Raw genomic sequence first — 71,795 nt, 5'->3', positions numbered from 1 at the left:
TAGATTAGCAACTAATATGTGTCAAACATGTGGTATATCATTTAGTAGCATAACAATAGTAACCATAGCCGGTGTAATAATTCCATGTTCATCATAACCATCATATTTCATAATTTAATTACTACAATGCTGGGACTAGTTGAGTTTCTCACTATCCGGGAAAGACAACGATTCAAATTGATTGCAACCAGCTGGGCAGTTATTCCTAACACAAACCCAGACGTACCTGTGCAAGCTAGTCTTAGGTCACCATTGGTACAACTCAGATCCAATTCACGGGTTCGATCAGCGCCGCACAACCAAGGACAACCAGCTGCTAGGACATTCATGCCCGGCCTACCCTTGGGCTCACGTCTGGCTCCCCACACATCCTTACTACCATCCAGAGTGCGCACTCTTATAGAACAGGGCCTGTCCTAAGTTGAGCTACTTGGCTTCACGGTCAGAACGAGTTATCCGACCAGCTAAGTGAGAGGCATGCGTTTAATCTCGCCAGAAGCACCAGCAATGGTATGGTCCTTAATTGACATAGATGGGATAAAACATGCACACAAGACCTCCATGTCCTGCTGCCTCTCAATCCCCAGATCCCGTCCGGTCTCCGTTTATTCATCATCACATGGTTATTTTCCACGATAGCAAATATAGCCAACCGTGCTTTGGTATCCACATATATCTCACAGGTGACAGGAAATCACCTGACTTCTATCGGTCTAAGCATTGCTAAGCATACATTCGATCCTGGACCTACATAGCGTTCAAGGTATATTTCTGGATAAGGTAGTTCTATGCATCAAGTGTTTCCAACCAACTCTTATAACCTAATGCATCAAACATAAAAGGACTCAAGTGATGTTTGTAAAAATATAGGAGGATTAGAATGCTCTAGGGCTTGCCTAAGATCCAACACTAGGTCAGTGTTTGTTAGATGACACTCGCTTGGTGAGCATCTCCCATCTCGGTACTTGCTTAGTCCTTCCGTCTTCTGGATGGATTCACCAAACTCCATCTTTGGGTTCGGCTCCAACATCATGTCCTTCACGTGGTACATCTAGCATACCTAGATGAGGTGCAACAATGCAAGTGCATAAATCCGAAGAATGGCAATATGAGATGCCTCACATAAAAGTATTCAAGATGAGCACAAGGTTATACCGAACATATATAAGCACTCCACGTTACTTAATTAAACATCCCACAACCTATCATGTTAGGATAGCAAGGAAGGTAGCACCAAGCATGACACAAGTTTCACAAGATTTTAGTTATATTAACTTAACACCATCAAAGGCATGAGCTACACTTTGCAACACACAAAGCAAAGCAAGGTGAAGCAAACAATTTTAGGTACAAACACAGATTCTGAACAGCAGCACCACAATCACTTGTTTTAATCATACCTAGAGTTCTAGGCATGTAAAAAGTGTGATTCAAGATTTTCTAGAAAGATAATGAAATTATATAAAACTTTGTTATTAACACCAAAAGCTGATTCAATAAATAACAAGGTCAAAATACATCATGAAGTAGATCTTATACAACTAAGGACAGAAAACTGATATTAACTTCAGAAACGCATATCTCAAGTTATATTCATCCAACAAGCATGATCCTTAACTTTATAGAATTTTTATTAAGTTTTCCATAACTTTCATATTATCATCTTAAGATTATTCTATAGCGAACAAGGTTAAACAACACCAAGAAGGCATCTTTGTCCAGATTTGGACAGAATCTGCCATTCCACTTTGCACAGCAATAACTATAGTTCTAGACCACCAAAAGCAGTGATCTTAGACATTTTAGAAAGCTTAGGAAAATAACTACAATTCTGCTATTATCACCAATATATGATTCCATATTTAAATGAGCCAAACAATATAATCATTCAAATCTATCCAGAGGACATGCAAAACCTGATAGCAAATTTGTAAAATCTATAACTCCTAAACCATCAGGCCTAAAATCATAAAATTTTAGGACAAGAAATATAAGGAAATTATCTAAAACTTTTGTATTCAACATATCTATAGAAAATATCATTTGCATCACGAATATGTCACCACCACAAAAATTGTACATGCAGTCATAACAACAGAGGCATGTTGAATTCATCTATCATTTAGTTGCTACAAACCAACATATTCTTGGCATATATGCTACCCCAAACATCTTGGAATCATATTCAAAGAATCATAGCATGTAGGAATAGCTACTAGAAGCATCACATGACAATAAATACATGTATATGTTCACAACATTCATTCTCTACTTTAATAATGCAACATATATATTATTTTTAGTACTATATGAGAATAACTAGTTTGGGCCTGATACTTTTATGAGTGGTAGATGTTATCAAAACTTGGCTACTGCACAAATTTCATATGCTCAGGTTTTATAATTTAATTGCTATAAAAAAGACAAATCTTAATTATTAATAAACACGTGAGAAGAAGATAAATCTAAAGATCATTATTTTTTATAAACATATAGCCATATTAGGGTTCCTCAGGTCCCAATATCCCCATGTAAGGGCAAAGGAACCATATTTCACATTTTTGTATATATAAATTATTTATAAATCATTTAAAACAATTTATTAAGCACTAAACAAGTTAAATCAATAAATCAATCATATTGCATCCAATGAACCAAAAATGTTTACCATAGCACACATATAGCATCAGTAGCCTACCATAAACATTTCATAGCAATTGGAGCACCACAACTTTAGATACGAATTTATTCCGAGATAACCCTAATTAACATAGATAAATAAAAATAGCAAAAACCTTCTACTAACACATATCATATTATGACTCTGCTGCATAGATCTACTCTCAAGGATTCCAAAAAATCTTTATTTGCTATTTTATGATTTTTTTCTATGATTTATAATGATTTTTCAAAGTTTTAGCCATAAAAGAAAAACAAACTTGCACTAAGGACCCTGAACTTTCATGAAAACAGATTCCAGCGAATAGGTCCTTCTGGGCACTATTCAACTGAGTCACAGACTTTGTAGTTAGCCCCCTACACTTGTTCCAATTGTTGCGTGAGGTCCCTCACTCGAATCAGAACAGAGGAGGCGGAGGAGGATCGCCGGCCAAACGATTTCTGGTCGATGAGGTCGTCGCTGACGTAGGGAATGATGAGGGGGAGCATCCCCATCTCCAGGCGCACCCACTGGTCCCCGTGGTTTGGCCTGAGATGGCTCGAGGTGGCCTAGCCACGTGCACCGATGGCCATGCCCGCAGCACCTCCAGCGGTGGGGTGCTCCGATGACGGTTGCCTTGGGCGAGCATGCGCACGAGATAGAGAACGACGAGGCGAAGGCGGTGACAGTGGTGTAGGGTTGTGAGGCGCTTGAGGGTGGAGGAACAACGATGGCCATGGAGCTCGGCTCGACGGCCATGGCTGTGCGCGCTCGCGAGCAGGAAGCGAAGCGAGACAGCGTAGAGAGGGAGAGGGCGAGCATGAAGGCGCCGTGGAGCTCGGTGTCTCCACTCCACGTGTGAGGGAGGCAGGGGGCGCGACCATGTTGCAGTGAAGGTGGGGCGCCTGCACGCACATGGCTACCACACACAGGGCATGCGTCGCCCTTTGGAGCATTTCCTCGAGCACGTAGCCGGGGTGGGAAGCATTTTTGGGCCAGTTATGGGCCGAATTTGACCTTGGGCCCAAAAGGAAAGTTGAAGCCCACCTAATGATCTATAAAACTCATTAAGGCTACCTAGCCATTAGAGCAACAGATTAGTGGATAATTAGCGCCCAACATGATAATATCAGCGCGTTGAGAGTGATGAGCAAAAATCCAAATTGATGGTCAAAACAAAGTCAAACTGGTGTTATCTTTTTGTTTGCTCTTCTCCAAAACATATAGTCCAACTTTTATATTTGGCTCAACTTGAGTTGCTTAACAAAAACATGAGAACACGAAATGCCAACCATCATCAACATTGTAATCTCAGACTTAGCCAAAATTTCAAGGTCCCAAAACAGCACTGGGTTCAGTTTTGAAGCCTCAGTCTGACTAAGTTAGGGACCCAACTAGCTCATGACCCTTAAACAAAGTTTGTTGTGCACAACATGCTCTACAACTTTGGTTAAAGGATCATGGACTGGTTCAGCTTAGTTTGCAAGATACAAAGCTCCAAAGTAGGTTATACGAAACGAAAAACTGAATTCAGTTAAGGGCTGAATTCAAGAAACTTTTGCTGTTTTTGCAATAACTTTTGAAAGTCCAAACGTTCTCCAAAAGTGATGAGACTTATTTTGTGGTTTCCTTCACAAGGTGTACTTCAACTCATATTAAGGAATCCAAATGAGTTACTATATGAATTTAGAAGATAAAAATGTCACAACAAGTCAACTCGCTGTTGTCAATCAGGGACTTAGAAATATTTCTGAGAGGCCAAAACAGCACTGCATCTAAACTCGGGACCACTATATGAGACACTTAGAAGTTGAATAAGATCTTGGCCCAAAAATAAAGTTTGTAGCACTCCACTTAAACTTTAACTTTTATTTAAGGTCAAACTTCATAACTTGTTTCCATACTATTATTTGACCTTGGTCAAAGCAGAATCACAATAAACCTTAAATTAGAGTTTTAGACCGATTGAAGCATTTTCTTGGCATTGGCTCAACATGAGCCCTTCATGACTTTTGTGGTAGAAGTCAATTAGAGTCATTTGGGCATGGTAGCAAGGTTTGGTTGACATCCCATGTTCCCATTCACCTAATGAAGCAATTCAAGAAAGATTATAACTTATCATTTCATATGACTTTTTGATTCCAAACTTCTTAAAACTTTTCCACTGGTCAAGATGGATGCACGTTGATGTAATGTACATGAAGCAAGCATGTTTAACATTACTCATGTCTAACCTTAACCAGGGTCCACATGTAAGCAAAGGTGTGTTGTCCAAGTTTAGGTTGGGACTCAATTTCATAGATTGGACCTCAACACCTTCATCATCACTTCAAAATTATGAACTAGAGATCATAATCATTGCTTGACATATCCTACTTAAGTCCAATTTTGCTGCTTAACTCATGACTAACACCCGGGGTGTTACAAGTTCTATATAGCATGTACTATATAGCTTCGTTGATCCTTTGTAGTCCACCTCCTGTCTATAGGCGCACGTAGGACGCGATTGTGAAGGAAAGCATCCTCTGATGGTGTCTTTCCATAGTAATGTCCCTAGTTGAATATTAGAAGAGATAAGCTTACCTAAGTCAGAACTAGAGAACTTTAGTTATCCTCTCTATGCTCCTATTTATCCTAACCTTGTTGCTACCCTTAGTTAAGTTTGACCATAGTTAGTCTCACACGTTTCCCTATGGATACAATACTTGGAATACCTCTGGGTGAAAGATATAGCGGTATCCATGCACTTGCGGATTTATCTGTGTGGGTTAAATATACCAACACACCCTATATTCCGGGCCATGTGGTAGATCGCAAATATGATACTCCCGTTGAGTCCTTTGTAGTCCACTCCCTGAATATAGGATTGGTAGGATCTAGTTACGAAGGAAGACAAGCTCTGTCCTTAATCTTCCTTAGTAATATCCCTTATGTGTAGATATGAAATTGATCTTAGCCATGGCTACTAAGTGTAATTGTACTAATCAATGTATGCTTTGACTTGTAATTAAGAATAACTTAGGAATTATTCCTCTAACTTCTACTTAGCAATGCTAATGCCATCGAAAGGAGTACTCTGAGTGATCAATGTTAAGTTATCATTTACCATTCATATGTATTTATCTCTTGACTTACCCCTGTTATGAGTAGAGTAATGGTTATGGTTTATTTCTCCATCAAAAGTATAAGTTATCAATATATTCCATTTGCCCGTCCATCCCTATGGTAAAAATATAAATAACAATATTCGGAATACTCCTAGGTAAAATGCTACAATGGTAAATTATCTATGCACTTGCATATCCCTTCATTTATATATTCTTTCTAGTCATATAAAATATTAAAGCACTTAGCATTATTCTAGTAGTGATACTAGGTAGTACCAATAAGCAATTATGGCATCATAGCTAGGGATGACAACTTAGCAAAAGTGATGTTAAGAAATGTCAACAACATTAAGTGGCTACTTAAACAAGTGACAAGTTAATAATTACCAATAGTAGCCTAGGCACCATCAATCGCCTGCGCAAAGCGTTAGTGGGAGGGATGCGCCTAGAAGTCATCACTCTCGCTGGCAAGGAGGCCCCACGACGGTCTCAGGGGCTATGCCGCTCCCCAGACGGAGCTACTCGGACCCCTGATCAACGGGTGCCCGGGCGACAAACCACCAAAAACAAACCAACTCCTCAGAGTTGGGTCGGGAGTCACTAAGCATTGGGCCCAATGAGGGACCCCCGCTCGAGCTTGGCACACTCCCCATGCCTCGACCTATGGCCATAGAAGGTCGCCCCAAGAAGGCTAGCTCAAGAGGATCAGGGCCTACTACCAAAGCGCCTAGAAGGGCGTGGCACGCTGGGTGATCAGGTGGCCCTAAGCCAGAGCCTAGATGCTCTCGATCACCCGACCCACGGTAGGCTCCGACCAAAAGGAAGGGTGCCCCTGGGATTAAAGTTGGTAACTCCAAGATGAGTTCATCGAACCCTCGCTCGGGCCACAGACCTACGTGACATTGGGCCAAAGGGGTCAGCACTACTACCGCTCATTCTCTATAGCCGAGCACCCCCATCACACTTGGGGAGAGGGCCCCACGTAGGGCATCACACTCTCATCAGTGGAAGGCATCCCCACCAGGGCTAGTTCAATTACTAAAAGATCAAATTCAGCCCTTCGTCGCCATTATGAACTAGGCCAAGTGAGGCCACGAAGGGCTCGGGGGCTCCTAACGAGATCCTAACATATGGGTATGTTAAGCCTCAGGATCAATGGTTCCTGACCGAAGAGACCCCCTGACTGACCCCTCTAGGATCGCCCTGGGGCTCGGGGGCTATACCTATCGGGTACGCTCATGCGCACCCTTAGACCAAGGAACCTAGCCAAGCCTGAGCATGCCAAGGCCTCTACTTAGGGCTCGGGGGCTTGCTCGAGCCTCAGGCTCTTGATCGACGACACGCCCGAGCCCGATCCTTGGCTCCTTCTCGGCCCATGATGCCAGCCAAGGCCTGGGCACTAGAAGACACGCCCCAAGCCATCGAGGCTCGAGGGCTCCCTGACACTACACTTTGGGCACAATGCTGCCAATCGCTCCACCGATAGGGTCATGCGAGGGGCGTGACACAAGAAGACAAGCTCTCCTCGGCCTCTGGGGGCTCAGGGGTTTTTGGGCCCACGCGTTAGCCCCTCAAGCCAACCTCCCTCGCCACTAAGAAGACTCCAGAAGGTGCGCCTGGGGAAGCCGGTCCAAGCTGACACAGCCTGACACTCACCGTGTCAGAACAGACCAGCCGAACAACGCCCAAGGGCTTCTTCGGCTCCACGACACCGCCATGTCCACAGAGCACTGTTACAAGACCCTCCTAGTCTCTAGTGCATGTAGACCATAGGCTCAACCCCCCAAACCACCATGTACCTGACCTATCTCAATATATAAGGGATAAGGTTAGATCCTAGAAGGGGGAGGACGATCGAAGATAGATTATTCCATTCCTCATCGATCTACTCCTGCTCGGCACCGAGTGTAGAGCAACCCAAAGAGGGGCACCGAGAGATCCTCCACCACACCCATCATCTTCCTCCTCTCTAATGAGGGGAAAGCTCCACCAGTGGTGAGGCAACCTCATGATTAGCACCGAGCTAACCCCCTACTAAATCTGTCTCTACCTCTAGTACACTCTATTGTAACCCCCTGATTTTAGGTGCTCTTGAGTATAAGGATCATTAGCTGCTGGACATAGGGCATCGATTGGCCCAAACCAGGACAAACTATTGAGTCCTCTTTGTGATTCTAGTGTTCTTGAGTCCATCCGAGCCACCGGAGACACATACTCTAACACCGACTCAAACAACAATGCTTGTCGTGGTTCCGACCCCACAACAATAGCGATAAATTGATTCCATATATCTTCATTTTATGTTTGTGCTCTGTAACTTATACCACACTCTATGGCTCGCTCCTTGTAGCAGAAGTGCAGCACATAAGTATCTCCCCCATGTGGCCAACAATTGTTTACAAGTATATTTTATATGTGATTATGTTAACTTGATTAATATCTGCCTAAATTATGATTATTAGCATAAATTTAAATGCTAAGGATCCAAACAAAGACTTAAGTTTTTTTATGAATCATAGTATAGACATATACAGGCGTTCACATACATGCACATATATTCACACCTACTCATCCCTATAAACATATGTACACTTTGAGCATCTCAAGGATACCCAGAAGAGTCTCTTAATCCACGAATTTCTTGGAGATGCTCCCAAACCCATCTCCCAATCTTTTGGCACTGGAAAAAAACCACCCCACACGCGTAAAATTACGTGCACGTATCGTAGCCCCAATCTGAGGTGGAAGGACATGTGGAAGAAAAAAGTAGGATGAGGTTCTTGATAGAAATGTAAAGAGAGAAATAAAGTAAAAAAGGTGGTTACTGTGATTTAAAAATAGATTATGATTCATAATGTAAAATTACTTTATATCTTTTAGGCGTGAGGTTTTGGAAATTGTTAGAGCTCCCAGTATATTTTGCAAAGGTTGGAAAACCTATTTTAGGAGTATTTTTTAGATATGGTTGAAGATGCTCCTACTCTTATAAACATACACACGTAAGATATCTTTAAGAGCAAATTCGAAAGATAAAGCTGGTGCTTAAGAACTTAGATATTTGATATGAAAAACTAGTTTATCTTGGTTGGAACTCTTTATACAACCACTTATTCCATTATAAGTGCCTTGGCTTTTGGATTTGGGCCCAAATAGTTAGGTTCTGTGTAGTCATACACCTTGCCCATCTTGATCAATGGGACCGAAGATTGTTTGTTATAAAGGGCCTAAAGAGGTGATTTTAGGGTATGTATATATCTCCTACAACTAAAAAGAACAAAGTATGGATATTTTTTGGTGCGACATTTGTTTTGGTTTGTCTGTCTGCCCACGCCTACGGTCCCACGACATCTCCTGCATGATGCATCCTTTGGTGTGAATACGGAAAGTCTTGACCCTGATTTGCATGCGCTACAAACACGGAAAGTCTTGACCCTAATTGCCTCAAACAAGGAAAGTGATCACCCATGTCTCACGCTCGATCATACCACCCTCGTGCCACAAATATGAAATTCTTGACCCTGATTTGCATGCGCTACAAACACGGAAGACCATCATCGCTCGTCGCAGCACGATCGAACGCGTCTTCTTAGTAGGACTCAAGCGCGTCATTGGTCACAGCACGAAGACGATCGTCGCGCGCCCCATTCCTTAAGCCCCTACACGATCGAGCCACCCCTACTTCTTCCTCATCGTGTAGTGGATAAGCGACAGCAATGGATCATCCACCGTCTGCCTACCAGTGGATGCACCTGTGGCTACATCATTGATCGCCGCAAGGTCACCGCAAGATCACCTCCCCATGTGATCTCCCTTCCCTGTGCGATCTCCCCTCCAAGACCTACTGCATTATCTGGTCTGTGCGCCCACGCCGTTATCCTTCCCGTGCGCCACGTACACTACCATCTCCATGATGTCGCGCCATTGTCCTCGCCGTTCGGGCGCATCGTGCAACTGGAAACACCGCCGCCTCCACGACGTCCACGCCATAGTCCTCGTCGTTCGCCCATGCCATGCACCTGAGCCATCGTCCTCGGCTACCATGCCGCTACCTCGACGCCACCTGAGTCGTGCACCCGAGCCGTCGTCTTCGCATATGTAGACTGATTGACATCGCCCGTCCTCCATCGCTCGTCGTTCATGATGTTACACAACCATAGTTCATGATGCTGCAGACGTTCTTGTTATATAGTTAATCATCTATTTTTTTGATATTGTGTGCCTGCACATTGGATGCCATTGTTTTTTTAGCATAGTTAGCCCTTTGTCTGTACCAATCTCATTTCAAGTAGCTCGAGCCTTATTTATTTACTAATAGTCTCAATTCATGAGCTTGGTGTACCAATGTTAGATACTTTACTGGTAAAATATATTATATACTTTTCTCTTATCAACTTTTTTATAGCCACTGAATTTTTGGCTTGCTAATTTTTTTATTACACTGGATGGTATTCAGATGTTTGGCATCAGGCCTTTGCATCTCTAAACCTCACTCGCTGAATTGGTGTTCCCGTAACAGCAACACCAAGCCAGGTCACAAAGTTATCTCTGCACTGTAAAATGTCTGTGGATTGATTTTGTTTATTTTTGAACAATCTGATGTAGGTAGGCAAGAAAAAGAAGGATGATTTCTCACTGAAGTTAAACCTTGAAAAGAAGGATTTCTTACTAAACTTGCCCTGAATTGTTGCAATTTATTGCCATGGCTTACATTTATAAACTCTAGAGGATGAGTCAATGGTTGGCATTGATACACTGATGCTTGATGCAGAGCACAATCAGCTGCCATGTTATTGAGCTTAATATAATGATATTATAACTAAGGTAACTTTTTATGTCTTGGTATGGCCATATTGAGTCTAGGTTATAAATATGAAGCTCTGATAATTTTACTGGCAAAAATAGAAAGATGACAAGCAGTTCAGTTTTCAGGTTATACATATAAAGCTCAGATAATTTTACTGGCAAAAATAGGAAGATGACAACCTGTTCAGTTTTCTGAGAATGTGACAATTCATAGATATTATTTTCTTAAAAAAATTATGGTCCTCTCTCTTCAATTGGATTAGTGATGATGTAAAAAAAGTTAAAAACCAACAATGTCTCTCCATCACATGTTTTCTTAAAAAACATAGTGAATAGTCAACAAAAATGTGGCGGGGCATTGCTTATTTGTTAATTATCTGAGTCAACCAAAATTTGGAAAGGTCTATATAGTAGAGTCGGTGAGCTTGCTACGCCATGCTCTTCGTGACCGTGTTAATTTTACGAACTTTGCTTTTTGGATTGATGTCATTTTAATGTGGATATTTAATTTTACAGTATTATTATCTTATTGTGTGATCTGTGTATTTTTAATATAAAAATTTAGTTGTCCCGTAACAATACACGGGCATATTGTATATCCCGCATTTTTTGGAACGTTTATCAAGGTTGGTCATCCGGTTTATGTACTGCAATCACTATCTTCTCAAGCTTTAGCCAAATTCATGGCTATACATTTATGCAAAAATTTCTCCACAAGAAACTAACAAACGTATATATATCTAACAGACATCGTACTAATTTAGATGTATGTGGTTGTCTGTCTAGATTTGCTCCTGCTCTCATGAAATGAACTTTGCTTTTTGGCACTGATTATGCCTTTGTCTGATTATTTATTCAGTTAATGAGTGTACATTTATCTATCACTAGGTAGTGTGCCCATGCGTTGCTACGGGATAACTAACAATTTATACTAAAAATACACGGATCACACGATAAGATAACAATACTGTTAAATTAAATACCGACGTTAAAGTGATATTTAATTCAAAAGGCAAAGTTCATGAAATTAACACAGTCACGGAGAGTACGACGTCGTAGGTTCACAAACTCTACTGTATAGACCTTTTTCGTGATGCGGCTAAGATAATGTTTTATATTGGGAGAAAAAAATTTCTGATATCCATTTCTTTTATTGTAATCTATTTATCTGGACAATGTTTAAGGTGAGGGCACGGTTTGTCCCGTAGTAAGTACGGGCACGCTACCTAGTATCTCCTACAACTAAAAAGAATAAAGTGTGGACATTTTTGGGTATGGCATTTGTTTTGGTTCGTCCATCTGCCCACGCCTGTGATCCCACGACATCTCCTTGATTGAATATTGCATGTCATATGATAGAGGAATCACGGCAAAATAGTAAGTAGAAAATTATTGTGCTATCCATATACACATTGCATGTTTGTATGTACCAGCATATATGGCAACGAGTAAAAGAAAAGAGAATTAACACTGAAGAAAAGAGAATTAAGACAAAAGGAACATCTTTGCATTTCTGAGAACCTTGCCAAATCTGCCTGCATTTAATTACTTCCCCTCTTTGCATTTGCCTCGAGGAACCCCTTATACAGCTTTTTCCTCCTTTCATTTATTTTCACGCTCACGTGTTCCATCTGCCTCGGTCTCCTCCCTGCTCGTCGACCCCCTTGCGATCGCGGCATCGCTCCCCTCCCCTCCGTGACTCCTCGCTTGAGCGTGCTGCACGCCTTCGACCACCATGAGACGGCGCGGCGTCCATGGTGCTGGAGGGCCAGATCAAGGGCACCGTGGTGCTGGTGAAGAAGGAAGCACTCAGCTTAGGCCACTTCTAGGCATCGCTCCTCGACAACATCCACCATATCCTCGGCTAGGACACCGGGCTCGCCTTCCAGCTCGTTAGCGCCACCAAAGCCGACCACCGTGAGGTGGCACGGCGTCCCGGTGCTGGAGGCGGCGCACGCGTCCGTGCGCGGCATCCCAGTGACATAGGTGGTCAACCAGGGTATGCCCACCCCTTCCCTACTCTCCCTTCTGTGCGAAAAAGCAGACACCTAAGTGGAGAATGTAACACGGGCAACATGTTCGATAAAATGAGTCTCCATGCTAGCAAACCTTGGTGGTTGTGTCCTCGTAGATAGATTTGCGTCGAGAAGGAGAAGGACCTGCGTCGAGAATTTTTAGCACATGTGATTTTTAGCAAGTAGTACTATAAAGGGTCTCCGGAGATTAATCAGTCTCATGCTGCATGTTCCATTTGATTGCATAATTACCCTCTGAATTTTAGCATGGAATATATACTCAAGGGGGGAATGAGGAAACTAAAAGTCGGTGTGGGATTCAAAATCAAACCTACTATGCTTTTATATAATATATCCATGCTGCTCTTTCTCTGTCATTTTTACACCGTAAAAATACTAATTGTTTCTCCATAATATGGACTATTTTTGTACATCACTCATAGAATGCTCTTTGAGTTATATGTAGATTGGATAATTGCTGAAAGAGTCTGATAAATAATCTAGGCATCAGAATACCATTTCATCATTGTCAAAATTTATTTCGTTACTGGCTCCTTGGTTAAATCTGCTAAGGTTAGCATTTGTTCAAGTTGAGTGTCATGAAGATATTTATAGTTTCTTGACAATCAATTTTCCATGCTTAGCTACGGGTTACAAGAATGCTAAGCCTGCGGGCATCCTTTGTTGTTTTGTCAAACCAATCTTTCTAATTGTCAGTTTTGCTAAAAAAATTTATGGTCACCTAATATTAAAAAACAGAAAATATGTAAATTTGACTATTTGTGGAACGTCCTACTTGAAGTTTATTACTATGTAAACCCACCATCTAACCTTTCTCCATCAGGAATCTGAATAACAAAAACATGAGTTTACTCCTGCTTTTATTACTTGGTGTATGCCATCATGGGTATTCATCGATTCTCTAGTTTGGTTGATACGATGATTTATATCAATTTTAGATAGCTATACTGTCAGGTTTAGTGTATACTATCATGACTATCTATGCATTCTCCAGTTTGGGTGCTGTGAAGATTCATCATACCTGCAACCAGCAATTCAGTGCACTTGGGAATTCTTGTGTTTTTCTTTTCCAACTAGGTAATGTGCCCGTGCGTTGCTATGGGATAACTAACAATTTATATTAAAAACACACGGATCGCATGATAAGATAACAATACTGTAAAAATTAAATATCAACGTTAAAGTGATATTTAATCCAAAAAGCAAAGTTTATGAATTTAACACAGTCACGGAGTGCGTGGCGTCGTAGGCTCACAAACTCTACTTTATAGACCTTTTTATGATGCGGCTAAGATAATATTTTATATTGGCAGGAAGAAATCTCCAATATTCATTTCTTTCATTGTAATCCATTTACCTGGACAATGTTTGAGGTGAGGGTACGGTTATAATTTTTAGTAGCTTTGCGATATTGTCCGAAGCTATAAGATGATTGATGTCTTGCAATGATTCTTTCATTAATTTAGTTTTCTATCTATGCTTAATTGTTTATTTAGTCTATTTTATAGGCACGCCGGTAGATAATGGATGACAAAATTCAAGCATCCATAATTTATCTCTTTGACTTTGAGCATGAGTTTTATTTTTATTTTTTAATTGATATATTGTCCTTTTATTTTTATCATAGCATTAGCACGGGCATACATGAAAAATGAAGATGTCTTTACACTATAGAAATCTTTCTAGAAGATCATGCATAGATTATTCTTATATTGAATATTATATATATACAATCATCTAAATATTCTAATTAAACTACAAAATTTTGAATTAGGATACGAGGTAAGACATGCAAACAGATATTTCAAAACTACCTGTAGAGTCCAAAGAACTTAATAAATAAATCCTTCTAGAGGCAATACAAATTCTCTGTAATTTTTTATTTGGTGTAGTTAATGTTATTATAGTACCCGCATGTATTCATGGAAAATAAACCGTGGATAAAACATGGACACTTTTTGGTGCGACATTCCAATATGGGTCCATCATCCTGCCAATATTCTTAAGGCAGATCACATAAAGGATGAGAGTCCCTCTATGAGATTACTTACAAGAGACTCAAACTTATATCTGATCATGGTAATATTGAAATGCTTTGCATCAAAAGCATCGACAATGATAAACATGGACATAGGTTTTAGTATGCATAGTGGAGGAAAACTCAACCTTGGCCTTCTTAGCAGCTTTTCTGAGCCTTTGCAGTGCTAACTTGTCTTTACTCAAATAGTCAAGAGGTGCACCATAAAATTATGCACCACTAAGAAAAATGTCACCATTGGTTGTCCTGACCTGAAAATGTGTCGAAATTAAGAATTACAACACCTAATTCAACATCTTGAAACAGACACTCAAGTGGATACCTTATTCTACAATATATGTTTGTGTGTAATAGTCCTAAAGCCACACATATTTATACGGTAAGTATAACATACTTTGTTTTAAAATTTTATGAGATTTTTTAAGACACGCAGTATTATCCATGTGACAGGCACTAATATTTACATATATACTCGAACCTGTGTGTACAGGATTATATGGAGATGCAGCGGAACTTATTCATGGATTTATTGGCGTATGAAAGAAATAGATATCGGAAAATTCTTTCTGCCGATATAAAATATTATCTTAGTCATATCACGAAAAAGTCTATACAGTAGAGTTTGTGAGCCTCTGACGTCGCGCTTTCCGTGACTGTGTTAATTTCACGAACTTTGCTTTTTGAATTAAATGTCACTTTAACGTCGGTATTTAATTTAACAGTATTGTTATCTTATCGTGTGATCCGTGTGTTTTTAGTATAAAAGATTTAGTTGTCCCATAGCAACGTACGAGTACGCTATCTAGTATTTATATAATATGGTTTTCCTAAAAAAAATATGGTATACTGTTTGTATACTGGAGAATCTATAAACGACATTGACATTGGGACCTCAGGGAAAAAGGAAAACTATTTTCTTTAAATAGTTTGTAGAGAAGCTCCATAATTGCCGGCGGCCACAGAAAATCAGTGGGCCCCCAAAAGGAAGACAACAGACCTCCACTCCACCTTCTCCTCTTCATCGCTTTTGTCAATTGTCATCCCCAGCCCGTTACGCTGCTGCTGCCGCTGCTCCTGCTCCTGCTCCTGCTCCTGCTCCGCTTCGTCTTCCTTCTTCCGTCTCCGCTTCGCAATCGCCGGCGTTCCTCAGCACTAGCTTCCTCGCCGCTACTGGCCCACGGCAGCTTCCTCCTCCTCCTCCGAGATCCGAACGGCTCACTGTTCCCGCCTCGTTGCCCGCACCCAGATCCGCAGGTGCTCCTCCCCTGCCGCGGCGGCGATCTGCCAACGCCGCGCCGGTGTCGCCACTACTTGCTGGTGGCGATCCGCTGGCCTGAGCGCCTCTCCGCACGTGTCCAGGTAACTCTGTTTGCCTGGGGATCGCGTGCTGTGGTGTCGTAGCGCAGTGGTGAGGCTTTCGGGTACCGCGATCTTAGGCTTAGGTGCCGTGAAATGGGATCGATGCAATCGTTGTTTTAGCAAGTGATTGCTTGCTGCTGCGAGACGTATGGATTGCTTCCTTGCGCAAGTATAAACCGAGTTTAGAGCTTAACTAAGTTGTGTGCGTGGCACCTGCTAGGCATTAGTAGTACACGGACCCAAGCTTCATTTATTGAGCTTTGCACTTCACTAACCTGCACGTTTGGAGATACTAGCTACTAAGCTAGGCTATTGATTAATGTGGTTGCTGAGGTTGGGGGATTTTAACTTAAAATTCTGTTTAGGTTGTAACTAGGCACTATGGTCGAGTATTGGAAGATCAGCAGATATATGCTTTGGATTTTCTTTTTTTTTTAGAACTGTGGCGCGTATTTGATGCCTTGGTAGGAGTCTTGCTTCAAAACAAGATCTACGCTGCATTATCTATTTGTACAGTTGCTTATCTCTTTTAGAGCATTTTAACACAAAAGAGTTGAATCTGGATATATGGCTATGCTGTTTATGATGTGTGTGCCTTTTAATGCAGCTATGACCTTTTTCTATACTAGGTGGCTAGGTGCTCCACAATATTGATGCTTTCCTATTCCCTGTTTTGCAGCTTATAATATTCTGCCACATCACTCTAGGTGAAGCAAGATTGGGTAGCTCTCCGGTGCCTACTTCATTCTTGAGTTTGTCAATATAAGCCACCAAAGCAAAGGATGCATGAGATTAACCCAATGAAATAAATGCTCCTACATGGGTCCAAGCATTTACCTATCGAACTTCACAATGCTGGATGCTATTCTCAGGCACACCTATATGGTGATCTTGCCATTTACTGCCGTGTTTCTATGTTATGGAAATTTGAAGAGTGCTGATGTTACCTGTAGTGCTCTCTAAATTTGGAACATGGAGCATGCACTGATCAGTAGAAGGTTTCCAACTGATCCCAATGAGTATAAGTTATATGAGGAAATTGGAGAAGGCGTTAGTGCCACAGTATACCGAGCTCTTTGTATCCCAGTTGACATTTTGGTTGCCATCAAAGTGCTTGACCTTGAGAAATGTAACAATGACCTGGTATGTTATGTTCTATGGCAAATTTCATTGGATTCAGTTATGCTTATTAACATTTCAATGCAAAATATTTATTTTTGGAGAAATAAGTGTAAATTCTTGTTTCTCTACCATAGATTGGGAAGTAGACTAGCCACAAGGGCAATTATGCCACCGTAAGTGTCTTTTTCTTTCGTGCTGAGCATTGATGGTTTGTTTTATCATGTGGGTAGGCTTAGGCCGTGGTCTTTTGGATGTTAGTTGTTTGTACAGAGATTCTAGAATTCGCAGTAGGTTAGCAGACACATTACAATTTTCCAATAGACTATAAGCTTTGTATAAGAAACTTGGTTTTGATATCAAAGAGACATTCTTTAAGGTTTTTAAGCTGGTGTTTGCTAAAAATCCAAGTTATTGCAAATTGGAGTTTGCATGAATGTGGTGGATTGAGTGTTATTAATTGAAGGTGGGAGCGATAAGAGGAGTAGATATGTCATGGGTGGAAGAATTGATTGTCATCCTCTTGTGTTAGGAAAGCTAAAAGAACATTTTCTTAATAATGGAGTATTAGAGCTTGTCCATGCATTTCACTACATTGCATCTTATACCTTGTATATACCAGCAGGTGTTGACAGCATATTCATATTTCTTGAAGTGCGCTGTTGAGAGTTGACATCTAAGGCTGTACAATTGTTTCTACCTTAATAATTTTAAGGCAACCTTCTTGGTGATACTACATAAACATGGGTTTGATAACAACATTATAAGTGTCTGAAATGTGGGATCCTCACTTTGAAAGCTATTTTCTAATTTTACATGTGTTAAGTGTTAGTAAGAGATAATATGATCAAAGACTTTTTATTGATTTGTGCGGTGGTTGTCAGAATCAGATTTTCTTGCATGCAAAGTACAAATGGCACCTTGCAAACATTTGTTAGTCTTTTGCTGATCAAAACTGCGACACGAAATTTGAACATCATTCCTGGCAATACCATGATTCTCTGTAATATTGATGGACATGCAATACCTACTGTCTCACTTTGTACTGTAGGTTCAGATATGTTCCTTTGTGCATGTGTGTTTTTGATAGGAATCCGATTCCTACCGATGCGAGTTCGTAGGTTGTACGAGTGAGAGAGGGGAGGGCGAGGCTGGAGGTACGCTCGACGGCTTCTGGGCGCCGTGGTCGCGCGCAGAAGAAGAGAAGGAGGCGGCTAGGGCTACTGGGGGTCTCCCGGCTCCCTAAAGGAAGCCGAGCAATTATGTTGGCTCTTTTTTCCTCCCATCACAAAGTGTCTTACATCTGCTTATATAACTCTCCTCCTTGCTAATAATAGGAAATAAATAATAATAAATTGGGCCAAGCCCGTAATTCCCTGTGCCTCTAGCCACTAATGGCCCTCCTCCGGGTGTACTGAACCCCGGTCATAACATCTCTCCCCGCCTGCGCAAACAGCTCGTCCTTGAGCTGGAAGTCGGGGAAGTGCTCACGGAACTCGTCGAGAGGCTCCCAGGTAGCATCCTCGTCCGGAAGGCCGCGCCACTTGGTCAGCACGCGCCAGACACCGCGGCGTTGCTGCGCCTGCAGCGCCCGTTTTGGTCCCGGCAGAACACGACCATCGAGGACCGGCGGAAGGGTGGCCGGAACAGCCGATGGATCTCTGCGGTGCCGCTTCAGCAGCCCCACGTAGAAGACGTCGTGGACGCGGGCGCCCTCCGGCAGCTGCAGGCGGTAGGCGACGCGCCCAATGCGCTCAACACCTGGAACGGTCATGCGTAGCGAGGCCCAAGCTTGCACCCGGCATGGGGGTCCAGGGACTGCGCTGTTCTGTGTAACAGCCGCAGCCTGACCCAGTCGCCGACGGCGAACTCCAAGTCGCGGTGGTTGGCGTCGTAGTACTTCTTGGACAGCTGTTGCGCCTACAGGAGGCGCTGGCGCACCTCAGCGAGGATCTCATCACGGCTGCGGAGGAGGGCGTCAGCAGCTTTTATCCGGGCTGTCCCCGGCTTATACGGCAGGATGGGCGGCGGGGGACGGCCATAGACCACCTCGAACGGAGTGGCGTGCAGGGCGGTGTGGTAGGAGGTGTTGTAGCAGTACACCGCCCAGGCGAGCCAGTCCACCCACGCACGCGGGTGGTCACCTGTAACACACCGCAAGTACATGGCAATCACCTTGTTCACCACCTCGGACTGGCCGTCAGTCTACGGGTGGAAAGCCGTGCTCATACGCAGCTTGACGCCGACCATCCGGAAGAGGTCGCGCCAGACGTGGTCGGTGAACACCGGATCCCAGTCGCTGACGATGGAGGAGGGAAACCCATGGAGAGCGACAGAGGTGGCGGTGTAGGGGTGGCCGAGCGCGATGAAGTACGTGTACTTGGAGAAGCGGTCGACCACCGTGAGTACGACGGACTTGCCGCCCACCTTCGGGAGGCCCTCGACGAAGTCCATGGAGATATCCGCCCATACCTGGGACGGAACCTCCAGCGGCTACAGCAGTCCCGCCGGCTGCAGGGTCTCCGTCTTGTTGCGTTGACAGGTACTGCAGGACCGCACCCAGTCCTGCACCAGCGCTCGATCGCCAGGGATGTAGAAGTCGGAGCGTAGGCGGTGGAGGATCTTCTGAACGCCCTCGTGCCCGGCCGAGTGCGCCAAAAGGAGCGCCTGATGGCGCAGGTCGCTGTGGTCGGGGACGAAGAGGCGACTACCATGCAGGAGCAGCCCGTCGTCAAGGCGCCACGGCCCCTGCAGGTCGCCCACCTCAAGGCGCCGAAGGAGTAGCTGCGCGTCCGCCGCTGTCGCCGTGGCGCGGCGGATGTCGTCGATGAAAGCGAAGGAGGGGCCTGAGCGGGCGCACATGGCAGCGCCCACGCTGCTGTCCTCCTCGGCCTCGTGCTCGGCGTCGCGGCGGGACAGGGCGTCCGCCACGGTGTTGAGGCGCCCGGGGCAGTATTCGACGGTGAAGTCCAAGCCGAACAGCTTGCTGATCCACTGGTGCTGCGGAACGGTAGACAAGTGCTGGTCTAGGAGGAACTTCAAGCTGTAATGGTCAGTGCGAATAAGGAAGTGGCGCCCCCACAGATACAGGCGCCAGTGGCGCACAGCTTGCACCAAACCGATGAGCATCCGCTCGTAAGCCGCGAGCTTGAGATGGCGCGCGGCGAACGGCCTGCTGAAGAACGCGAGAGGTCCAGCACCCTGGTGGAGAACGGCGCCAAACCCCACGCCGGACGCATCGCAGTCCACCATGAATAGCTTGTCGAAGTCGGGCATCTGGAGGACGGGCCCGGTGGTGAGGGCGCGCTTAATCGCCTGGAAGGCCTCCTCTGCCTCCGTGTCCCAGGCGAACGCGTCTCGTCGCAAGAGACGCGTCAGGGGCGCCGCGATGAGGCCGAACTCCCGGATGAATTTCCGGTAGTAGCCTGCTAGGCCCAGGAAGCCCTGGAGGCCCCGAGCGGAGCGCGGCGGGGGCCACGCAGCGACCGCTGCCACCTTGTCGGCGTCCATGGCGACGCCGTCCGCAAAGATGACGTGGCCCAGGTAGGCCACGGACGTCGCCCCGAACGAGCACTTCGAGCGCTTAAGGTGAAGACGGTGCGCCCGAAGCTCGTTGAGGACGATGGCAATGTGCTGCAGATGTTCCGCCCACGAAGAGCTGTAGATGAGAATATTGTCGAAAAAGACCAGCATAAACCTCCGCAAGTAGGGGCGAAGGACGTCGTTCATCAACGCCTGGAATGTCGCCGGGGCGTTGGAGAGGCCGAAAGGCATCACCAGGAACTCGTAGTGGCCGTGGTGTGTGCGGAAGGCGGTCTTGGCGATGTCGTCGGGGTGCATCCGCACCTGGTGGTAGCCTGAACGCAGGTCGAGCTTGGTGAAGAAGCGAGCCCCATGGAGCTCGTCGAGAAGCTCATCCACGACCGGTATGGGGAACTTTTCCTTGGACGTCTTGGCGTTGAGGGCGCGGTAGTCGATGCAGAAGCGCCAAGACTTGTCCGCTTGCGGACAAGGAGCACGGGCGCCGAGAACGGCGAAGTGCTAGGCCGGATGATGCCCTGGGTGAGCATGTCCTCGCACTGTCGTTCCAGCTCGTCCTTCTGCAGCTGGGGGTAGCGGTATGGGCGCATGGCGACGGGAGCGGTGTCCGACAGGAGGTGGATGTGGTGGTCGTACGGACGGGCCGTGGAAGGCCCTGCGGCTCCTCGAAGATGGCGTCGTGCTGCTGCAGTAGGCGGTCCAGGAAGGGCTGCTGAGAGTCGACGGAGGTCGCCGCCACATGCTGCTGGGGCGCGGCCGAGTCAAAGCCGCCCACACCCTTCCAGAGGACGCGGCGAACCTCGCACCAGAAGGCCAACGTCATGGCCTCGAAGTCCAAGAGAATGGGGCCCAAGGTCCGCAGGAAGTCGATGCCGAGGATGAAGTCGAAGCAGCCCAAGTCGAGGCCGACGCATGTGATGGAGAAGTCCTCGCCCCCGATGCTGATGGGGATGTGACGGGCGATGCCCTCGTAACGCAGGCGATCGCCGTTGGCGATGGTGACGTGGAGCTGCGCCCCCCGGTGGGCGGAAGCCCCAGGCGGCGCATGGTTGCGCCCTGGAGGAAGTTGTGGGTGGAGCCGATATCGAGAAGGGCCAAGAGGCGCTCCCCCTTGACCATCACCGGCAGCAGCATCGTGTTCTCCGTTCGGATACCTACAAGTGCATGGAGGGACACGACGAGAGTGTTAGCAGCCGCCTGCCCCTGGGCGGCCGGCTCCTCTGGTGGTATGGCCGCGTCCCCGTCCTTGGCGGGCGCGGCGTCCTCCTCAATGTAGTCCCCGGACTCTAGGTAGAAGAGCCGCTGACACACATGCCCAGGGACGTAGGGTTCGTCGCAGTTGTAGCATAGTCCTTGACGACGACGTTCCAGCTGCTCCGCCGGTGTAAGGCGGCGAAGCGGGCGCGCCGCGGGGGCCGCATTGGCCGCAGCGGGGGCCTGTCCCACCTGGGCTGCCTCGGGTGCGCGCGCCGGAGGAGGCTGACCTGACGCGGAGCCGGACGAGCGGCTCGAGGAGGCGGCAACGGCTGCATGGCAGCTGCACAACGCTCGAACGCCCAGGCGTAGTACATGGTCGTCTGGAGGTCCGAGGGGTCGCGCATCTCCACGTCCACCCGGATATGATCCGGAAGGCCACCAACGAAGAGCTCAGCCCGCTGATGCGTGGAGACGTCCCGGGCGTGACATGCCACGCCTGGAAGCGATCGGCGAACTCCTGCAAAGTGGAAACAAACGGCAGCCAGCCCAGCTCAGCCAGCCGACTCCTGTGGATCGAAGGGCCGAAGCGCAGACGACACAGCTCCTTGAAGCGCTCCCACGGTGGCATGCCCTCGTCCTGCTCGAGGGCGTAGTACGAAGTCTGGGCCGTCCCCCCGGAGATGATAGGAGGCGAGCCAGGTACGGTCGGAGGCGAGCGTGCGCTGACCCCGAAAGAATTGTTCACACTGGTTGAGCCAATTCAGGGGATCGACGGAGCCGTAGTATGTGGCGAAGTCCAACTTGTAAAACTTGAGCGGCGGCGGGTCTTGTGCGGCGGCCGAGGGCGCCGCGCCCGTGCTGTCCAGCGAGGGTGACGCGGCGGAGAGCGTCGGCATCAGGCTGCCGCCGTGGAACAGGGGACCGTCCACCCCACCGTAGAGGACGCTCGGAGCCGGGGCGCCGCCATGCGCCATGACAGCCCCGGTGGTCGGGAGCGGCGGTCGGTGTGGCTGGGTACTGGTCGCCGTGTAGATGGGTTCCGACGAACCAGCGATCCAAGCCGGAAGCGGTGACGGCGACGACGGGAACTTGATCTGCTGGATGGGGACACCCTGGGACGGCGGCGGCGCGACTGGGAACGAGGTTGTCGCAGTCCCGTCGTAGGGCATCCCATACTGGTACGAGATGACTGGCGCCGTGGTCGCGGCCGAGGGCGGCGGCGGCGGCGGGGGTAGCTGCTGTTGGTGTGGCGGCGGAGGAGGTGGCAGCTGGGGCTGCGGCTGGGGCGCATAGGGCCCGACGAGGAAGGCCCTGATGCCCGCCACGACCTGCCCTAATTCCAGGATTGTGGCCGTCATCTGCTCCGGGGTGAGGACGATGGCGGCGGGAGACGACGGCGCCGGGGCAGAGGGCGCGATCGCCCCTGAGGACGCCAGCGCGCCCAATGCCGGCGCGCCTGATGTGTGGGGCAGCAGCGCCGACGAAGACGCTGGTGGTGGCGGGTGGGTGTGCAGCGGCGGCGGGTGGGAAGAACTCGGTAGAGGGCTGGACATGATCGAACCAGGGATCTCTGATACCAGATTGATAGGAATCCGATCCGTACCGATGCGAGTTCGTAGGTTGTACGAGTGAGAGAGGGGAGGGCGAGGCTGGAGGCACGCTCGACGGCTTCTGGGCGCCGTGGTCGCGCGTAGAAGAAGAGAAGGAGGCGGCTAGGGCTACTGGGGGTCTCCCGGCTCCCTAAAGGAAGCCGAGCAATTATGTTGGCTCTTTTTTCCTCCCATCACAAAGTGTCTTACATCAGCTTATATAACTCTCCTCCTTGCTAATAATAGGAAATAAATAATAATAAATTGGGCCAAGCCCGTAATTCCCTGCGCCTCTAGCCACTAATGGCCCTGCTCCGGGTGTACTGAACCCCGGTCATAACAGTTTTTGTGCACCATAACTTGTAAGCTACATTCATCTTTTATCCTCTGACGAAGACAGTTACTTCTTATTTTCTCCGCGAGCATGATAATATCAAAGTAATGTTGAGCTATTATCATATTTTGGGATTAATGTTTCTGATCCTTTTGGAATTACCAATCTTTAGGATGGGATAAGACGGGAAGTTCAAACTATGAGTTTGATTGATCACCCAAATCTTCTTCGCGCATATTGCTCATTTACAAATGGGCACCAGCTTTGGGTTGTCATGCCTTACATGGCTGCTGGATCCGCTCTCCACATTATGAAAACTTCGTTTCCAGAAGGGTTTGATGAGCCAGTCATTGCTACTCTTTTGCGGGAAGTTCTGAAAGCTCTTGTCTACCTACATTCTCAAGGACATATTCACAGAGATGTCAAGGTAATATATACATATATATATGTGTATATTCAAATCTCCAGTTATGTATTAGAGCAGAAGCATTACATTCAGAATTTGGATTAACTTGTCTGAAATTTAGTTACATACCATCAGTGTCTTCTGCTTTAAAGAGATGCCACTTGAGAAACTCCTTTAATGTTCTATGCCACTAGTAAAACATCATTTAGTTTTTTTTATTTTGCAACAACATCAACAACAACATCAAAGCCTTTAAGTCCCAAACAAGTTGGGGTAGGCTAGAGTTGAAACCCAGCAGAAGGAACTCTAGCATACCCTAACTTGTTTGGGACTTAAAGGCTTTGATGTTGTTGTTGATGTTGTTGCAAAATAAAAAAAACTAAATGATGTTTTACTAGTGGCATAGAACATTAAAGGAGTTTCTCAAGTGGCATCTCTTTAAAGCAGAAGACACTGATGGTATGTAACTAAATTTCAGACAAGTTAATCCAAATTCTGAATGTAATGCTTCTGCTCTAATACATAACTAGAGCAAATAGGACATTACCCTAGTCGCCGCTAGTAAAACGTCATTTGTTTTTTTTATTTTGATTTGAATTTATTTGTATTTCAAATAGGACATTACCCTTGTGTTCAAGGCATGCTCCAGTCCATTCACTAGAGGGTGGATCTGATGGACTGTATCAAAACCTCTTTTTTATTCCATTGTCCTTTCTAGAGGTGCCTGCATATCCTTGTTGCAAGTGCTCTAATTTTGCATGCCAAGATTTTGACTCTTGTGTTTATAATAGAGCAGATCGTTGCATGTGTGGGAAGATTGGAGATGGTAGTATAATGATGATAGAGCTGACTTGAACCATTTTCTAATACGGCTGTTGTTATCACCGGAAACACATACTAGGAGGAGGAAGAGAGGGGGAGCATGAGGCCGCACGGCATCGCTCGTGGCCACGACCCCAAAAAAACAACCGGCTCATAGGTCGAAGGGGCTGAGATTAGGGACTCAGTTAGAGAGTTGGTTGTGTATCCATTAGATTGTAATATAGGCTAATCAGGGAATCAGTTGGAAATCAAGCAGGACAACTCATAGGAGTTGCCCCCTGCATCTTGTGCCCGTGTTGCGCTCTGCGCTTGCCTTCCTCTGAAGCTCGACGACGCCTGCACGACGGCAGTCGTGGAAGCATCGGCCTGCTTCTTCCCACACCTACTCCCTGCGATCCTGTGGCCCCAACAGTTGTTGCCAAGGGATCACTCCCTCACCCCAAAAGAAAAAGAAAGAAAGAAACTTAGAGGGTGGAAGGAATTTAGGCGTTACGACTCCATCCCTACACTTTTTATGGTGATCCCACTTAGTTTTTTTGCAAAATTAAATATAACTGGTTGCCAATGGCCAGTTGCTTGTCCTTGTTCCTATCTCTCCCTGGGTCTGCAGGTACTACCTTGCTAGGGAGTGTGGTAGCAATTCATGCAAAACAAAGTGGGAAGGGTAAAATTGTCTTTTTTTTCTCTGGGGTGGGGTGGTGGTGGTGGCGCAGGGGGGGGGGGGGTTGCTCAGTGCTAGGAGGCAGTTGCTTAAAATTGTAGAGAATTAGGGGAACACCACACACCGATTAGGGAGGGGTGGATTTTATATATATTACATATCTCTAATACCCGCCCGCAGTCACAGCGGGAGGGAACTGGACGCAGAGACTAGACCTAAAGTCATTAAACAACTGTACAGGTAGTCCCTTAGTCATAATGTCTACGAACTGATGAGCTGAGGGAACATGTAGCACTCTGAACTGCCCCAAAGCCACCTTCTCACGAACAAAGTGAATGTCAATCTCAATATGCTTCGTGCGACGATGATGATCTCCTCAAGTTCACCATGAAGAAACGCATTCTTCACATCAAGCTGATGAATCGGCTAGGAGCGCGAGGCAGCAATGCTGAGCACAGTCCGGATTGTAGCAGGGTTGACGACCGGACTGAAGGTCTCATCATAGTCGACACCATGCTGCTGGGAGAAGCCACGGACAACCCAGCGAGCTTTGTGGCGTGCAAGGGACTTGTCTGCATGATATTTGTGCTTGAAGAGCCACTTGCCTATCACAATGTTGGCACCTGGTGGTCGAGGAACTAGACGCCATGTGCTGTTGTTCAGAAGAGCCTGATACTCATCTGCCATCGCGGCACGCCAGTTGGGATCAGCCAACGCACTGCGATAATTAGTGGGCAGTGGGAGAGATCGATGTTGTAGACAAGCCCTTGTAGTTGACAGGCGGCACAACACTTGTCTGTGTGCATGTCATCATGCAATGAAGCAGGGGATGAGCCGGTGCAGGCCTCTGCATAGGCTGGCGGTGAGGTGCAGGGGGCTGCAACAGCCCTGAAGCCATCTGTGCAGCAACAGTCGGACGCTGAGGCCCGTGCACAACACGAGGTAGCGAAGGCCTGTCGGGTGGCGGTGCAGGTGGCTGAGGAGCAGCAGGCACATTGGTCGTACCACCAGCAGACGAAGAAGTAGATGCAACCGTGCTGGTGGATGGTCGAGCTTTAGCGGGCACAGGTGATGAAGGCGAAGAAGACCGGCGCTGGAACACCTCGCCGCTGAAACGGCGCTGGTGCTGGCGCAGGGGGGCCGACGCTGATAGGTGACGCCAAACCGGCCAGTCCCGCCCGGAGGTGCAGTTGGGGTAGGACTAGGCGGCTGCTCAGGAGGACCAACCGGCTGTACTGGGAGGCGAGCAGGGCCAGCCATGATGATGGCCGGATCGTCCAGGTCCTAGGGCAACAGTTGCTCAACCTCTGGAACAGAGGGAGCGACCGAAGTAATATCCTGCAGAAGAAAATCAAGTGAAGTCAGCACAAATGGAGTGGCGGCAAATGGAAATACTGACTCATCAAAGACCACATGGCGGGAGATAATCACCCACCGAGTAGAGATGTCAAGACAACGGTAACCCTTGTGAGAGGTGGGATAACCGATGAAGACACATGGCGCGGAGCGAGGTGCAAGTTTGTGGGGAGTCGTGGCACTGAGGTTAGGATAACAGAGGTAGCCGAACACGTGAAGCTGAGAATAATCTGGTACGGAGCGATGGAGGAGCTGGTACGGGATTTGGTGGCCAACAGAAGAGGAAGGGCGCCGGTTCAGCAAGAAGGTTGCTGTAGCCAGTGCTTCAGCCCAGTAAGAAGGCGGCATGGAAGCATGGATCAGCAGCGTGCGGATGGTGTTGTTCATAGTACGAAGCATACGCTCGGCTTTGCCATTTTGTGGAGAGGTGTAGGGGCAGGATAGGCAAAGAACGACACCACGACTCGACAGGAAGGTGGACATGGCATGGCTAACATGTTCCGTGCCATTGTCAGCCTGAAAGCATTTTGGTACACAACCAAACTGAGTCTGAACGTAGGCAATGAAATCAACAAAATGACCATAAACTTCAGATTTTTGGCGCAGCGGAAAGGACCAACACTAATGAGTGAAATCATCAAGCATGACCAAATAATATTTATAACCCGAAGTACTAGGAACTGGGGAGGTCCAGACATCACAATGAACTAAAGCAAAAGGTTCTGATGTAGTGGAAACTGAACTAGCAAAAGGCAGGCGTGTGTGTTTGCTTAGCTGGCAGGCATGACACAATGAGCGTGCTGCTTTATTACACGTGATAATCGACATGTTTCTAAGGGAAGCGACGACGGAGTCGGACGGATGACCAAGACAATGATGCCATAGGGTGGACGTGACGGCGAGATTGCAACTAGCGGCGGTGGATGGCGAAGCTGGTGAGATGGTGTAGAGGTCCCCGTTGCTATTGCAGCGAAGAATCACGCGTCCCATCCATGGATCCTTAACAGAAAAACCAAGGGCGTCAAATTCGATAGAACAATGATTATCACGTGTAAATTGACGAACAGAAAGAAGATTGTGCACAATTGCAGATGGAAGGTGGTGTGGGCTGTGGGAAGGATGGAAGTGCCACGACTAACAACAGGTATAGAATGACCATTGCCTACAGTTATGGATGAAGGAGGAGGAAGGCGGGTGAGTAATATACCATCTGAAGAAGCCATGTGAGATGTGGCACCGGTGTCTAGAACCCAGGGACTAGCACCCTGAAGTGCCATCTGGTTCAAGGCCGTGATGAGACCCTCCCGGTTCCATCCACCTGCATGAGGACCCGGTGGAGGAGCAAACTGTGGTTGCTGGACGCAAGCCGGAGTGGAGAACTCGGCTGGAGTGAATGTCGAGTGTGCCTGCGGAGGAGGTCCGAGCAGCCCCTGCCAGTGCCACGCGGGCTGCTGCTGCGGCTGACGGAACCAGGGCTGCTGCTGCTGGTGGCCTTGCAGTGGGCCATAACAAACCCACGGACCGGACTGAGGAGGCGCGTGCGGACCACCTTGCTGTTGCTGCTGCTGCTGCCCACCACCACCACTGCTACCACTGCTGCGTCCGCCCTTCTTGTTGCGGTTAGAAGTGCTGCCACCACTGCCATGGCCGCCTTGTCCTTATGCTGCACCAAAGCAAGCAGAGGCAGAGCGACACGCAGAGCCGCAGGAAGAGGAGCTAGAGGCATGAAGGGCGGTCTCGGTGGAAACCTTGCCTTCATTAGCGAGGCGAAGTTCCTTGAGGATGAGTTTCTAGCGCGCGGTGTTGAAGTCGGGCAGTGGAGTGGTGTCGGCGATGTTGTTCGCCGTGCTGGAGAAGCGCGGTTGAGACCGCGAAGGAGGTTGAGGACCTGCTGGGATGGCAAGACTGCATGGTCGACATCTTTGAGGGCATCAGCGACGGTCTTCATGCGTTGACAGTAGTCGTTGATAGAGAGGTCCCCCTGTCTCATGGAGGACCTCGTGCAGGAAGACAGTGTGGGGCTCCTTGTTGGAGAGAAACAAGCCCTCGACAGCGACCCAGAGTTGGCGTGCTGTCTGTTCATCCTCCCTGGCGAGGTCCTGGACGTCAGGGGCGACGGACCTGAGGAGCCAACTGTGGACGCAGGCGTCTTCCATGGCCCACTAGGGATCAGTGGGGTTGGCCGGAACAGTCCCATCGATGTGGCCGCGAAGGTCGAACTTCCCGACCAGGGACTTGAAGAAGGACGCCCACTTGTGGAAGTTTGGGTGTTGCATCTCGAGGACGAAGGGGACATGAGAGCGGACGGCGATCGTGGCGTAGGAGGAGACGATCCGGCCGGCGGGGGCAGAGCCCAAGGCGCTGCTGGTGGCCGAGGATGCGGAAGACTCTGTTTTCATCGGATGGAAGCAGAGTCGGGCAAGGGAGGGACGACAGAGCAGAGTCGCGTACACGGGTGGGCGTCGCGCACAGTGGAGGGGTCGCGAGGCATAGGCGGGCGGGCGCGTGTTGGGGCGTCGTGATCGGAGAAGAGATCGCGATCGCGCGAGAGAAGGCGGCGCACGAAGCAGAGGGGCGTGCGGGAGGGAGTTGCCGCGAGCGGAAGGCGCGGGAGATCGCGGCGGGGCCGCGAGGTGGGGTGGATGCGCTGCCGTATAGTTGGCGGCGCGGGAGATCGCGGCGGGGCCGCGAGGTGGGGTGGACGCGCTGCCGTGGAGTTGGCGGCACGGCAGAGGAAGGAGCCGGAAGGGAACTCGGACTCTTGATACCCGGTGCAGAGAGCTCCCGCTCTGTGCGGGGTCTGGAGCCGGAAGGGAACTCGGACTCTTGATACCCGGTGCAGAGAGCTCCCGCTCTGTGCAGGGTCTGGGGAAGGGTGTCAATGGCAAGCCTGTGCAATACGAGGAGACTGCGACTCGAACTTGGGACCTTCCGGTAATAGGCGGTAAGACTCTATCGCTTGCACCTGGCCCGCCCTTCAAACCCAGACTTCTTGATACCATGTAGAGAATTATTGGAACACCACACACCCATTAAGGAGGGGTTGATTTTATATATATAGTCAAGATACAACTTGGAGTACAAGTTACATGATATACGTGTGTTGGACTATACATATCTCTAATAAAAATTCATGAGAAAAAATATCTGAAAGTTTAGAGTTGGCACCATTTCCATTAGTCGATGCAAGGGAGATCTATTTAGTCCGTAGGGCAAGTTTTATTGTGGCATGATCCTCTTGATTATGTTCTCTCCAGTGTTACTAAAACTTGCATACACAAACTTCCCTCATCAGCATCCACACCCATGATATATTTTTCCTCCAATGTGGTGTGATGCACGATAGAGGCTCTGCCACAAGTATAGCTATCATACTGCTGTGGAATGGCTTTGCATGGATGAAGTGAGGAAGCCAGTAAAAACCTCCTGGGACTTTTAGTGGAGGAAGGGAGGAGGGAGAGATACAAGTTCTGCTCTTTGGAGATGCTTAGTTGAGGGGTTTGGGAACCATGCATGTTCCTAAGCATCATCGTAAGGGTTTCAACTCATTGGTCGTCCTGGTGGCATGGTGGATTTGGAAGCATAGAAATTGTCTTTGAGGGATCTCAGCTCAATTTTAGTTCCATCATGTGGGATATTAGAGAAGGGCGGGCCTGGTGCAAGCGGTAGAGTCTTACCGCCTGTGACCGGAAGGTCCCGGGTTCGAGTCGCGGTCTCCTCGCATTGCACAGGCGAGGGTAAGGCTTGCCACTAACACCCTTCCCCAGACCCCGCACAGAGCGGGAGCTCTCTGCACTGGGTACGCCATGTGGGATATTAGAGATGAGGCCAAAGACTCATTGGTCATGCATCATCATAAGGGTTTCAAGTCATTGTCCATCCTTGGTTTTATTTAGTTTTTGTGTTTTCTTCTGTTGTATTGGTCATGCCCTTCTAAGGGGTTCTTTGAGTCACCTAGACTCCTTATTCTTCTTCTTCTTCTTAATATAATGATACGTAGCTCTCCTGCGTGTTCGAGAAAAAAAAACCCAATGACTTATACATCTCGTGGTAGATGGTGCTTGTATGGTGCATTTCGTTGCTGTAGTGTTTGAGGATTTCCTCTTGTAGTCCTAGGGGCTAGGGCTAGCCACACCTTAGAGAGAGGAAGGGGGTTGCAGCAGCAGCAGCAGGCTGCGGATGTCCGGGCACAGGGAAGGAGGCATGCCCACTGGCGGCGTGGGGAGGCTAGAGAGCTTTAGGGTTTTAACCCTAGATTACTTAGTAGTTACATCTCCCCTTATATTTATAGGAAGGACCCAACTTGACTTGCCTTAGAAGCAATCAAATTTTCTGGATTCTTCCTAAACCCTGACCTAGATGGGGCTTCCAGCTCGCTACAGTAGGGCAGCTACAGTATCCACGGATACTGTTTATGCGAGCCTTCGTAAGCTGCAGTGGGCCCTACATGGCCCATTTAGACCCATAACATAAAGAGGCATGATGCTTGAGATTTTTTTTGGTTCCTTTATTGAGTGGTTGTATCTATACTGTATTCCTCTCGAGTCATGTGAAGTGTCATTTTACTGTTTCGAAGAGAGTGCAGTCAACAAATTTTAAGCTAAACCATGCCCACAGTATCTTCATATACATCTAGTGTTGTAATTTAAATAGGCACTCATAGATTCATTTAAAAATATTTTACTAATATTATAATTTTATTTTATTGAAAACATATATATTAATAGACATCAGTGGTTAAAGATGTTTTGGTGCACCTTGCGTTTTGTCAATTGGAGGTGAAAGTGTATTAGATTTGGTATAATGCGTGTGATATACTGCATTGGGCCTCTCGGGCGATATATATAGACTTGGGGGGCAAGACATCTCTCTCCATACATAAGGCAATACCATGTTACAACCCTAACTACCAAATATACTCTTAACATCCCCCGCAGCTGTAGTGGTACCATCGTAGACGATTCGACTAGAGAAGTAGAGGACTAACATCCCCACGCAGTCGTAGTAACGTAGCAACATAGATGCAGCTCGATTCCTATGGATTTGGCAGTCCAAATATTGCAACAAGCTTAGGGTGTTCACCTGGCTATCGTTGATGGACAGACTCAATACCAGAAATATTCTCAAGAGGAAGAAGCACAAGCTTGAAGGAAAGAACTACAATTGTGTCTTGTGCAATCAGAATGTCGAAGAAACAGCTCTTCATCTTTTCTTCACATGCCCTTTTAGTCAGGCTTGTTGGCAGCACCTTGGTGTTCAGTGGAACCTTGCGATTGATTTCTTTCATATGCTGTTGCAAGTGAAGCAGGGGTTCTTGTAGAAAGATATGGGAATCACACCACACACCCAATGTGGGGGGGTGCCTCTCATTATATAGCCGTAGTCAACTTGTGGTACAAGGAAGGTATTACAACACAAGGAAGCTAGGCTATGATTGCTCCTGATGGTCCTATCCTAATATACAAATGATCCTGATGGATCCTTTCCTAATGCGAATGATCCTAATGGATCCTTTCATGATAGTTCTGACACCCTTTGTCGGTGCAAAAAGTGACCAACTAGTAAATATTTGTTGTTTTGCCGTACGTTGTGATTGGATGTGGCCTAGCACTCAATGACACAGGGTTTATACTGGTTCAGGCAACGTGCCCTACGTTCAGTTTGAGTCGGTCGGTGACTTTATTCCTGAGCCCAGGTGCTCGAAGTTTGCTGTGGGGGTACAAATGACTAGGAGTAAGATGGGGAGTGTTAGAGGTCCGGTCGGACTCTGGACCGAAGGGTCGAGAGTGACGGGAGCTCCTACGTGCGTTAAGTATCGGAATGTATGCTCTATGTAGCTTTACAATGTTTGAAGCTAGCAGAGAGTGAGTCGGAATGATCCGTCTGTTGTCTGTTCGGTCGTAATCGATCGTCCCTTTTGGGAGAGGGTGCATCCCCTTTTATAGATGAAGGGCACGGCCTAACAAGAGAGAGAAAGTGAGAGTGTGTACAAGGCGGTTTGTCGGTGCCCACAATACTGTTGACGCTCAGATGCATGTTGTAGGCTCCATTGTGTTCTTCTGGTGTGGCAAATGTTGGCGCCCACAACACTGTTCGTGTTCTGACATGTCTGGAAGGTTATAAAGTACCCTTCCGATATGACCTGGCAGCACTGTCCTGCAGGTGTCCATTGAGCGTCCTGCCTTACTTGCTCCGCCTGATCCTTTGGGTCCTTACCGAGCGAGCGTCCCCGTTTGGTTGTTTTCCAGTCGGCTCCGACCGCACCGATCGGAGAAGAGCTGTAAGCAGAGGTTCGGTGTACTCCCGGTCGGAGAAGCGGGTCAGAGTTGGAAGCGGGCGTCGCTCCCTCCTTGGCCAGGCCTTCCGGTCGAAGAGGCGGGTCGGAGTCGGAAACGAGCGTCGCTCCCTCCTTGGCCAGGCCTTCCGGTCGAAGAGGCGGGCCGGAGTCGGAAGCGAGCGTCGTCCCCTCCTCGGTCAGGCCTTTCGGTCGGAGACTGGATCGCTCTTCCGGCCTGTCGTTAGGTATCTGGGCCGGCCCAGGAGTTGCGCGTCGTTCGCAACGTCGTCTGCTGGGCCAAGGTTTTGTTGGGAAGCAGGTCCATTAGAGACCCCGGGTTTATGAACCCGACAGGAGCCCCCGAGCCCCCGGGCGATTCGGGTAGAATCATCCGGGGGGGGTTCGTTTTGACAGCGGGTGCACGCGAGCGTACCCGGTGGGTGTAGCCCCGGGCGATTTGGGTAGAATCGTCTAGGGGGTTTTCGTCTTGCCAGCGGATGCGCGCGAGCGCACCCGGTGGGTGTAGCCCTCGAGCCTGCGTCCGACTGGTGAGTCGGTTGGCGGCTGAGCATCTTGGTACTCTTTTCTGGGGTCGCAGATTCCTGCGTTTCTGTCGTTTGGGGTGTTCGTCCGTGTTTGTCCCGCCTACGATCCGTGCGGTCGGTTGATTTCCCGAGTCGGCGTCGGGCGACCTGAGCCCCCGAGCCCTGTTGGGTTCGATTGGGGTTGGTCTAGTTCCGTGTGTTACCCCGTCCGCGGTTTCCGCAACCGGAGGGGCTGAGCTAACATCGCTTGCCTCGATGGCTCGAGTGACGCGCTCGGTGAGCTCACTAATGGGCGTGTTCGAGCGGAATCCGGGTCTGTCGTTCGTGACGGGGTCGGCATAGCCCTCATGTGGCATTGCACTGCTCCTTAACCTGCCTCCCGGCAGATGCCCGGGTTGTTCCGGAGACCGACTCAGGTGGCCCGCTGGCCTCCCCTCGATGGAGATTCTGTGGGCATGGCTCGAGGTTAGGATCGAACGAGAATGACCTGGGCATCTGCCGGGAGGCGGGTTAAGGAGCAGTGTTGGGGGAGGGAGTGGTGGCGCATTGAGCATTGAGCATGGATAGGGAGGGGACAATGATTCCTGATGATGGCGAAGGGTTAGGACTTGATGGGGGGGGGGGGGGGGTGTTGCAGAGGACCGACAATGAAGAGCTGTATGGCTGCCCATTGACAATGCCCATGGTAAGCACTCTTCTGATAATCTATTGCTGCTCGGCGCTAGGGTGGCAGATCAGTTAGATCCACAGTCAAAAACCTTCTACCAATGCGCTGTCCCTGGTGAAGATTGAACTACCCTGGGGTGGCGTGGTGGCTGCAGTCAAAGCCTCGGCTCAGGATCAAAAGCTAAACTTGTTATACGAGGAAAGCATAGTAGATTGGGTATATGGATTACAATCCTACCAAATATACTGTAACAGGTGGTAGTACTTGATAATTTAAAATATTTTGAGAATAATCTATTATTGATCAGCCCAAGAATCCCTTCTCCCTGGTATGTTGATCTGGACGCCAACAGGATGAACACCCATGTCAGATTCAAACACAACACTTGAACCCATGTCGGGGTACAAAGCTATTCTCTAAACAGAAACTTTGTGGCATACCGCATAATTTTTAATGCAAGAAAACACTAAGGGAACAGTGCTCAATGAAAAATACTAAGGGGAAAAACGAAGACTTAGGATACTAGTCATCTCATGTCTTCACTGTTTGTGCTGACTAAAATACCACGGCTGCATGTTCTGACGTGGCTAGATCATGCTATATATTTCAGTTATCTGTCTTCTTTGATCATCATTGGGTGCATGTTCTAAATTATTTTCGACATTACTAATCAATTTCAGGCTGGAAACATCTTAATAGATTCAAATGGAGCTGTTAAGCTAGCAGACTTTGGAGTGTCAGCATGCATGTTCGATACTGGAAATAGGCAAAGGGCAAGAAATACATTTGTAGGGACGCCTTGCTGGTGAATATTTTATACCTATTAATTTTCATATCATTATTTTTAGTGTGTAATGTTATTTTCATTCTTCGCTTGAATGGACCTTCTATTGATGTTACATTATCCCTTGGGTCTTCAGGATGGCTCCTGAAGTCATGCAACAACTGCATGGTTATGATTACAAGTAAGTACATGGCTAGAGCCTGTAAACGTGGATAATGTTCTTGCTTTTTAGTCTGTATATATGTTTTCCTTTTCTCTTATTTTTTTTATGATTTACAAACAGAGCTGACATTTGGTCCTTTGGAATAACGGCATTAGAACTAGCACATGGTCATGCTCCATTTTCAAAGTACCCTCCAATGAAGGTCAGCACAAAGTACATTTATTTTGCATTAGTTTTTCTCCCAAACTTCAGAATGATATTGATACCTTTCCTCTATGTAGGTGTTGCTTATGACCTTGCAAAATGCACCACCAGGTCTAGATTATGAGAGGGACAAGCGGTTTTCAAAGGTTTGTTCTATTATTGAATTTCTTTTGTGTAATGTGTAGATTCTATATTAATACACATCTTTTATTTGTAGTCTTTCAAGGATTTGGTTGCTACATGCTTAGTCAAGGATCCACGCAAGCGTCCTACTTCTGAAAAGCTTCTGAAGCATTCTTTCTTTAAGCATGCTCGCTCAGCTGAATATCTAGCACGGAGTATTCTTGATGGCCTCCCTCCGTTGGGTGAACGCTTTAGGGAACTAAAGGTGCAAATAAACGTTTATCAGGTGTCATGACATTGCTGTAACCAATCTGACCTTTGTTTTACTTCCTTTGTAGAGCAAAGAGGCTGAGTTGCTTCTCAATAACAAGCTTGGTCAAGAGAGCAAGGAGCAGCTATCACAGGTTAGAGTTTGCTCTTTTGTTCTTCGATATCGTACATCTTCACAATTACTAGAAATTAGTGTTTTGTCCCCTCGGCTGGAAGTTCCCATGGTCTTAGGTTTGAGTTAAAATAGTAGGATTGGATCTATTTTTTATCTGAGGATTGCCTACTTGATAGAAACATTTTTTGTTTCCTATAGCACGTCTCCTATTTATTTTGAATTGAAGGAATTAAACAAATTTTCCATTTTTAAATGTGGCAATCAGTTTAAACAATGTTTATGTGAAATTTTGGAAGATGAGTCTCATCTGAGTTTTTAGAGCTGCAAGAGATATTTTGTAAAACTGTTTGGTGCTTGGAACTGTGATGTTAGCAACCATCTTCTTATGTCTATCAGATTGCATTATCCTTTTGATTACAAACTAAATGAACTTTTCACGGTTGAAAATTGAACTATGCATGCACATGTTGTCTTTGCTGTCACTGACAAACTTTTCTCTGTTGAAAATTGAACTATGGATGCACATGTTGTGTTTGCTGTCACTGACCGATGCAGTTGCCTTTCAGAAAGAGTACATAAGAGGCATCAGTGGCTGGAACTTCAATCTAGAGGACTTGAAAAATGCAGCTGCCCTTGTAAGAATCCAATTTGGGGTGCCAGATTCTACTAGCTATTAACGGTTGACATAAATCAGCCAAAAGAAAAAAAACTGATTGCTAAAAATCTGTGTTTTCTAATTTGAGTGTGTATTATTTGACAGATAGACAGTTCAAATAGCACTTGTTATTTAGATGTCAGGGAGAGCAAAGTTAAGGATGACTCACAAGATGCTTACAATGGCCCAGAACATATTTACCAGGAAAGGCTCAACCATGTTGCTTCTAGAAGGCGTGAAGAGGTACTCTGTTTTTGTCATCATAGTTACCCAACCGAGACTCATAAACTACCTTCATATGTTACATTAATTGCCTCATGGCTCCAACTTAGCAGGATGAGATACAAGAAGTCGAAGCTTTGAATGATGCTCTCTCCTCTTCGTTTCCAAGCCGCCCCCTTGAGGCACTAAAGTAAGCTCTTCTCACTGCAACTTTATCATCATGCTGATCCTTACTCTCAGCATGCTTTTATAAATTACGTTGTGTTGTCTGTGTATACAACCTGTTATTGTCTGAACATTAGATTAAATCATGTTTACCAACCTGGAAGTTAGGGGGAGTATATTTTTTTGACGCTACGAATTTCCTTCAAAAGTTAGGGATGATCGTTACTGTTTGTCTTGTCTGTGTGCAATTGGTTGGTGTGTTTCTTCTAGAAGAAACAAGTCATCATTATTGTCTTTTCCAACTCTGTAGAATAATTTCTTGGCATATTTTGTTTGGGGTGTATTGTGAAGCATCTAGGCGCAGATATATTGATTTATGAAGTTATCATACATAATTTAATGATGTTGAGCAGTAAATCTTAATGTTAAATCCTTCTGGAACAGAATTCAGAACGTTGACTGTTACCTTCACTGTTTTCCTTTGCTCTATACTATTATGTTATCTTTACCATGTTTGAGTTCTGTATTATTAAGTTGGTAGTGAATTATGATGGATCTTCCCTGACTATTGATACAGATCTTGCTTTGATGTTTGTGGTGCTGATGATCCGGACCCTACTGCTACTGATTCAAGAGCACAACCAAGTGTCGGAACTTTACCTTTCCAGCAGTTGCAAAAAGTTGAGCACTGTAAAAGTGCCAACTGCAATGGTGAAAGCTTGGAAAGAAGCATTTCTGTACCTACGAATCTGGTCACTAGTGGATACCACAAGCATTCAAGTGGTTCTCTTATACCTGAGCAAGTTCTTTCTCCCTGCTTGAGCAGTGATTTGGAAAGGTAATTTTTTTTCTTCTAAAGTTTATCTTTTTCCATGGCCAGCATCAGTTTTTCCTAGCCTATGATACATTATATAATAAGAGGATTTTGGGGTGAATTAGGCCTCAAAGAAATTTAACTCTATTATATTTTGTTCTGAAAGTGCTACTGTGCTCAGCAGGTGTGAGGTCGAGTTTCACTTAGTTTAATGTATTTTCCATCATTTCATGTCAACTTGTATTTTTCCCAGTGATTCCTTGTCTAAAATGTAGAATAGTCAATAGTGGGTGTTTTGGTCTTGGGTGGATTATATTCACTTCCCCATAAAGGATTCTAACTCTGTATTATATCACTGCAAGAAGCATGAAAAGCACTACTGGGCTAATCTAGGTGTACTCGGTAGCTTTTGGAGCAGTAGTTGCTGGTGGTACATGCTTTTGTGTGGTGGTGACAAAAGAAAATAAAAAATGAAAATAGTGACAAAAAGGGTGTTGCTAGCACTGGAAGGCTAGTCAATGTGTCTAGCCCTTGAAACACCATATGTTATTTGCATATCTGATGAACTGCTTGGTGTGAGCCAGGTTTTCTATGAACATGTGCATTGAAGGTAATTGATGTGGCTACATATTTTAAGTTTCTGTGTAATGATCTCTAGCCTTGAGTCTTTCTGCGCAGATCCCTTAAAACTCTCAACCCCTGACCTAGTCCAAAGACCCTTATAGGGATATCTAGAGAACCTAGAAATTAAGAACATAACAAAGAAGCATGGGTCTATCCATACATTTTTTTCGCATCAATGTTCCCTATTCTGTATATGTTCTCCGTATATATTTCTGCCGTTCAAAATGACTATTCTAGGCTGGTAACACTTGTACTTTTGTCATGAAAGGGATGGATTTCATCAGAAAAATCCAAGCAGCAGGAACCGTAGTGGCCCTTTATTGTTCCGCCAAATGAAGGATTCACGCACACATCAATCTGGTAAGATGATTGATACTTACACAACCCCTTGCTGTCTCATATGTGTGTGGCTGTGTGAATGTAGCAAGCATGATCTGACACCTAACCGGTTCTGCGGTGGTTAATTTTGGATTTAACTGAAAGCTGGGTTACGATCTTGCTTTTACTTGCTACTTATGCTTGAGACTCAATTTGGCTTATCACATCCATTTTTGAGAGCAGTTGCGCCAGAGGAGTCATCAGAAGGAAAAATTATCCGTCGAAGGGGGCGCTTCCAGGTTACATCAGATAGTATTTCTCAAAAGGTACTGAATTATTTAGTTGAAATGTCTCAGTTGACCAGCATAGTAAACTTTTATTGTATTTCCCTTTTCGTCTTTATTGGCTTCTAGTGAAGATAACATTCTTTCAGTCAAGAACATGTGTAGCTTGGAGGCTTCGATTAATTCTGACTGATATGAATTGTAATCACTCAAGTTCTGAAGATAAATGCATTAAATAATTTAGCACTTAACATCCAGCTATTGCAGTTCTGTATTTCCCAAACTCTGGAAGATTCTTTATATGTTGAATGAGTTGTTCAAAGCAATAGTCTCTTTTCTACCTTGCGAGAACACATACATCTTTAAATTGTCCTTTACCAGAAGAAAAAAGTATGGAAGTAGTTTTAAAACTAGTTTTCCTTTTTAGGTAGCTACATCAGCCTGCAGCAGCAGCAGGATAAATCTACCAATTGAAGCAGCACGTTCAAATCCCAAGTCACCTGCAATTCTTCCAACTTTGCAATTCTTGATGCAGCAAAATACTTTGCAAAAGGTATTATATGTTTATCTTTTGATTTTATAAAGGAAGAATTTTTGGCATATTAACAATCCTTTATTTTGGCAGGAAGTACTCAGTAGGCTGATGTCTTCAATTGAGGAAACATCTGGTATGCATGAATACAGTAGTTTATTTTGAACTTGAGTGAAAAGCTTCCATCAGTGCTGATATTATGGTTTTGCCTGGGGCTATTGTCAAACAGATGATTCTGAAGCAAGCACAAGCGGTTCATATCAGGTCTGTAACATTTTAGTGTGGCTTCTAGTCTCCTTTTGTTTTTATGTTTACCTGACATCTGAACTTTAGAAAGAGCTGAGCTGAGTGCTTGAGTCCAAATACCTGTGGTGTGTCTCAGTTGTTATGCAAACATGAAGTTGTCTTGTATAGTACAATAAGTGTTTGATCTATCTGCAGTCTTCTGGAGGACCTGCCAGAGAAAAGGAATTGCATTCGTATGTTCTCCAATTGCAGCGAAGGTATGAAAAAATTGTGATGATGGTTCAGCATATTTTCAGAAAATTGACAAATTTGTGGAAATTTCCAGTGTCACTGAACTTGCTGAGGAAGTGCAAAGATTAAAGCTCCAAAACAATCAGGTATTGATCTTCCTTCAATATATTTTTAATAGTTGCATTCTTTCATAAGTTCTGCAAAAACTGAACCAAGAGAAATATTTTGTAAAACTGTATTTAGCAATGTACATGTGGAGTCTTAAAGGCGTTTGAGCTTTATTTTGAAAATGAATGTAGTCTTAAAGGCGTTTGAGCTTTCATTCTTAATTCTCATTTTACCAATGTACATGTGGAGAATGTGTCTAAACATAACATGGTTACCCTGCATGACACTTGACAGCTTGAGCAGCAGATCAGTGTATTGTCAAGAAGAGATGAAAGGTCGCAAACACAGTATAACCGACAATGATGATATGCCCCTTCTGCCACACTGTATAATTTGGTTCCCCAATTTTGAACTTTGTAGAAAATTATTTGTATTCTGTCTGCAGTCAGGGTTGTATCAATGTAAGCTGTAAGTATTTAGCAAAGGGTGAAATCATAGTAATTTTGATTTGTACAGCTTTGTTTGGTTAACCAGGAAGAAATAGTTCTCTTTGGTTTTTAGGCGATGTGCTGATAATATTGTTTCGCATGGAAGTTTGTGAAAGTTTACTTTGAGCATGGAACATTGTTTTGCGTGAAGTGGGTCGGAGTAGTACTTGCGCTGGCAGTGGTGCTGGATCCGAGCATAGGGAACGATGTCAAAATCTGGAACTATGCTTGCTAATTTTATTCTCAATTTATTTCCAGAAAGTGAAGCTGTGATCCTTTGGAACTGTCAGGTATGCAGCAATTGCATTTCTCGCTTATCAGGATTAGTTCAGTTTATCAGGATATTGAGAATGTTGTGGTTGTTTAGGGGATTTTGTATGGCCATTGTACCACCCTGTTCGTTTGAACTTATCAGCCCGTTTTATTAGTCATATATAGTATTTTTCTCACAACAAAATAATATCAGTCGGTTTATCAGCCGTAAAAACCATCAGCTGAACTTAATATATTTTGACTCTCTAACTGCCTCTCAGTATCTCATGCGTATTTTAGGGAGTTAATTTTGCTCTTCATCTTTACCTGTGTATATTTAGAGATTTAACTAAAGAAGCCATTAGAGGATTTCTCCAAATTCTCTAACCCTATCAATTAGGAAGGATATAAAGAGATTTTTGTAGTTTCTCTAAGTGCTTCACTTCTAAATACTCCCTTCGTTCTCAAATAGAAATATAAGGTATTCAAGTTTGTTGTAATTAACTTTATTAATTATGACCAATATTAGAGAAAAATAAATAATAGTTACGATACCAAATTAGTATATGTCGGCACAAAAATGTCGACACGCAGCAAGCGGGAAGGATCTGCTTGATAAAGCAAGGCTGGAGATCCGCTTGGCTTCAACGCAGGTCCAGCTGACCCTACGAATTCCTGAAGGCGTGCCAGTCAATTTGACATGCAATTGACAAGGAGCAAAAGTTTATCAGTAATTTAAGGTGTAACATGCCGGTTTTGCCTAGACAGTTTCAAGTGTGCTGCTTCGGGAGCAGCCAGACGGAAAAATAGACTAAATAGCCGATTAAAGAAGAAATCGGAGGTTAAGAACCGTAAAACTCACGGGTCGTGATTGATTTTATAGTGACGACTACAATGCACCCAGTTTTAATGATCCTTTCCCTTAAGCTATTAACATGTATACGTCAGAGATACATCACTGGCTAAATTAGGTTTGATAGATACGTAGTGTAGAGCCAATGAATTCGGTGAAAAAGGGATATGCCATGTAAAAAATCGATTGTTTGATACAGACAAACCTATGAACCGTCTAGATCTAATCCATTACCGTCAATAATGAGGTTCGACCGGATCGATGCAGTTATGATGATGATGATAGTTGTCGGGTACCATAAGAAGGGGTCCCCTTAGCAAAAACCGAAAAAATCGCTTAGACCTCGTCAAAACCAAAGCCAAGAGATAAACTATTGGCTAACCCCCGGCCTCGGACGGCCTACCGAATCTCCGCATCACTCGAGGCCTCGCACGCGGGGCCTCGGACGGTCTACTGATTTTCCGCCTCGCTCAAGGCCTCGCACGCAAGGCCTCGGACGGGGAACCAATTCTCCGTCTCGCCCGAGGCCCCGCGCGTAAAGCCTCGGATGAGATGCCGATTCTCCGTCTCGCTCGAGGCTGGCTCGGTAATAACCCCATCGCCTCTGCCTCGACCGATCTCCCCAATAGAGCGTCGCGTCCAATTAATGCAACCAACCACTCCCGCGACGTCAGACGGACGACGACTCGACACAGCAGAGCAGCCGACGAGACGGGGAGTCGCATCAGCACCATACCGTCCAGGACAGGACAGGGCAGGGGTTACCGGCCGCTGTGCTCGGTACTGTGCCCACGACCGGCGCCCGTACTGCACTGTGCTACCTAACCCCTGCTCCAGGAACAACGCGGCGTGCGGAGTCAAGTCCGGGTTACTATAGCCTCGGAATCATTGTACAGGACCAACTGCTCCCTCCACGCCTCAGTAGTCTACTTCAGGGTCTCGGCAACCTCGGGATTCACGCCCGCCGAGCCCCCCCACGACGGCTCGGCCTTGGCACCAACTGAGCCTCGGCTCTTCACGCGGTCAACACACAGCAACCAGCACGTCGCTCGCCAGGCCCTGTGTCAAGCTATCACTAGAGCTCGCCATTGCCCGAACCAGTATAAACCTTGTGTCTCTTTGCATCACCATCTGGGACTAGGGGCACGCAGTACATTTTTACTAGTTGGTTGAGGAACCGCCAGTCCAAAACACCAACAGTTGGCGCACCAGGTAGGGGCTCTACTGCGTGTCATCTTCGTCATCCCAACAAGTTCCGGATGGCAGACCCCGTGCGACCACTGTGTCTAGGCACGATAATCTGGTTCGGGAGCTTAGAGTTCATGTCTCTAGGACATGAGTACGATATGGTACTCCTCTCACCCAGAATCCCACTGACTGTCGACGACGTCGCGCCCCGGTAGCCTAGGCGCAGGCGGCGCCCAGGCCACCGCTCTCATCACGCTCGCCAGGCACGGCACGGGCGGGACCACCCCGGCACCGCGCAAGCTCAGGGCGACGCATCACGCTCCATCGGTATCCCACGCCCAGCTATTGGCACAAGGTCCCTGGTTGGGGATCTATCTAGCCTGAGCCTGGTCAAGGGAAAGACGCCGGTGGCGCACGACGACGCCCCATCATCAAGCTCTGTCCCGCCACCTCCTGAGGAGTCGACTTCAGCGGAGCAAAGCCTGGCGATGGCACCATCCCCGTACCCCTTCGGGTTGAGAAATGCCGCCACCACCTATGCTTCCGCCTACGCTTCTGCTCACGTAGAGCCCTCAGGACGCCACCAACGCTTCGCCCTCGACTTTGGCACCATGACTTCGACTCACACCCACGCTGACTCCTCGGAGGAGGACGAGGCGTGGGCCGGAGCAGACTTCTCTGGACTTCGCGACCCTGAAGCCATGCGCTGCTTCCTGGCCGCGAGTGACTACTGCTTCAGCTACTCCGACTCTGACGACGAAGGCACTTACGATCCCACTCGTGAGTGCTTCCACGTCGAACTTGGGATGCCGAGCATGGGTGATGAGGATGAGGGGCAGGCAACCGTTCCCCGCTTCGCCAGGGAGCAGGCAATGCCACACCTTCACGCGTTGTCCCACCGGCAGCGCGGAACGAGAACCTTGCCCCCGGACAACTTCGACGCCCGGATCTGGAGCAGCTCCGTGAGCTTCAGGCCAAGGTCGAACAAGACCGACTCCTTCTGCAGCAGCTCTGAGACACTCTCGAGCAGGAGCAGCAAGGTCGCGGTGATGGCGGAGGAGCCCGGCGGAGGGCCCGTGATGTCCACCACCGCATCAACGACGACGAAGGGGGTGAGCAACCCCCAATCTTCAATCGCGCTAGCCAGAACGTCGCGGCGTGGCGATGCTAGTCCAAACGATGCCTGAGCCCTCTACCACAGAGGGGTGACGGGTCCGCGGCGAGCTTTGGGATCTCCTCGAGACCGCCACGGTGCAGCAGGCCGAGAGTTCCGCCTCCCGACGGCGTGGAGGCGCCTCGGACCTTCCCACGACACTGCCTCGGTAGGATAGGGAGGCCTCGGTTCGTCCCGTACCCGCTTGGACACCGACAATCAACAGGGTCCCCTTGCTGCACGATCGCCTCGACAACCGACGTGAGGCGTAGGGCGACCACGAGGTGGTCAGTAGGCGACGGCGCCATGGCAATGAGGGGCCCGCCCGGGGCTACCATCCGCACCGAGGTGGCCGCTACGATAGCGGGGAAGACCGCAGTCCTTCCCCTGAGCCGCCTGGTCCCCGAGTCTTTAGCAGAGCCATCCGCGCTGCTCATTTTCTGGCCCAGTTTCGACAACCGGCCAACCTCACGAAGTACAGCGGCGAGACCAATCCTGAACTTTGGCTGGCCAATTACCGCCTAGCTTGTCAGCTAGGTGGCGCAAACGATGACCTGCTCATCATCCACAACCTCCCGTTGTTCCTGTCAGACTCGGCGCGAGTCTGGCTTGAACATCTCCCTCCCTCGCAGATCCACGACTGGCGCGACTTGGTAAGGGTCTTCGTCGGGAACTTTCAGGGCACATACGTGCGCCCTGGGAACTCCTAGGACCTCAAAAGTTGTCGCTAGGGCCCGGACGAGTCTCTCCAAGACTTCATCCGGCGCTTCTCTAAGAAATGCACTGAGTTACCAAGCTTTGGTGACTCGGAAATCGTCTAGGCTTTCCTCTCCGGCACCACCTGCCGAGACCTGGTCTGAGAATTGGGCCAGAATGTGCCAACCTCGGTGGCCGCACTCCTCGACATCGCCACCAACTTTGCCTCAGGCGAAGAGGCCATTGGGGCCATCTTCCCCGACAACGACGCCAAGGGGAAGCGGAGGGACGAGGCCCCCGGGGCCTCGGCTCCCCACCTCCCCAAGAAAAAGAAGAAGGGTCGCTAGGGGAAGCAAGAAGTCCTCGAGGTCGGCCTAGTCGCGGCTGTAGAGCGCAAGAATCCCCGAGGCCCCAGAGGCCTCGGGCTCTTCGACGATATGCTTAAGAAACCCTGCCCTTACCACCAGGGCTCGGTGAAGCATGCCCTCGAAGAATGCACCATGCTCCGGCGTTACTATGCCAAGCTCGGGCTCCCTGATGACGATGCCAAGAGGAGGGGCGCCGGCGATAAGGACAACGACAAGGACGACGGATTCCCCAAAGTGCACAACACCTTCATGATCTTCGGCGGGCCTTCAGCGTGCCTCACGGCACGCCAGCGAAAGAGGGAGCACCGGGAGGTCTTCTCGGTAAAGGTGGCCACTCCCCGGTACCTCAACTGGTCTCGGGAGGCGATCACCTTTGACCGGGACGACCATCCCGATTATGTCCTGAACCCCGGGCAGTACCCGCTTGTTGTCGACCCCATTATCGGCAACACCCGGCTCACTAAGGTATTGATGGATGGAGGCAGCGGCCTCAACATCCTCTACGCCAACACCCTGGAGCTCCTAGAGATCGACCAGTCGCAGCTCCGGGGTGGCGCCATGCCTTTCCACAGCATCAAGTCGGGGAAACGCACGTGGCCCCTCGGGCGCATCAACCTGCCCGTCTGCTTTGGTACTCCCTCCAACTACCGCAAGGAGGTCCTCACCTTTGAGGTGGTTGGGTTCAAGGGAACCTACCACGCCATCCTGGGGCGGCCGTGCTATGCCAAGTTCATGGCGGTCCCCAACTACACGTACCTCGAGCTCAAGATGCCGGGCCCCAACGGCGTCATCACTGTCGAGTCCACGTACGAGCATGCATACGACTGCGACGTCGAGTGCATCGAGTACGCTGAGGCTATCGTAGAGGCCGAGACCCTCATCGTCAACCTCGACCAACTCGGTAGCGAGGTGCCCGACTCCAAGCGTCCTGCCGGGCCTTTCAAGCCCACAGAGGCCGTCAAACTCGTCCCGGTCGACCCCACCTGCCCCGACGATCAGGCACTGAGGATCAGTGCCACCCTCGACATCAAATAGGAAGTCGTGCTCATCGACTTTCTTCGCGCAAATGCCGATATGTTCGCGTGGAGTCCCTCGGACATGCCGGGCATACCGAGGGAGGTCACCGAGCACGCCTTGGACATCCGGGCCGGCTCTAGGCTGGTGAAGCAATGCCTGTGCCAATTCGACGAGGAAAAGCGTAGAGCCATCGACGAGGAGATACAGAAGCTTTTGGCGGCTGGATTCATCAAAGAAGTGTCCCATCTAGAGTGGTTAGCTAATCCTGTATTAGTTAAGAAGAAAAATGGAAAGTGGAGAATGTGTGTAGACTACACCGGTCTAAACAAAGCATGTCCAAAAGTCCCTTTCACATTACCTCGAATCGACCAAATCATCGACTCCACTACGGGATGTGAAACCCTATCCTTCCTTGATGCGTATTCCGGTTACCATTAGATCAAGATGAAAGAGTCTGACCTGCTCATGACTTCTTTCATCACACCATTTGGCATGTACTGCTATGTGACTATGCCGTTCGGCCTCAGAAACGTAGGGGCCACATACCAGCGGTGCATGACCCATGTCTTTGGCGAGCACATCGGGTGGACCATCGAGGCCTACATGGACGACATCGTGGTCAAGTCTAGGCAGGCCAGTGATCTCGCCAGCGACTTGGAAATAGCCTTCAGATGCCTCAGGGAAAAGGGCATCAAGCTTAACCCCAAAAAGTGTCTTCGGGGTCCCCCAAGGCATGCTTTTAGGATTTATAGTCTCGGAACGCGGCATCGAAGCCAAACCGGAGAAGGTCTCGGCCGTAACCAACATGGGGCCGATCCGAGACCTCAAGGGAGTATAGAGGGTTATGGGATGCCTTGCGGCCCTGAGCCGCTTCATCTCGCGCCTTGGCGAAAAAGGCTTGCCTCTGTACCGCCTCTTGAGGAAATTGGAACGCTTTTCTTGGACCCCCGAGGCTGAAGAAGCCCTTACCAAACTCAAGGCATTGCTCACCAATCCTCCTGTCCTGGTACCGCCAGCCAAGGGCGAGGCCCTCTTACTCTACGTCACCGCAACGACCCAAGTGGTCAGCGCGGCCATAGTGGTCGAGAGGCAGGAAGAGGGGCATGCTCTACCCATCCAACGACCTGTTTACTTCATCAATGAAGTGCTCTCCGAGACCAAAACACGCTACCCCCCATATCCAGAAACTGATCTACGCCGTGGTCTTGGCTCGACGCAAGCTGCGTCACTACTTCGAGTCCCACCAGGTGACCGTGGTATCGTCTTTCCCTCTGGGAGAGATAATCCATAACCGAGAGGCCTCGGGTAGGATAGCCAAGTGGGCCATCGAACTCATGGGAGAGGCTCTGTCCTTTGTGCCTCGGAAAGCAATTAAATCTCAGGTCTTGGCCGATTTTGTGGCAGAGTGGACCGACACCCAACTGCCACCTGCCCAAGTCCAGGCGGAATGCTGGACCATGTACTTCGATGGGTCCCTGATGAAGACCGGGGCAGGCACGGGTCTGCTCTTCATCTCACCCCTCGGAGTACACATGTGCTACATGATTTGGCTCCACTTCGCCACCTCCAACAACGCAGCCGAGTATGAAGCCCTCGTCAATGGCTTGCAGATCGCCATCGAACTTGGAGTATGGCGTCTCGACGTATGGGGCGATTCGCAGCTCGTTGTTGATCAAGTGATGAAGGAGTCAAACTACCATGACCCCAAAATGGAGGCATACTGCAAGCTGCTACGTCGCCTTGAAGACAAGTTCGACGGTCTCGAACTCAACCACATCGCGCGCAAATTCAACGAGGCCGCGGACGAACTGGCAAAGATGGCGTCGGCACGGGCCCCGGTCCCCCCAAATGTCTTCGCCAGGGACCTCCACAAACCTACCATCGACTGCGCCTCGGCGGCGGAAGAGGGCCCAGCGGTCGAGGCCCCCGTAGGGCTCGAGGCCCCCTCTATCGCCGAGACTCCTTCGGCCGAGCCCGAGGTCATGGAAGTCAACACGGAGCCTCCCGAGGCCAACTAGGGCACGGACTGGCGAGTCCCGTTCCTTGATTGCCTTGTCCGAGGAGAGCTTCCCACTGATAGGACCGAAGCCCGACGGCTTGCTCGGCGAGCCAAGACTTACGTTCTTAGCGACGGCGAATTGTACAGGCGAAGCCCATCTGGCGTCCTCCAACAATGCATCACTACCGAGGCAGGTCGATCCCTACTTTGGGACTTGCACACGGGAGCCTGCGGGCACCATGCGGCACCTCAAACGCTCGTCGGAAACACCTTTCGCCAAGGGTTCTACTGGCCAACAGCGGTTGCTGATGCCACCAAGCTCATACGCTCCTACGAGGGATGCCAGTACTACGCACGACAGACGCATCTCCCGGCTCAAGCCCTCCAAACCATCCCTATCACATGGCCGTTCGCTGTGTGGGGCTCAACATGGTTGGGCCTCTACAGAAGGCCCCCGGGGGCTACACCCATCTGCTGGTAGCAATCGATAAGTTCTCCAAGTGGACCGAGGCTTGTCCGATCAATCGAATCAAGTCCGAGCAAGCGGTGCTATTCTTCACTGATATCATCCACAGGTTTGGGGTTCCAAACACCATCATCACTGACAATGGGACACAATTCACCGGCCAAAAATTTCTGACGTTCTACGACGACCACCACATCCGTGTGGCCTGGTCAGCCGTAGGACACCCTAGGACAAACGACCAAGTAGAACGTGCCAACGGCATGATCCTACAAGGCCTCAAGCCAAGAATATACAACTGGTTGAAGAAGTTTGGCAAGAAATGGCTTGTCGAACTGCCGTCGGTCATCTGGAGCCTGAGGAACACTCCAAGCCGAGCCACGGGGTTCACGCCATTCTTCTTGGTCTATGGAGCCGAGGCCGTCCTCCCCACTGACTTGGAATACGGTTCCCCGAGGCTACAGGCCTACAACGAGCAAAGCAACCGCACCACCCGCGAAGACGCCCTCGACCAACTGGAGGAAGCCCGAGACATTGCGCTTCTACATTTGGCCAAGTACCAGCAAGCCCTGCGATGCTATCAAGCCCGGCGCATTCAAAGCCAAGACCTAAAGGTGGGCGACCTGGTGCTGAGGCTGAGGCAGAGCAACAAGGGCCACCACAAGCTGACCCCACCGTGGGAAGGACCATACATCGTCGCTCAAGTGCTGAAGCCCGAGACCTACAAGCTAGCCAACGAGAAGGGCAAAATCCTCACCAACGCTTGGAACATAGAATAGCTACGTCGCTTTTACCCTTAAATTTCCAAGCATTGTATACATTGTTTCTCGAAATTCAATTAAGAAGTGTTCTTTAGTTGTCCTAATTTTTCGAGAAACCCCCCGGGCCCATCAAGGGCCTCAGCGATACGATAACTTCATTAGGGAGACTCGGCTCTACCTCTACAGAGGTGCCCACTACGAGGCTCGAACGAGACATGACTCTGCCTCTGCAGAACCGAGCCTCCCTCGGGGGCTAGAAGGGGGACTCCCCCCTAAGTCCCACGCACCATTTTTTAGTTGTTTTTCAAAAAAATTCCATGCCAAACCCTCTAGCACGCTCTGACAAATCAATTGTAAAGAACCTAAGGACCGAAAGTCTGTCTCAGGGCCAAAAGGCTGGACGAGTCGCGAGACGGCCTACGCCTCTGGGCTACGGCACTCCATCACCACCTTTTTGCCCTAGGGACAACTTAGGCTCCGAGGAAGTTTTTTGCAAATGATATGTTCAGAAACAAGACAGAGGGCAGAGGCTCGGAAATACAATAAAGAAAAACGATTAAGAAGCGTAGACGCATAAGTATTTCAAAAAGGCCTCGATAGGCCACCAACATTATGATACGGTAACGTAATCCCTAATTTATTTACATGGCCTCTTGGGCCTAGGTCAGGGCTCAAGGTCTCCAGCATCGGCGGATGGCGGGGGAGGGACCACCTCTTCTTCAAACAGCTTGGCCAGCGCCGTGCCGGGGCCCTCAGCTGACTCCATCAGCTTCGCGACCTCCTTGTCGGCCTCCTTGTCATCGTCTAGCAAGACGTAGCCATCACTGATGGCCTTGAGGTCGATGCCGGCATAGTGCGAGGAGATGACAGCCAGGGCACGCTTGACGCCCACGTGCAGCACCCCCCGAAGTCGCTCACGCACTTGGCCGCTCAACGCGACCAAGCGGCTCTTAAGGGAGCTGCCCGACTATCCCCCCTCAACCTCCAGGGCCTCGCACACGGTACGGGCGGCACTCTTCAGCGCGTCGTGCTCCCCGATCTCAGCCTCAAGCACCACCTGCACTGCGATAGAGGCCTCGGCTACCCGGGTGACCTCCTTCTCCAACTCTACGCCAAAACAAACAGAATGGGGTTAAGCGCAAAGGAAAACAAGCCAAATAGGGGTGGAGGCCTACGGGACTCACCCTCGGTTTTCTCCTCCCAGCGCTGGGCCTCGACCCGAGAGGCCTCGGCTTTCTCCTTCCAGTGCTGGGTCTCGACCCGAGAGGCCTCAGCTTTCTCCTTCCAGCCCTCGACCTCGACCCGAGAAGCCTCGACCGCCCTGGATGCCTCTTTCTCCAGCTCTGCTTCACACTAGGGAGTTAGGAGTCGAACACAAGACAAACAAATAAAACAAGGGGAACAGTACTCACCCTCGACCTTTCCCTTCCAGACCATAGCCTCGGTTCGGGAGGTCTCGGCTACCTTGAGGGCCTCTGCCAGGGCACCTTTCGCCAGTAGGTGTGCACCCTGCTCTGCCCCTAGCTGCCCAGTGAGGGCCTTGGAAGAGGTCGTCGCTTCTTCAGCCCGAGACCAAAAGGCGTCCCGATCGCCGGCCACCCGGGTCAGCTCCTCCTCTAGCTCCTTCACCCATGCCGCCAAAGGGGTGACCTGCTCTTGAGCCATGGCCGCCTCGGCCTTCATATCGGCACAGCAAAGGCGGAGGTCCTCCACCTCCGTGCTCCACGCCGACAGAAGCTCATTGGTGTCAGTGAGCAAGCCTTTCGGCCACTGGAGCTGGTCCCAGACGTCCCGCTCCTATTGGAGGAACAATGACTTCCCGAGGGACCGGGTCTCAAGCTCCTAGATGGGCAAAATAGGGGTCATTCACTGCGAGAAAACTCGGAAAAGGACGACACCACACGAGAAAAGAAGGCACGGACCTGGGCAACCCTGAGCAGATTGTCAGCCATGATGGACAACGGTGTCCGCAGCGACCGCTCCGCCAGCTGGCGGTATTGTTCGAAGGTGTCCCAGCGCCCCCCCTCGGCTGCGTCCTTGAGGGTGAACAGAGGCTCCCCCTCAGGGTCGTCCCGGCTCTGCCACAAGACGTGCGGGTGATCCCACCCGCAGGGCTCGGGTCATACCTGCACAAGGGCTGAGCTTCCCTCGCCCAAGGTCAGAGCCGGCTGCTCCATAGTGCCGGCCGCCTCGACATCGACCACCTCCTTCGCCTAGGAAGTATCGCTGGAAGAGATCGCATGGACCTCCACTTCCCGAGCGCTCTCCAGCAACGGCGGCGGGCCTTGGACCGGCGGCGGTATTAAGGCTTGCCCCGCCTCTGCCTCCACTTCCTGGGCCGCCGGCTTTGCCACGCTCACACCGGCTCCCGCCACCCCGGCCTCGGTGGTCTCGGGGGCTCCGGTCCCCACCATGTCGGCCTCGGTGGTCCTGGGTGCCCCGGCCTCCTTCGCCTCGGCCTCGGAAGTCCGAGGGGGCTCTGTCCCACCCTCGGTGGCCTCGGCAACTGAGGGCACCTCGGCCCCATCTGACTCGCGGGCCTCGGCCTCACGGGGCATAGGCGTTTCCTCCACCGCTCACTCCGTGGCCGCCCCGGTAACCTCCCCTTGGGCGACCAGCTCCTTCGGGTTAGCCCTCACCGACGCCCCGCCGCGCTGTATGGTGGCCTACGCCTCCACCACCTGATGAGCGGTGGAGCCCATGCTCACCTTGAGTGACTTAAGCGGCGCCAGGGCAGGCACCTCCGCCTTATGCTTCCTGCTGAAGGCAAAACACCCACTTGGTCAGCATATGACCATAAAGCGAGTGGGAAAAGATATGAACTCTGCTGAAAAAACACTCACCTCGAGCGGGGGTGCAACCGCTTCGGCACTGCAACCCGCCTCTACAACAGCGGTGGTGGCGGTGGTGGCACAGCCTCCGTATCCGCTAGTGCCAGCCGGCCCTTGCCGGACTCCGGCACCCCCTTGGTCCTCTGCGGGGGCAGTTGCGTCGCCCCCGCCGCCACCTGCTCCACCTCTGCCATTGAGCCCATCGGGCTGACGGCGCGTTTTCCCAACGCCCGTGCCTCGAGCGTGTCGGCCTCGGCCCTAGGGCGGGTGATCGCCGGCCCCGAGGCGTCCTCTCTTCCTCCTCCTGGGAGCGCCGGGCTGCTCGCCGACGCCCCGGGCGCTGTCTCCCCGATGTCAAGGAGATGGTCCAGGGGAACCCACCCCATCTCGCTCTCATCATCTCCATCCGAAGCATCCGTCGACAGTGACGGCGACGGAGACGACTCCACTGGGAGACCGTCCTACCTCTGCTGCCGGCGGCGCTTCTCTAGTCCCTCGCGCGCAAGGATCTTCCTCATGCGATTTGCCTCCTTGGCATCCTTCCACCTCTTCTGCGCCTCGGCGTGCACCCGGTTCACCGCCCGCCGTGCTGCATCCTCGGGAACGGGCGGCGGGGAGGCTCGCACGACTCTCATCCCCTATAGGAACGGTGAATGCAAATAAAGGACCAGAAAACAGTAAGGAACAAGGAGGCTTCGGGGGCCGCAGCAGCACGTGACTTACCAAAGAAAGGTACCCCTGCGATGGGCGCATCACAAATGGGGTCAAACCACCGATCTTCAGCCACCCCTCCACCGTCTCTCTCACCCGACGAAGAATCTCCTCATCGGAGAGGGCGGAGGCAGACATCCGGATGCCCTCGATCGGCTCATCCGGTCTCATCTCGAACAGGCACCGCCATCGAGCCATCAGCGGTAGCACCCTCCAGCGGTGGAAGGCCGCCACGACCACAGCCGCCGTGAGGCCACGGCCGCGTAGCCTCTCCAGTCCCTCTAGGAGCGGCTACAGCTTGGGCTGATCCTCCTTTAGGACGCCCTACCTCCACTTCTCTGAACAGCTCTCCACGATCCAGCCGGTGTAGGGGGAAGTCCATCGTCACCGTTGCGGAGGTAGAACCAGCTGGTATACTAGCGGTGGTTGGTTGACGCAAGCTGGGCCAGGATGTAAAGGTGCTGACGGTCTTGGTGCACTTGGAGAGTGCAGCCGCCGGCCCTCACCGCCTTCCTCGTGCCCGTCATGCCCGTCGGCTTGGTGGTATGCCCCGCTCAGAACAGGTGGAGCCACAGCTCCCAATGGGGGGCAATCCCCAGATACCCCTCGTAGACGGCAACGAAGATGGCCGCCTGCGCGATGGAGTTGGGGTTGAAGTTGTGGAGCTCCATGCCATAGTAGTGTGGGAGCGCCCGCATGAACCGGTCCACCGGTAGGCCAGGACCGCGTTCGTGGAAGGACACAAAGCTCACAACATAGCCATTGCATGGCCTCGGCTCTGGCTCGCCCGATGGAGCAATCCACTCTGGCCTATTGGGGTCGGTAACCGGACGGAGAAGGCCGTCGTCGACAAACGACTGGAGCATCTCCATGGATATGTCGGACCGACCCCAAGCATCCGCCTCGATGACAACAGTGCCGGCCATGATAGTGGTGGAGAATGCAGCTACAGTGGTAAGTCTCTCTCTCTCTGCCGTGCCCTTCTCCCTTCTTCTCCTCGGTGCTCTCTGTTCTAGCAACGGCTCAAGGGCGGCAAAGGCGAATGCAGGCAAGGTAAGGAGGGGAGGGCGTGGCTCGTTGTGTATTTATGCAGGAAGGAGGCAAAATAGGCGGGCGACGAAATCGGGAAGGTTTCCCTCAGATCCGGCACAGTTAATCCAGATCTGATTTTACCGCCCACGTACCCACCTTCTCCTTATTAATCGCGTAAACAGTTATGTCCCCTCCGCTGACACAGCGTCGCGTCCGACCACTGTAGCGGCAGGCACCATTCCGCCTCCCCAAGAAAATCGCCTCAAAAGGCGCGCCTACCGTTGTCAAGCCAATGGGGGGGGGTATCCCTCACCCGATTCCATTCAGATGAAGGAACTGGGCGCTGAGCCTGTTACGGTCCAGGGGTTCGAAGGCTGGGCCCCCGAGGGTTTCGATAGCCGCCCTAGGGCAACAGAGTCAAGGACGACTACGGGCGAGCCCATGCGGGGCCGAAGCCTAAGCAAGCGAAACGCTTGGGATGCCCTAAGTCGTGTCCGAGACCGGCAGGGAAGTCTCCGAATCGGATCCCACCGTAGGGAGGCACTGAGCCACCGGGGCCCATTGAATGGCCTCGGCACCCACTAGAGAAGCCCTCTGGTACTCTTGGAGTGCATCTCTGGACCGCTAGCCGACCCCTATCGAATGGGGCACGGGCCTCCACTCGGACTTACCCGATAACAGCTCACCGGAAGTGTCACCGCTCACGCCCACCGAGGGTAGCCTAGCATGTAACAGAACCGCCCAATTTATACAAGATCAAGTACGGCTGTCCCCGCTAACACGTTGACACACACATACTTTCACTCATATAAACTCGGTAGTCCGCCGAGTGTCCCGAAAGACCTCGGTAAATCAACATCACAACCAAGATCGCGTGATTAAGCAAATACACATCACATACGCAGGGTTGCAGTGGAAAATAATATTATAAATGGATTCACAAATAATAGTACAAGTTTGGGTTTCAAAACTGATTAGTGAAAACAACATAGCTTTCAAAAGATTACATTAATATATGTTCCAAATACCTTGCTAGCATAAGTGACATCATCCGATAAAAGCATATAGATGAGAAGTAACTATAAAATCACCGAGCCACCGGCGGTTAACCACCATCTTCAACAGGCCAAGAACTTCACCTGCAACATGGTGGGATAAACCCTGAGTACGAGAAGGTACTCAGCTAGACTTACCCGTCAAAACCAGAAATAAAGGACACCAAGGGTCATGCAAAGCTTATGAGGTGGGCTAGCTTGACACAGTTGCATAAAAGAGCTTATGAAGATAGTGACCAATTTAAACTTAGCATCGAGTTTATCATCATTTACCTGTCCACTAGATTAGCACCTATACTAGAGCACTCACTTATTAGGAGCAAACAATATTAACCATAGCAGGTATAATAAGGTTGTCATCATCATATCATCATTTCCGAACCATTAGGTTATTTAGTGTATCTACATTGGAGATAAGCCCGTCAAGTTCTCACTAACCGGGAGAGACGGCGACTCGAATCGAATTACAACTCAGCTGAGGGGGTATTCCTAACTCTCACCCTGGCATACTTTGCAAGGGTAGCCGTGGGTCACCTTTGGAACATCTCAGGAACCAAATTCGCGGGTTCGATCAGCGCCAGCACTCTCAGGGATTACCCTTCTGCCAGGATGATCAGGACTTTTAAATCACCTGCCCTTGGACTCACGCCTACGACTCCCTTCCGAGGCGCACTTTATACTTATCGACTCCCGGCCTGAGGTGAGCTACTCGGCTTCGTGGTCGGTCTCCAGACCCGGCCAACTAAGAGAGAGGCATGCGTTCAACATGAACAGGAAAGGCTCCAAGAATCAGTCCTTAAGTGACATAGACGGAGTCACTGTAAACCGGCAAGCCTCCGTCCGGTCTTCATTTCAAATTAAGACTGGTTCTTTTCCACGATAGCAAATATAGCCAACCGTGCCACATGTATCTTCCTATATCTCGCAGGTGACAGGAAATCACCCGACTTCTACCGCGTTTAAGCAGGGCTAAGCACTACTCGAGCCTGAGCTACATAGGATTCAGGGTAACAATATCTGGACAAGGATTGGATAACCAATGCAGCAAGTGTTTGCATCCAACACCTAAACTTAATGCAACAATATATATATGTCACAATAATACTTTAACTGCATTTTAGAAATTAGGAGGCTTAATATGCTCCGGGGCTTGCCTGGGATCCCACACTGAGTCAGTGTTAGTTAGACGACACTCGCTAAGTGAGCATCTCCCATCCTAGCACTTGTCCAGTCCTTCCACCTTCGGGATAGGTCCATCAAACGCTGTCTTCGGGTTTGGCTCCAACATCTCATCCTTCACGTGGTGCATCTAGCGTACCTAGATGAGATGCAATATGCAAGTGCATAAATATGAAGAATAGCACCATGAGACGCATCACAAAATAGCAAGCAAGACAAGCATAGTTTACACTAACACACTTAAGTACTTTGCGATGCTTAACTTAACATCACACAATCTATCATGCTAAGATAACAAAGAATATTATACATGGCACATAAGTCTCACAAGATCTCAGGTGTATTTAACTTAATTACTAAGGACGTGAACCACACCTAGCAACATGCAAAGCAAGTCAAGGTGAAGCAACAACTATAACCGGAATATGCCAATTTCTGGACTTGCAAACAGCGGCTTCATAAATCAATCATATCTGGAGTTTTATAAATCCAAATGATATGAAACAAGACATTCTGGAAAGCTTAGGAAATTATCTACATTTCATATTTAATCATCTCAGCATGATTCCCAAGTTAAGTAGGTCGAAATTATACATTTACAGAAACTGGTCCACAATTGACAGAGAGCAGCCATTTCTGAAACCCAACTTTAAACAGGCATAACTCACAAACTACTTGGCCAAATGATACCGAATTTTAAGAGCAGCTAGATACATAAATTATCTACAACTTTTGTATAAACAAGTTTCACAACAAAGCACATTGTCATGAAGAACTTTGCTAAGCTCCCAGATCTGTCCATAAACCACATTTGCAAGAAATTAAATATTAACTTATGTTGCAAACACATAATTAGACAAAACCAACTTTACCAACATGTCACACATGACTAAAGAACACCAGAAAACCTAGTGTCCATGACCAAATAAATTCTTTTAATGCATTTCTTAATTTATTTTAGATAACAAGGTGACTTAATGAACATATACCAAAATTATACAATAAATTCTACAAAAATTACAGTGGCTCACATATCCTCTCAATAATCTACTGTACAAATTTCACTCCATTTGAATATGTATAGCAACCTCTATGAAAAAGACAAGTCGCTAAAGCAAGAAATCATGTGAGAGCAAGATAAACCAATAACTCACTCATACTTCATTCAATACTCATGAAATTTTTACCACACATCAACTATCACATGAGTAGCATGCCACAAAAATTTCACTTCATTTGGAGCCCTAGATCTGCAGTTATGGAAAATAACGAATTCAACTAGCATTACAACCTTACTGCACAAATCTATTTTTACTGCAAAATTTTGAAACTAAAACATGCCATATTATAGATCTAATGCATAGAGAATTTCACAAGGATTCCAAAAAGTCCTCATTTGCTATTTTACGAATTTCCTATGATTTACTATGAAGTTTCAAAGTTTTACCCGATTTACAACAAATAGGTCCTCGGAAGCACTATTCACTTGAGTCAATGACATTGCAGTTAGGCCCCTGACTTTCGTCGAATTCTAGTAAACAGTCCCTGACGGGATTAGGAAGCAGAGGAGGCACTGTGGCTCGTCGGTGACGGTCGTAGGGGGCTCGTCGGCGATGGTGGAGCGGCGGCGGAGCACCGGGAGGCCCGCGCGCACTCACCGGTGGCCTCGGCTTGGCCGGCATTGTCCTAGGAAGGTCCAGCCATGTGCATGGGCGACATGCCTCGGCGGCGGCCGGCTATGGCAGCGGCGAGGCGACGCGGTAGTGGCGTTGTACGGCACGAGCGCGGAGCTGGGCATGGGGAGGCCGAGGGGCAGCAGCGCTGGCGGCAGAGCTTCGATTGGCGGCATAGAGGAGGGAGTCCGGCAGCACGGCGTTCATGGCGGCGGCATGGTGCCGTCTCCTGGAAGCAGGAGAGGGAAGGGGAAGGGAGAGGGAGAGATTGGAGAGGGCAGCGAACTGAGGGCGTCGGGGCGGTCTTTATGGATGTCGAGCCCTGACCGGAGGGGCCAGCGACGACGTACGGGCGCCACGGTGCGTCCACGCGGCGTCGCCGGTCTGTGGCCGGTCGGCCACCGAGCTGGCTTGCGTCTGAATCAACGTCCACGTTTGTCCGACTGAAACTCCATTTTCAACGATCCATAACTCCAAATCTGTTCGTCCTTTGCCACAATTTCAGTAATACAAGATGTAGAGCTACATGGGAACTACAACTTTGTCAACATGAGTTAGAGCTGGATCGACCTAGATTGGGAGTTACATTGTTCCAAAGTATGAACCCCGAAACTGTAAAACAGCTTAACACTTAGCAAAATTTGCTAAGTCTAAAACAGCCCCAATTCTGTCATGTGGGCCACTTTTGAGGGTGTTCTGATCATTTTCATGAGATGACCATAAAACAACTTTTGTTCCTTAGCAAGTTTACTACAACTTTGCTTAAGGGTGCTCCTCCATGCAAACACTCCAAGCTGCACTTTTTAAATAGTCAAACAAAACTAGTTCTAGGGTCAACATGAGTCAACTAGGGCTTAGAAACCTAATTTGGACTAATGACCTTTATGAACATTGTTCCTAATGACATTATAAATGTATCTAGGGTGTTTTGGTGGGTCACCACATTCATTTGCATGTGATGCAATTGCTCTAGCTTCTCAAATCACTTTAAACATGCATTTGCAACACATGGAATGTTAACTCGAAACAAGCGAAACAATCCGTTGAAACACTGGACCCTAGTACATGGGACATGTACAACCCCTCTAGGGTACTAGGCATAACACACAGACACCACAGAAGGTACAAACATACATGAGCAGTAAAGAACACCGTGTTGCAACATGGAAACATAGAATGATGCACATGTGGTAATGAGATGAATGTGCTTATGTGATGCAATGCAGATGCACCAATGTAAGGCAAACACCAGGGGTGTTACAGTAGCATATTCCACCCCTCCTTCCGAACAAAAAGGATGTGCGAGGGTCGCACAAAAAGCCAGGGGAACCCCTGACGGCACTCTCGCTCCGTGTAGAGGCTACGAGGCTCTTCCTGCAAACTTGCTGAGACCCAGCGACCTAGGCTCGCACACGAGGGCTCGGCAAATAACCCTTCCTTCTGAACAAAAAGGATGCGCGAGGGTTGCACAACAACCTAGGGGAACCCCTGATGGCCCTCTCGCTTCGTGCAGAGGCTAGGGGGCTCTTCCTGCAAACTTGTCGAGACCCAGCGACCCAGGCTCGCACGCGAGGGCTCGGCAAACAACCCCTCCTTCTAAACAAAAAGGATGCACGGGGGTCGCACAAAAAGCTAGGGGAACCCCTGACGGCATTCTCGCTCTATGTAGAGGCTAGGGGGCTCTTCCTGCAAACTTGCCGAGACCCAACGACCCAGGCTCTCACGCGAGGGCTCGGCAAACAACCCCTCTGTCTGAAAGAAAAGGACACGCGAGGGTCGCACAAAAAAGCCAGGGGAACCCCTGATCGCCCTCTCGCTCCATGTAGAGGCTCGGGGGCTCTTCCCGCAACTAGGTTGAAGACAAGCAACCCGAACTCGTAGGGAAAACGTGATAAAGGGCACCAAGCCTGTTATGGTCCAGGGGTTCGAAGGCTAGGCCCCCGAGGGTTTCAACAGCCGCCCCAAGGCAGCAGAGTCAGGGACAACTATGGGCGAGCACGTGCATGGCCAAGGCCCGAGCAAACGATCGCTTGGGATGCCCTAAGTCACGTCCGAGACCGGTAGGGAGGTCTCCGAATGGGATCCCACCGTAGGGAGGCACCGAGCCACCGGGGCCCATCGAACAGCCCCGGCACCCACTAGAGAAGCCCTCTAGTACTCTTGAAGTGCATCTCTAGACCGCTAGCCGACCCCTATCGAATGGGGCACGAGCCTCCACTCAGACTTACCTGATAACAGCTCACCGGAGGTGTCACTGCTCGCGCCCACCGAGGGTAGCATGGCGCCCTCCACCCCTCCTTTCGAACGAAAAGGATGCGTGAGGGCCGCACAAAAAAGATAGGGAAACCCCTGATTGACCTCTTGCTCCATGCAGAGGCTCGGGGGCTCTTCCTGCAACCAAACCAAGGCCCAATGACCCAAACTCGCACTCATGCGCTCAACAAACGCAATAAACCCCTCGCACAACGTAAGAAAAGCCCCTAGAGGAATAAATCCACTCCTCTAGGGCCTCGGGGGCTACACCCAGCAGGTGCGCTCGCGCGCACCCACCGAGGCCTCAAGTACAAAACACCATCAGGAGCTACCATGAGTCAAGTCTCATCAAAACATCAGGGAGAGCGCTCACACTCTCCCTGAGGCTCGAGGGCTACTGTCGGGTACCATAAGAAGGGGTCCCCTTAGCAAAAACCAAAAAAATCGCTTAGACCCCATCAAAACCAAGGCCAAGAGACAAACTATTAGCAAACCCCCAGCCTCGGACGGCCTACCGAATCTCCGCATCGCTCGAGGCCTTGCACGTGTGGCCTCAGACGGTCTACTGATTTTCCACCTCGCTCAAGACCTCGCACGCAAGGCCTCGGACGGGGAACCAATTCTCCGTCTCGCCCGAGGCCCCGCGTGTAAAGCCTCGGATGAGATGCCGATTCTCCGTCTCGCTCGAGGCCGGCTCGGCAATAACCCCATCGCCTCTACGTCGACCGATGTCCCCAACAGAGCGTCACGTCCAATTAATGTGACCAACCACTCCTGCGATGTCAGACGGACGACGGCTCGACACAGCAGTGCAGCCGACGAGATGGGGAGTCGCATCAGCACCATACCGTCCAGGATAGGATAGGGCAAGGGTTACCGGCCGCTGTGCTCGATACTATGCCCACGATCGGTGCCCATACTGCACTGTGCTACCTAACCCCTGCTCCAGGAACAACATGGCGTGCGGAGTCAAGTCCGGGTTACTATAGCCTCGGAATCAGTGTACAGGACCAACTGCTCCCTCCACGCCTCGGCAGTCTACTTCAGGGTCTCGGCAACCTCGAGATTCACACCCGCCGAGCCCCCCCACGACGGCTCTGCCTTGGCACCAACTGAGCCTCGGCTCTTCATGCGGTCAACACACAGCAACCAGCACGTCGCTCGCCAGGCCCTGTGTCAAGCTATCACTGGAGCTCCCACGTCGCACAGGATCGGATGTGACCGGCGTGTTGCTCCAGCACTTCAAGGGCAGGACCGCTCCACCCACCATGCCACCACAGTAACAGGCTATAGGGCTCGGACATGCCGTCTCTGTTCGCACGACGCCACGTAGCTAACACATGTATCACCCCTATCCCCCTTTAACTATAAAAGGGAGGGATCGGGGCCGTTTCTAGAGGGGACTCGAGAGCACAAGATAGACGAACACATACAGGAGGATAGACTCACTCTCACGCTCGCACACACCCAGGCATAGACAGGTTCATGAGGTAGACGAACACACGCTCGACACTCTATAATGCGCACGCTTCCCCGCTGGCTGAGATCAACATCTCAAGCAATCCACACCGCTCCACGCAGAGACCTAGGACTAGCTCCCTCTCTCGCCCTACTTGTAACCCCTACTACGAGCATTTTGGTGCAAGGAATACAAGATTGATCCCTCAGACTGGACGTAGGGCACCCATTTCCCGAACCAGTATAAACCTTATGTCTCTTTGCATCACCATCCGGGATTAGGGGCACGCAGTACATTTTTACTAGTTGGTTGAGGAACCGCCGGTTCGAAACACCGACAATAGTTTAGAACCAGAAAACCCATAGAACCGACCATACTTCAACAGGTTCATGAAGGCGTGTCATATCTGTGAAAGCACAGGCGAATCGACTGAAATAGCCAATTCAGGTAGAAAAGGGATTACAACATGTGAACAATCATCCATTTAACATGGACAGATCTATAAACTCATCAGACCTAACCTGTTATCCTTAAAAATGGGGTTCGACCGGATCGATGCCAGCCATGATAAAGACAACAAATCAAACCTTTAGAATAAACAGATCTATTCACATTTAACAGAATCATGAAGACACCCTATAAGTGTTAAAGTATAGGCGATCGACTATTTAGCCGATGCAGGCATAGCAAACAGGGTCATGCCTGGTCGACAGCAAGTCTACCAGCTAGCATCCTCCGATCTAAAGTACTAACAGTGGGGATTGATCGGATCATTACATCCATAATAGCGAGCTATAGACCAGATTCAACTAGCTAGTAAACATTCTCAAGATCAGACATGCCTTGACCGCGTACTATGCATGATCAAGATCAAAGTAGAATAGCCGATGAAACATAATTTGTTGTTTAAAGTAAGAACCATCGCAATATAAAAAAATAAATGATAGACTAAAAGGATGTGAGGCCGATCTAGATCAATCTCGATCGGGCAGGTTGATATTGCTGAAACTAATGACAATAAGAACATCAACAAGATCGGTAACTTAATGAATCTACCCGAAGGATGTCACCCTTAAGTAGAGCCGATAACTTGACCTTAATCTAATTCGAGCAGTGGAGGTCGAACTTACCCGATGCAGTTGTACTTGAACTAGGTAAGGATCGATAATGAGCTTATACTGGACCTCGCAAGAGGTTGGCCGAACCAATGCAACCTTACAAACAGAAGTATAAGCCATGATGGTACTTACAGACAAGTTGGAGGTTGGCCGGACCGATGCAACCCTGCTTGTTAAAGAACTCACCGAGATCTACACTACTCCTACTCCTAAGGGTTGGCGTAAAGCCAAAAAAAGTAATTGGTATTGATTGATTGGATGTCCTTCTTACACTAGCCGGGGTCCAATATTTATACCCGGAACCTAAGCATGAATCCTACTCAAACACGACTCATTACGATCTTTGGAATAAAAGAAAACATTCCTAACTTATGATAACTTAGACCTAATCTTTTCCTTTTTGTAGAGTCCAACATATTTTTCCTGACGCCAACTATAGCCCGTTGACATTATCTGCTGATGTCATCCGAAGAGAGCCGATTCTAGTTCCGCATCTGAATCAGCTGATATCGATCCTTATGCAATCGATTCCTTGATGACACAATCTTGGAAGCTTCGAGTTCCCACGTTGTTCTTCCCAAATTTTGGTGTAAACACATGCCCCCCAATTTTGGGATAAAAATGATTTTATTCCAAAATTTCTATTTATCCGTTCACCATGTCACAACCATTTATTCCGAGATACACACGTGATTCTTGATATTCTCGGTCTGAATTTTATATAATACCCCAACAGTATCATTTCTGATTCATTCGGCCTATCTATTTTCCCCCTTCTTCTTCGAGCGAGCCTCAACAACCAAAGTCGCCGCTACTAGAGCTCCAATCCTAGCAGTTTTCCCTCTGCTCGAGCTGCTCATCAAGTCATTCCTCTACAACCTTTTCTGGATTTAGATCTATTCCAACTAAAATGGCGACCAATGACTACATTCCTGAGGTATGTCTCCAAATTTCCGCCCTTCAACTATCAGGCGCTGCTCTGTATTTCTTCCTTAAGTTTATCTCATCTGGCTTTCTAGGGGATGGAAAATGAAATTATGATTCCTTCATCTGTTGTCCCAAATGCTTATTACCTTGGACCCATGGGGGGTGCTAATCCTTCGGATCTTATCAGTCAAGAAACCAATCAAATTCCTTTTAGGCAGTCCTTGGTAGATCTATCTTCTTGGAACACCAAAATCCCTTTAGAAATTGGCCCAAAATGCCTAAGGGATGGAGAGATTGGTTCAGTAGGGTGTCAGACAAAAAGGGCAGAGACTGGGAAGTTAATGATTTAAACCAATGCCTGACCCTTTCACTGTCTGGAATGGAGAGAAATAATTCACTCCTAATTGCCACTTCTTACTTCTGGTCCAACACTTTGAATGCTTTTGTCTTTGGTCATGGCCCAATGACTATTACCTTAGTCGATGTTTATATGTTGACTAGCCTTAGAATAACAGGACCAATGCAGCCATATGAACTCTTAGGTGTTGGGTCAAAGAAATTGGCCAAAATATCGGATTGCATAGGATGGGCAAGCTATATTCAGAACCACATCGGGAATGAATCAACTGTTAGCGAAAGAGAACATGTGGCTTTTCTAAACATGTGGCTAGAAAGATTCATCTTCTGTGGGTCATCTTGTGGTCCGACTTATAATCATAAACTCTTGTGGGTCATCTAGTAGTAGGCGTTGAGATTCCTCTTAGAAAGTATCTGTTGGGATCAACTTACCATTTGATGCATCAGGTGGCCGCTTAGCTGCTGAAGAATGAAGCAGTGCACACCATCAGCGGCTCTTGGTGGTTAATATAGATGTGGTTAAATTTGTATATGCATAAGATTGTAAAGAAAAATCTCTAGAATTTGAGCTTTCCCTCCTCCAACTTTGATGAGGAATACAGAGGCGAAGAACGAAGAACCCGTTAGTGCATGAACTATGGTAAAGCTGCATCGGCCATAACAATTGCTGTCGATGTTGGCCATCTCTTCAAGAAGTTTTATAGAGGGTTTGATGCAGATGTTCTAACTTGGCTCCCCTATGATGAGGATGAGAACAATGAGTTGGTCTTCCCATTCAAATTTCGATTTGAACCAGGCTGCTCAGACGAAACAACAGCTGCAATCTTCAATTCCTTTATCAAACCTTGTGTTCTTCCAGCCGAATTTTGTCATGGCCATGGCAAAATGTCCACAGGTTCCTTCATTCCAGGCAACCTTCCAACCTATGAGTTTTACAACCCTTCTTTCATAGCTCGTCAGTTTGGTCTTGGTCAACTGGCCCTCGAGCTATTCTTTAGAGATATACTAAAACCGAGAGATGGCATCAGCGAGGCAATAGAAGCTTCTAGAGTGTTTTAGTTAGGATCAGATCTTCCTTCCTTCTATCTGCATGAATGGACTAGAGCCCCTTTCACTTTCCATTTATATAATCTCTGGTGGCAAGAATGACACTCCCACCACTTCCGTGGGCTAGTTCATCCTAGCTGCATAGCTCCAGATGAAGATTTTGCTTTTGATAGTGAGGTAACTAGCTAACTCCTTTTCTCTCATAAAGATCATCTACTAAAGTTCCTTTGTCAACCTATCTAACAGAAACTCCCTTGCATGATGCTGAATTCAATCCCCCAATTGTGGATAGAAAAGGGCATGCCATAGAGTATTATCCGCCATGTCCCATCTCAAGACTGGGATCAATTGCACCTCCACTGAAGAAGCTAATGAAAACTCAAGCTGCCTCTACAATTGTAACGTATCAATCTTCAAAATGCAAGGCGGCCCAAGGGACAACCCAGAAAACCGTTACTGGGAAAAGACTTCGCAGAATGAGACCATCAACTGCCCAGGTAAAACAATTCATCCTCTTCTCAAAATGATATTCAATTTCTAATCATGTTCCTTTCTTCACAGTTATCAACCATTGCATTCCAATCTGCTCTTGGTACTGAACTGTTGTCCTAGGTATTTAAATCAGCACCAACCAAACCTTCATCGGCTGATCCTCAAAAGGAGCCAATTTTGGTTGAAACAATTGATGCTTCTAAGACAACAGAAGATGAGAGTACTTCCATTTCACCCCCTGATGCTACCAAGGTATTCCTTCAAAATTCTTGATTTTTTTATTCTATTTTCACCCTTCTCTGACCATTTACCATGCTAGACACTCCCTAAGGAAACATCCACGCAAGGGTAGAAGTCCGGTAGTCTACCCATTGACGGTGATCCTGTTGATGTTGATATCTAGACTATCGAATCTCTAGTCCAGCAAACAATTGATGGTAAGAAAGTCATATGCCTAGTTTATCTTTCTACAACAAATATGAATTGAAAATCTTCCTTGATGTTTGCAGATACCAATGTTGAAAGTTTAGAGCCGATTCAACCAGATACCATTGGTGCATCATTAGCTCTTCCTTCTCCTCAGATAGAGACTACCCTAGAAAGGGTACCGTATCCACTTAACCATTTATCTTATTATAAACTGATTCAATCCTCCTAACAAGATTTTCTTATATATAGATACTTAATTCTCCCGCTCCAAGCTATTCTTTCAATCTTGAAGAGTACATAGATGAAGATGAAATCAGCTCATCAGCCACCTCTTCTAAAGAAGCTTTATCAGAAGAGACCAGAAATCGGCTAAGGGATATATTGCCAATGCTTGAGAAGAATATAGCCAATTTGGTTCAAGATGTAGATTGAATGCAAAGAGTCTTCTTAGCCATTAAGGATAATTTATCCCCAGATCTTATCAAAGTCTTATCACCTTTATCCATCATTGAAGATCAAGCCCTAAAGCTAAAAAAGGCTTAGAGGAATCTGTCTAATCATGAAGCTTTATTGGCCAAGAAGAACTCCAATAGACAAGAGGCGAAAGAGCTGGCACAGTTGATCGATAATTTGAAGAACTCCCCCTTAGGATCAAGCCAGAGCTGAACCAACTAGAAACCAAACATGCCAAACTTGAGAAGGAGCTAGAGAATGTGAAGGCTGCCATCAATCGCCACAAGTCCAATCTGGCTCAAATACCCAAAGCCATTAAGCAGAAGAAATAGGAACTGCTGACCAAGGTCAGAGAAGGCAAGGCCATCTGCAGCAGCCTTGAGAATATTCCTGGATCAGTCGAAGAAGACAAGCAACAAATCACAGAAGTCGATGCTATCCGGCGAAAAGCATTGGAAGCAATCCAGGATGTTCTAATCTTGTAATCTACATACCAACATGTATTTTGTGTGGAACCAATGATAACCATATTTTCTGTTGATCTATTATATTTCTTATCTCGGCAAAAGAGCCGATTTGAAAATAGCTGATTACAGACCTCTGACCTTAATCCAATTAAGTCCAAAAACACAACCTTCATTAAGAAAATTCCTCAATCTTCTGTCCTCAGTTATCAATCATCGCATTCTCTTCGGCATTAGTGAGGTGGCACTTCATCTTCTATTAATTATGGTTGCCTTTTGCACATCCCGAGATATCTACCACCTCGCTTCATGGCTATAAATACTAGCCGAGGGCTCCAGCCTTGAACACATCTAAACTTGCAACTGCTCCTATTTCTCTATACTTCTCCGCCTTCACAAACCCTATAGCGATTTCCTTCCCCTTTTTTGTAGATCCAATCAAACCTTATGGATGGCGAGGATAACCGCGGTAAGCATGCGGCGGAGGAGGTTCTGGAGGAGAACCTAACGATGAGCCAACACCTCTGCCGTATGAGGTGAGATCGATATCTTCTGCACATGGCTATGAACTTTTCTAACTTGTTTATAGGTTCGTCTTGAATGACAGCCTTCGTCCACTTCCTCCCAGGGTTGGTGAGCCCTCCAATGCTGCATCTAATGCCGCCTCTACACCGGATTCATCGTCGGACTCCTCCGACTCCTACAACGGCGACGACGCCCGGTGTTTCCTCGGGGAGTGGAGGGCAGCCTAGGACTGTTATTCTAAGGCAACTCGGGAGAACAGTGTAACACCTCTGGTGTTTTGACCTAGCACTAAAACTTGACATGTCATCATATGCATTGCAAAGCATTCATAAAGTAGAAAATTTTGAATGCATTCACTAAATAAGCTTTATTTCATAATGTTGTTATTTTATGTGATGTGATTCAAAACCCTAAATAAAGATCATGACCACAATGGTCAAATTTCATGTGATCATGTGAGACCATGTGTCAATTGACTCAAATAACCCTAATGGGCCATGTTACTGGTCAAAAATCAAAGTTAAGTAAAAAGGTATACAAATCAAATTTGAATTCAAATTCAAACCATAAAAGTCCTTTTTGCCCCTTTTGTCTAATTCAAAATCCATTTGGAATTTGGGGTTATGACAAAAAGCAAAGTTGAAGATTATTTAATAAGGATCAACTTTGGTATTCAAAGTTTTTAAAGTTTACATATAAAATTTGGAGTAATTTTGAAATGATTCAAATGCTCAAATGTACCCCAAATTCAAATTTCCAAATGGAGCCAGAATTTGAAAATGTTCCTTGAAGCAAAGTTGTAGAGTTTGAAAAGATGAGCAACTTTCATTTTTGGAGATTTTCAACTTCTTTAGAAAAATTGTGAGTAATTTGCAAAATAAATGTAGTGGCAATTTTGTAAATAGTTCAAAAATTTCGTTGACAGCCGAGCGCCACCTCCCTGCTTGCCGCCGGCGCCACGCAGCTGCCGCCGCCGATCGATTTTCACCGCTTTCTCGCATAGTGACATGCAGCAACCTCCGTGGTGAGCTCGTGCGTGAGCTGTCGACGCCGGGCGCGTTCTTCCCTACTATAAATAGGAGCACCGCCGCCGTCGTCCTTCGTTTTCCCTCTACTCTGCTCCGCCACCGATCAGCTCCGCCGCTCGCTGTAGCCGCCGTCGAACCGCGTCTGTCGTGCCTAGCTACACCAGCGTGATCGCCTCGACCTTGCGCTCCTCTTCGGCGTGCTCGCGTCGCTTGGGTTGGCCGGAATCGCCCAGCGTAACGCATTTTTCCCCGTGACCGACCGAAGCTCCGCCACCATCGACCTCACCGTGGCCACGTCGTTCCAGCCCGTCTCCGCCTTCACCAAGCACACCGGCACGATCATGGTGAGCTCCTGAGCGTGATGCTCGCTTTGCTTTAGACTCTACTGCATTGTAGCCATGGTTACGCCGTGCGCCATCGTGCCCGCGCCGCCATGGCCGGCGTGGAGCTCCCTCTGGTGCGCCTGCTGCCGTTCTGAGGGCTAGGATGGATTCACGGGGTGGCATTGGTCGTGCTAGTGCAGTCCGTCTCGTCGAAACCTCACCGCCGACGCGTTTTGCTGGCCAGAGCTGACAGCACCACCGTATGCTCTGTGTTGTGTCACTGACGAGCGAGGCCGGCTATCAGTGAGAGAAAGAGAACAGTGAGGTTTTGATATTTTCTGAATTATGAATAGTGCAGCAACTTTGGAAATTTATAGGAAAATAATCATAGCTCCAAAAATTCTGAGAATTTGTGTGTAGCTTCTGTACATGTTCTAGTATGGTTTAAAAATATGAAACTTGAAATTTGAATAAAGTTTTAATGTTCAAAAATTCAGTCAATTAATTGAGAAATGCAATTTCCATGATTTTTGTAGGCCACTGTATAATTCCAAAAATTATGAAATTTGTTTTGGTATACTAATTTGTCATGAGGAAGCTTACATAAAATTTTGAGGTCATTTGGAACAAGTTCATTTTTGGGCTTATTTCCAAATTAATTCAAAAATAAATAAAAGCAAACCCTAAGTGTTAGATTAGTGTTTGATCTTGTTTTGGTCATGTTTTGTGACCAGTAAGGTTTCAAGATCAATTTGGTCAAGTCACTTGTGTGGTCCTTGATGGTAGAATTGTAAATTGGTTTTGTTGGCTTGCAACTGTACCGTGAAGGAAAGTTGTATTCGGGGTGTTGTTATATTTCATGTACCATGAAAGCATCATGTTTACATTATCATCATGTTGAAGCATATGTTATCATTTCGTGTAAAATCCGAGAGTGAACCGATCCTAGTTGAGCAAGTTGTGGAAGGATCCCCGGTTGCCTCGGGATTCGATAATTGTGGTGCTGATCCGGAACCCGAGATCGTCAACGAAGGCAAGCCCCGGTTTATGCATTAAACCATTACCTTGTTTACTTTGAAAAGTTTATCACCTATGTTACCTATTGCATTAAGTTGATTTATTCAAATGTTACCTACTTGATGTATTGCCTACCTTGTTAATTGTTTACCATCCTTGAAGATGTTTTCATTTACAAAGGCGTAGAATGCTTAGAATGCTTATGGTAGGTTTTCAAAGTAAAAGTTTTGATACAATCAAAGATGGCATACTGGCCAAAGAAAGAAAGAAGATAGAATGAACTAGAGACTAGTCGGGTGACTTATCTTGAATTTTGGGTAATGTTGCCAACTATGTCGCTTAAAGGCCACTCATTGTGGATCTTCTGAACGAGACACTTTGTAGTACTGGTCACATACTCCGGTAAGCCTACTTCGGCTAATCCGATACTAAGATGAATGCCCACACACTGGGAGTGGAGAGATGGCGGGAGTAGCGTGTACCCTCGTGGCTGGAATGTGGCCGGATTTGAGGTGTGATGTGCTCTCAGGTGGCGTGGAGACGGCTTAGTATAGGAGGATCCTGTAGCGAGGTTGATATATGCAAGATTAAGTTCTACATATGTCATGTGATAAGGAATCCCCAGCTAGGACTTGAATCAATTCGAATTGCCGGTGCTCCGCGGATATGGAGACTCGATTCATTACAGAAGCAATGTAGTACTGGTGAATTACTAAAATTTGAGAAAGAGAATGAATGAGAAGGATTGGAATATGGGAAGTGTACATTTAGTTTGAGATAATGAACTAAAAGGACTTAGGGGTAAATCTTGAAAATAGGATGAAGAATAGTAAGCTTTTGGCAAAGAACTTTTGAATCTTGCTACATCCTTACCTTGCCCCAACACCTGCATCTTTAAAGTTGTTCACCCCCTGTTACGTCGGGTCAGTCTTGTTGAGTACTTTTGTACTCAGGGTTTGTTAACCCTTGTTGCAGGTGAGTCGCATGCGTAGGCTTGTTTTGGTCCCTGCTGCATGTCTGTGTTTGAAGTCAATGACGATGAGGAATGATGAATGGCCTTTGGACAAGGCACTAGTTTGTATGATAAATAAAGTTAATATAATATTATCCCACTACTATGGTTGTATGACACTTATGGTTTTGTAAGTTTGAAACAACTGGTTTGTAAACTATGTTATCTTAAGACTTCCGCTATATTTCACTCTGATGTATATATTTGAATAAACTATTGTAATCTGCAATGTCTGTGATTGGGATCCTGTTCGAAAAAGATTCGTGGATGATTCGGGTTTTCCGAGGACACCCGACAGACCTGTTAAGTTGTTGGGAACTCGTGTACGCTATCAGAGGTCTATTAAGATAACAATAGGTGCACGTGGGCCTGATTTCTCAGGAGGTTCTGCCACAAACAGTCAACTTGAGATTCATCTTGGGGCTTCTCAAGCCGCCCTCCTTGCCATCGAGGAAGAGGCCAACGCTACTCAAGAGTGGTTGGCCGAGTCCGACGCCATGGTGGCAGGTAAGATGGACTCCAAGAACACCTTTATTTTGTTTTTCACTGTCTTTATCTTGATAGCTCCTTTGTTTCTGTGATCGCTAGCCCTAACGGTGCAGTTGGAGTCCCTCCAACTAGCAGCGAACATGGCTATGGTGGCCGTCAATGCCCGGGGGCCCCTCATCAATGCCCGACTCCACGACGTCCTAGCCTATTTCTAGGAGATCACCCTTCATGGCGTCCATCGTGGCGCATCGGTGGTGCTGGCTGCAGCGTAGGTCCAGACCGGGTACGAGCTCCATACTATGGAGACTGG

General features: G+C 48.2%; 2 protein-coding genes across 3 annotated transcripts; one reads left to right on the top strand and one right to left on the bottom strand.

Moving 5' to 3' along the window:
* The first annotated feature begins 15,671 nt into the window (after positions 1-15,671).
* LOC136527080 (serine/threonine-protein kinase BLUS1-like) lies at positions 15,672-41,160 on the top strand. Of its 2 annotated transcripts, XM_066519700.1 has the most exons (21): positions 15,672-16,002; positions 16,682-17,145; positions 23,954-24,208; positions 35,196-35,320; positions 35,436-35,480; positions 35,583-35,664; positions 35,744-35,812; positions 35,884-36,054; positions 36,128-36,193; positions 36,741-36,809; positions 36,935-37,072; positions 37,165-37,241; positions 37,794-38,054; positions 38,923-39,014; positions 39,216-39,298; positions 39,684-39,809; positions 39,882-39,924; positions 40,018-40,052; positions 40,230-40,291; positions 40,360-40,411; positions 40,668-41,160. In XM_066519700.1, the coding sequence occupies exons 2-21, from the start codon at positions 16,975-16,977 to the stop codon at positions 40,734-40,736; spliced, it is 2,091 nt and encodes a 696-aa protein (XP_066375797.1). In that variant the 5' UTR covers positions 15,672-16,002; positions 16,682-16,974; the 3' UTR covers positions 40,737-41,160. The 2 variants fall into 2 exon arrangements, with proteins under 2 accessions (XP_066375797.1, XP_066375798.1); XM_066519701.1 differs by lacking the exon at positions 23,954-24,208.
* Positions 41,161-50,275: 9,115 nt separating this feature from the next.
* Positions 50,276-51,276, bottom strand: LOC136526094 (nuclear distribution protein nudE-like). The gene is made up of 4 exons (XM_066518865.1): positions 51,076-51,276; positions 50,796-50,964; positions 50,594-50,718; positions 50,276-50,491 (listed from the first exon to the last, which is right to left on the bottom strand). Exons 1-4 carry the CDS (start codon positions 51,274-51,276, stop codon positions 50,276-50,278), a joined length of 711 nt encoding a protein of 236 aa, XP_066374962.1.
* Between the last annotated feature and the right edge of the window lie 20,519 nt (positions 51,277-71,795).

Source organism: Miscanthus floridulus, chromosome 19, assembly GCF_019320115.1.
Source record: "Miscanthus floridulus cultivar M001 chromosome 19, ASM1932011v1, whole genome shotgun sequence".
In the NCBI taxonomy this organism is placed as follows: Eukaryota; Viridiplantae; Streptophyta; class Magnoliopsida; order Poales; family Poaceae; genus Miscanthus; species Miscanthus floridulus.
The sequence above is the reverse complement of the archived record's forward strand: the minus strand, read 5'-3'. Positions and strand labels throughout refer to the sequence as shown.

Excerpts from the sequence above, each read along its gene's own strand:
- LOC136526094 (XM_066518865.1), bottom strand. The coding sequence starts at position 51,276 with ATGGCTCAAGAGCAGGTCACCCCTTTGGCGGCATGGGTGAAGGAGCTA. Across the intron at positions 50,965-51,075 it reads CCCTGGCAGAGGCCCTCAAG|TGTGAAGCAGAGCTGGAGAA; the intron begins GTAGCCGAGACC and ends CTAACTCCCTAG. Across the intron at positions 50,719-50,795 it reads CTGGGAGGAGAAAACCGAGG|AGTTGGAGAAGGAGGTCACC; the intron begins GTGAGTCCCGTA and ends GTTTTGGCGTAG.
- LOC136527080 (XM_066519700.1), top strand. The coding sequence starts at position 16,975 with ATGGAGCATGCACTGATCAGTAGAAGGTTTCCAACTGATCCCAATGAG. Across the intron at positions 36,194-36,740 it reads GCAAGGAGCAGCTATCACAG|AAAGAGTACATAAGAGGCAT; the intron begins GTTAGAGTTTGC and ends GTTGCCTTTCAG. Across the intron at positions 37,242-37,793 it reads CGCCCCCTTGAGGCACTAAA|ATCTTGCTTTGATGTTTGTG; the intron begins GTAAGCTCTTCT and ends CTATTGATACAG.